The following is a 72089-nucleotide window of genomic DNA, read 5'->3' on the forward strand; positions in this document are numbered from 1 at the left end:
TGTTGTTATGTGCAATTTTGACCTTCTCCATGGTGTGCATCGATTTGGGTGGTCTCCTTCGGTTCTAAAATTGAGGGATCTTTTCAATTTTTTAGCGGCGTGTTCTGAAATTCTAGGGTTGTTTGATCTGGGAGAATTATTAATAGATTCTTAGGTTCTGTGATTTTAGGGTTTCTTAACCCTTGTCTTGTTTCTATTGTCTCTGTGATTTGCTTATATTTTGTTCTTATACGTGTGTTTTACTTTTATCCTTTCGTGATGCGTGGCCGAGTTAATTCTTTTTAGGTCTCAACTTTTTTTTTGATCTTTTCTCAATATTTTTGGGTCAATTTTTTTCTCCATTGTTGTACTAAAGTATATCTAATTTTTAACTTATGAACGAAAGGGCTTCGCTTTTATTTTTTTTTACAGGTCTCTTTTGCATTTTCTATAAATCTATCACCATAAATCCTATTAAGCGAAGAATTTATATTCTTGCTGTGCAGGAAACTGAAGCAAAGAAGAGGAAGTTGCAGAAAACAATTGCAAAGAGACTCAAGCTAACGGCTGAAGTCAAGTACTAACTGTTTTTTTACTTGTAATTAATAGTTTGATTTTGAAGGGTTTTAATTTGACACCATCATCTAAATGTAACGTCTCAGATTCTTACGGGGAAAATACAAAGCTTTCGTGAAAAACCCATCTCAAGAAACCCCATGTCGAGTGAAGAAGTCTTCTCGCAAAAAGCAATCACCATCTGTTCAGTTATCTCAACCTCCGAAATCCATAAATAGTGAGCTTCCTTTGCAAGTTCCTCTGCAAGATAGGAGTCAGAGAGCGAAGGAAGTTGGAACTCCGAGCTCCTCTGCGTTGTTCGACTTGAACAAGGTTTCCTTACCGGTAACTTATTAGATCCTTAGCCAAATCACTGAAGAGTTTGAACTATACATTGTTTACTGAATTGGCACTGCTCTTATTGTAGAATGCTGAAGAGATGGAGGGAATTCAAGCAGAGTGGGAGCCTCACAAGGTAGATAAATTGAAGAGCACCCATGACCTCAATCTCTCAATCTTTAAAGATGTAGGAAGTTCTAGCCACGTCGGTAAGAGAAAAATTTCATGGCAAGATCAGGTGGCTTTGAGGGTTTGACGTCCTCCCCCTCGTCATCTGATCAGTATGAAGCTAGTTTAATTTTGTCAACAATGCATATTTTGTTGGTGGAAAAGAACTTGATGTTATATACTTATTTTTAACCTTGTATATACAAGAAACGGTGGTGTTTAGCGAGCATTTCTTTTACTTGGGGTTGTCTTGTATTTTGAATGATACGTGCTTGCGTTTTGCAGATGACACAAGTTTCATGGTTATTCTTGATTCCTTCAGGTTGATTTACTCTGGATTGTAGTTGACAAGTTTGTTGGTAGAAAATTTATCCTTGTGCTCCAATTTGTTATGGTTGTTACCGGGTCTTAAGAGCTTGTAAACTTTGCTCAGGATTTTAGATCATGCAAGTTATCAAGTGATTGGCGTTGTCTCATGGTTGGTATGCAAAGTTGATGATTGCTCTTGAGCTGAGAAAACTTGAACCTGCAACCTGCGACTGTTAATGGATTGTTGATGGAAGTAAGTAGCGAAATGCTTCCTAATGTGGTTATTTTGAAAGCAGATGAGATCCTTATTATTGTTATATCCTGAGCACACTCGCTCACAAAAACATCACATTAAGACACGCCACTGCTTCCATGCGATCATCCCAAATAGACAATTTTTTCAAAATTCAATTAGAAAAACATCATATAAATCAAGATGGCTTCAAGCAACTCAGTGGGGTAGTAAAAGCTGAGGAGTACAATGAGAATTTCACCAAATTATTTTACAGCTCCTTCCCTGTGTCCCCATGAAAACTTTAGCGCGTTAGCCAAAGCAACATAACCTGATGAAAAAAGCCAGCACCATAATAGAAAGGGCAAGCACAAAGTGGGAACTTTCTGTATGTCTGAGCTCAGGAAAGAAAAGACAGGCTATCTCTTCCACGTCGGTCCCCAAAATAAAGAGGTCTCACGTGTAAATACAAAGCAAACTCTAGGGGGATTTCAGTAATATGCCCGTATGTTTGAACAGGTTAACAGAGGTCTCCTTCATCTACCACCTTCACACAAGGTAGCAAGCAACCTAGCAGGCAGGCAAAAACTGCAACAGTACAGAAATTTTGCAGATACAACCACCTTTTCCTCTGCATCTCTTACGAAAGAGAGGAAACAAGGCAAAGTGGGGTGAAGATGTTTATTTTGCCCGTTAAAGCAAGAGGATGTACACCCTCTAGTCTTGATTTTTGTAGCTCAAGGTAGTTGAGTTGAGAGTGAGAGAGCAAAATAATTGGGTGTATTCAAATGGGGTGGGTTAAAATCCCATTCAAACCTTCACCTTTTAATCAACAGCAAGCATGGATGCCAATAATGCCCCCACTGTCATCTCTTTCTCTCCTGCAACCTATCAAAGCAAAAACAAAAAAAAAAAAAAGGAAAAAGAAAAAAAAACCAAATTTAGATGGCCTTTTTGGAGTTTTGGCTTTTTTGAGACCCCCTAAAGACATGGAGAGAATTGAAACCTTCCCTTTTTCTGTTTGTTTATTTATTTATCATCTGGGTTCTTGTCTCTTCCTCTTCTCTGTCCGTACACCTTTTTTCTGAACTTGGTATGCAGTGAATATAACGAAGAACTCAATAAAGAGCTCTCTTCAGGCACCAAGTTCTCTTGCAAGATTATGAGGAGTTGTTGAAGGTGAGATGATGAGAGTCTTCATCGTTTTCTCAGTTATGCTACTGGCTTGTATTCAGTTTATTGATTTTGTTAATCAATGGGCACTTTGCTAACGTTTTCTAGGCCCCTTAATTGATTAGGGAGTACCGTTAATTATGGATTATTAGTCAGTGTTGAGTTAAATGTGGAATGAGTTCTCTTGAGTCTCCTAACAAATTTAGGAGAGTTTTCTCAGCTCTCTACCATCCTAGCACTCTTCGAATGGTTGTTCTAGGATTTTTGCGACATAGTTTTGTTTGACAAGGCAGTCTTCCTTGACGCCTAAATGGAGTCTCTCTGTTATTTATACATGTTGAATGGTGTCATGTGACGCAAATATGTGCATAGAGATTCCTTAATACCTTGACCCTTATTGCTAAAATTTTTGTTCTGACATCCTGGTTCCAACATGGAGTTATCTTTGTTATTTGTACATGTCGGCTAGGCATCATGCGACCGATAGGAACCCTATCTGAACCATCACTATATGAGTGGAGTGGTTTACACCATAAATAGAATAGTTGTTTCCAAACTAGCCTTCTACCCGCCCATGAATGGTATAGATCACCCCAATCTATGTGGGTGTTTTGATAGAATCTGTACTTGTTGTGGGACATCAACGTGTTACGGAGAGATCCCTTGGTATTTCACTATGGTGCCGGGGGACCACTGCTCTCTTATAGGTGTTTGAACTTTTAACTCTACACGAATAAGCTAAGAAATAACCAGCGACTAAAATAAATATTCGGGAAATGGGATTTCCTAACAAAGTTTGATTTTAGAGGCCTAGTGCTATTGATGTAATTTTGGACCTTTCTGCATAAGCTTTTAATGCCATATAATAATTAATTCATGTGAGGTGTTGGCTTCACTGCGTAGGCGCCCTTCACGTTTGAACATTTTCTCTCCTGGCCACATCAGTACATCACCCTTGGCGATCTGATGTCTTCAGAGTTGAGGGCTGACTTGCAAAATATAAAAGCACAGGGGCTACTTAGAAAGCGCTCTATAACTATGGGGGCAAGAAGAGAGAGCTCTTAGCTTGTGGTGGTAGGAAGAGAGAGCTCTTCAGTTCTTAGGAAGTAGATCTTTCGTCAGTATATCCTTTGGAGAGCAAATTTTTTTGAGAATGTATACTACAGCTTTTCGTTCTCGTCTCGTACAAAGATCTAGAGAAAGAATGGCATGTTATATTTTTCTTAAGATTTGAGTTTCTTGCAGCTTCTTGAGTGAATGAAGTAGGTTAGTTTATGCGTGAACAATTTGCCCTTGGGTGAATATTGAGGCCATCTCTTGGCAGCGCGTCAGGTAATTATACTTCCTTCTTCGTGTCGATGGGAGAGGAATGCTACTTTTTTCAGCCTTATCATCTTGATCTTTACGTAAGTATTGTTCTTGCTTTACTACTGCATTGATCGGTGTATTCTCAGAGAGCACAAGTTGACATTGGTTTGCTGATAGAGGTTTTTATTTGAAAAATGATACAGGCACACCCTCAGGCACACCACCAACCACACCTCTTCTCTATCTACAGTATAGGGGGCACCACATCAGATTTTTTAAAAAAAATCTGATGTGAGGCCCCCTGCACTGTAGATAGAGAGGGGGTGTGGTTGGTGATGTGCCTGAGGGTGTGTCTGTAGCGCCTCCCTTTTTATTTTGAAGACCGTGAGCTAGTAACTAGTAATATCCAAGTGTGCCCTAGTGTTTTTAGAGCACTGAATCACTCGGACCACTGCTACTACCAATTTTTGTTCATAAATTCGTGGGTTAATTGTGGATGGACCCCTTGTACTATCACCAAGTTGTGGATAGACTTTATACGGTCCTAGTGTTACGGATAGACCACCATTATTGTCACCCAAAATTGTCGATGGACCCAGAGTGAAATTTTTTGACTCTTTTACCCTCGAGGTCTATTTGTCAAAAAAAATAGTTGTCTCTCTCCAAGGGTAAAAGAGTCGGACAAATTCACCCTGAGGGTTTATCTGTAGCAATAGAGCTACCTGGAGTCTATTCGCAATTGGGCGATAGTAAGCGGGTCTACCCGCAATAAACCCTAAATTGATGCACCCAACTTAGAGCAAGTGCACCAAGCTCCCACCGCCGCTCTCAAAGCCTACGTGGCGGTGAGAGCTCTTAAACCCCCCTCCAACAAACTCTTAGCAAGCTCCCAAGGGGCTCCCTGGGCTGATGTGGCCAGTGGGGCCCACCGGAGCTCTTGGGAGCTCCCAAGCGCTCCATAAATTTGTGGAGCACTTGGGAGCTCCCAAGCATTAAAAATTTTTTTTTTTACAAAACCCCCCTTACTTTTAAATCCAAGCCTTAAAGAAATATTTTTTTTTACGAAAAAGTTTTTGGCCTTTGTATCTTTTGCAATAGAAGTGAGGTTTTTTTGATAGAAGATGAGTTTTTTTGATATTGTTGGAGCTCCTAACTAGGAGCTTGTTGGAGCTCCATAAAATAAGGAGGTGCTCCCAAGACTTATTTTTATAATTTTTTATTTCAAAATGCTTGAGAGTTCTTAAGAGCTTGCTGACTAGGACTCCCAACTGGGAGCTTGATGCACTTGCTCTTAGTCATGTCTGTATAAAACGCACTTTTAACATGCAATTGCTAGAGGTCTTTCTGTAGATCATCACTTTTTGGTTTAAAGACTTGTGAGTTATTATTAATATAATTAGCAATTGAATTGCCTGTACAACCAACTCAAACAGCAGTAAAGGATCTCAGCTGCATTTCTCTCTTTGGTGGATCCGCTGGATCAGGTCGGATCAACTTCAGTTATAGGCTCCAGGACCCATTAGACTCCGTCAATTACTACATGTATCATCTTCTAAAGTCTGATGTACATCTTCAAGGCATTGAAAAGAGGTATTTAAAGTTTACCTGGTCTTTGATCGAGTTACGCTGAGCAAACATTATCTGGTCGATTACTGCAAATCTCTGCGTTCGTATCATTATTTCAATATATTTTCCTATGCGATTCATCAGAGGTGGGTATTCCTCCAAGGGTACTCAGCCTTCCAGTTGATGGTAACGAATCTTCGTTCCACAAATGTCGCTGCCAAATTATTATTGTCATAGGTTCATGTGTAAGAATTAGCGTAATGAAAATAAGGCCTTTTAACCCATCATTGAAGCATAGAAATTACATTTACTCATTCACATACATCTAGCATTATTGTTGCCAAGTTTCCACAAACTCAAGAAGACTTCAGTTCTACCACCAGTTAAATACAAGATTATATACTTGCCAACAATTTTGTACAATGCACTGAAAACCATGCGCACCACGAAAATAAAGATAGGGCTACTAAGTCATCGACTTTGGACAGCTACAATTACAACATAAACAGAGCAACCACATGCCACTCTGATGCTTAATAATCTTTAACCGCAAGGGGCACACAAGTCGCAAGATCGAATGCAGGTGCTAAAATCGTACAAGATCAAACGTAATCTGTCTCGAGAAAAGACATTCAACCTAATTCTAAGACCATATCAGCGAAGGTATTATAGGACATCACATCAAATTTCCTTTGGAAATGCTTCCTCACCATTTTCTTCTGCATCATCTTCTGCCTTAACCTCTGTTTTCACCTTCTTCAGATTTGTTGCTTCAGCGTTACCTTCTTCCTGTGCCTCCTTTTCTCGTTTCTGCTGCACTGTTACTTCCTTCACCACTTCAGTAGCGCCGGCACCAACCACATCATCACCTTTCCTGGAATTCAGCTGAGCCATGTGCTTCTTCCCCTTGAGATGACAATCTAACATAGCCGGGGTATTGCATTGCACTCTGCATATATCACATCGCAGGACTTTTGGCCTACTATGCTGCTTCTTTTTCCCTTCTGTGTTCATTTTCTCCGCAGCTTTCTCATCTGAAATGCTGTCTTCTAGGTTGAGGGGCAAGTCAGCATCACCCTCCTTTTTCATTGAAGAGGTGCTTGATTTATTGGATGTTGATTTGCTGTTAGTGAGTTGTGCTGCATTCGCTATGTGCTTCTTACCTTGAAGGTGTTTGTTCAAGTTCTTCTGACTAGTGGCAGTCACTTTGCACAGTGAACAGGTCCACTCTTTCTTAGTGGGCTGAGGGAGTTCACTGGCCGCCTTTCTCTTAACTCCAGATACTTGGTGATTTGAGAGATTATTCTACATGATATCGTGAAACAAAAACTTCTGAGTACATATAAAGGTAACTAAAATAAGAACTGTAGAAACAGTAGGGCATCACACGAAAAAGGCAAGATAAGAGAATAGAACCCAAGCGCCAGTTTTCCCTTCTGAGCAGATAACTGACATAACAGAAATCTCAACTATCTTATAAGCTAGAAAGCATGGTCACTTCATTCAAACTCAATCATATTGGACATTGGACACAGACACTTGAATAAAGCTTAAACACTTAACGGACAGGAACCATGTTGGATTCCCAAAAACTAAAAAATTGAAGTTGAAGCCCAGCAAGGCTTTAGGGAGAAAAAAAACCAAAAAAAGGTTGTTCATTAGACACCCTCATGTGTCCCTAAAACATATATTAGAAGAGATGATTTGACATGAACTGATACTATTCTAATAGAAGTAATAGGTAATCTCATTGCCACTGCATCCTATCCTTAAGAAATATGAAACACCTTTCTGTCCAAGAATGGCGTACCCATGTCCCATGTCTGGCCAAGTTCCCTTGCTCATGACAGAAACAGTATCCTGCAGTCTCTTAAATTCAGTTAGGTGTTTACCTGGACCAGAACTATACTGTGTCAAAAACACATGACCACAGTCTAACTGTCACTGTAACCATTTCGCATCCAATCGGTTATACGATTCCTCTAGAACACATTAAGATATACAATCAGATTGTTGTAAGAATTTTATGAGTTTTCAGTACTTACTAAATTTTAAGAGTTCTTCAAGTTCAAAGTAACCTTTTAAGGAGCATAAATATGGATTATCTAATACTCCTGAAATTCCAAGTGTAAAAGATTAATAAGTAATTCAAATATTATTAAAGGGATAAATCATTTTTTCTAACTATAAACTTGCTACATGTGTATATGCTTCCCCTACCACTAAAGAATAACTATTCTGAGATGTATTCTTCACTAGTTCTGAATTAAAACTACCCAAACTTAAATGATTAGATCTATCTAGGGATTAGATGTTACAGTTAAAACCTAGATTTGTTAGTTGTATAACTAAAACTATAAACTTTATTAACAAACATAGACTTACTAAAGCAGCAAACTTCTGGAACCCTGACGTTAGTGATAATCACATTTTTATTACATATTTATACCATCATTATCTATTTTGTTTAAATAAAAATGTCACTAATAAACATGTTTTATCTTAATTTGCAGGTTAATGAAGAATTAATGAATAAAAGCTCAAAAAGAACTCAAACTTCTTCATTTTTAACCTTTTATTGAAGCCCGAAACCAAGCCAAGCAATCTACAGAAGCCAAGCAATCTCTTAATCCGGAAGGCGAAATTTAACATATAATATATGAAAATCGCCTATCTCGACGAGACGAAGCTAACTGTATTTTCAGAATTTTAGAATTCCAATCGGTTGGTCAACTGATTGGTCAATCAATTGACCGACCAATTGGTTCATAACAAACTTGTTTTATGGTTAAGATTTAATCAGAATTTTAGAATTCCAATCGGTTGGTCAATCGATTGGTCAATCAATTGACCGACCAATTGGTTCATAACAAACTTGTTTTATGGTTAAGATTTAATCATTAGAGTCCAAGTAAAATCCAATGGTTCTTATTGTTTGATGTAGACTATAAATAAGGGTAGAGGATGAGAGGTTTGAGTGTGAATTTTTTTATAATAACACTATTTGGAGAGAAGGGTTACTCTTAATTGAGAAGACCTTCCAAAATTGTAATTTTATTACAATTAATAAAAAAAAATCACCTATTAATATTTTTCTTTTCTTTTCTTTGTTTGATGATGAAGATGAATGTTCTCTTTCAAGAGGCTAGAATCCTCTTGCAATATAAATTTTCCCTTTTATCTTTTATTTTCTTGTATTATTTTATTTTCTTATTTTAGATATTCAAGATGCTAGAACTCTCTTATCTTAGATTTATTTTGATGCATTATAGAGTAGATTTACTTTAATGTCTTTATTTTTTAATATAGATTTATTTTCTTGCATTATGTTCAAGATGCTAGAACCCTCTTTGTAATTATTTTTTATTTTCATTCCTTTCCTTTTATTCTCCAAGAGGCTAGAACCCTCTTAGGAATTAGTTTTTATTTTCATTCTCTTCTTTTTATTCTTCCTAGTATAGATTTTATTTCTTTGTTTTCTAAGATGTGAAACTAATTCTTGTAGGAATTCTAAAATTCTATGAAACTAGTTTGATTTATTTTATAAGTTGTGAATTATTCTTTTGTGCTTAAAGTGATCATGCTTAGAAAAATCAACTAGAGAATTAATTAGTAGAAGAAGAATTTGATAATCTATGCTTATCTTGAGTGGTTTGATAGGTTATGCTTATGAATTAAGAAGAATTTGATAATCTATGCTTATCTTGAGTGGTTTGATAGGTTATGCTTATGAATTCTAGAATTAATATCTAGTTATGATAATCTATGCTTATCTTGAGTGGTTTGATAGGTTATGCTTATGAATTCTAGAATTAATATCTAGTTATTATTCTTTTCATGAATGTTAATTTTACTTAAATGGTAATTTGATAAGTTATGGTTTCCTTAAGTGATTTGATAGTCTATGCTTATTAAATCTAAAGTAAAATGTGGTGAAAAGAGAATAGTTCATAATTTATAAGTGAAATTGGGCACCGAATTCAATTCTAAATTCCTCATATCTCTAATTGAATCCTTCATACTTTACTTTCTTGATTTTTCTCTTATTTATTTCTTGGCTTTATTTTTCTTTATTTTCTTCATCTTTCTTTCTCCCCTCTCAATCTAGTTTTATTTTTATTTACATATTATCACATTCATTCTCTTTTATCTCTCAACAACCACATTCTTTCATCACACCTAAATTGTCACACACAACCTAGAAAACCAATCTTGATTAATTCTTACAACATCTTTCACGTGGGGATTCAACAATCTCTTATACCATAATTTAATAGTTATGCACTTGCAACTTTGTTTATCATAAACCCCTTACTAAGTTTTTGGTGCCGTTGCAGGGGAAGGTATTTGTAATTAGAATTTCTCTATTTTGATTCTTTAATTTGTGTGTTTAAGTGTGAAGAAACAACTTTGAAGGAGAAAGTTGAAGATTAGAGAGATGAAAAGGTAAGTTCTCTTTCTTATTTTTTTTTTAATTCCACCTTCTAATTAGGCTTTTCACATTAGATTAGGAGCTAATAAAAACAAAAAAAATTCTATGTCGACCCTAACAAAATCTACCCTCTATTTAAATAACTACTAACAAGATAATAAATCCAAACAAAAGCTCTTTCTCTCACTTTTGTTTGTTTGCTTGTTGACCCTAATTAAAATAAAAATTCCTTTTTGCATCCTTTGTAGTTACTTTTAATTCATAGGATTGCATTTCATATAGTTAGTAGAAATTCACCAAAGTAATTTGAGCATCTTGATTTGACACACTTGAAAAAACTCTTAGGGGTAATACACCTTTAATCAAGGTAATGTGATGGATTTCATCACCCTTTACTTAGCCCACAAATCACTAATTCATCACTACACAAACCTAAGGCGGTACCTAGGCTACCCACATAGGTTTTGAGAGTTTTTAGGGAAGCTTTGTCTGCTTATGTAGACTATATCTTTTAGGTCTTAATCATGATTTTCTGTGTTGCAGTCTCTATGTCCTCCAACCTCTTTCAAACTCCTTTAACATTCAATTATGAACACCTCCGCTACTTCCTCAGACATTCAGCAAAACCTCCTCGATCACCACTTAAATGAAGAAACAAATCTTCATAGACACCAATCCGACACCTAAACTTTAACATTAACATTTACTATAAATTATTGTAATTAAAAAATAAAAAAGAAAACCTCCTGGGTTCTAGGCGACGGGTACAACGCTTAGACTTCCTAGCACTTTCTATAACCTTATTAGTTATTATTTTGTTTATTTAGCATTTAAGTATGCATGATTTATTGTGGATCTAAGATTGCTATTCTTTTTTTAATTTATATGAATTTAATACATGTTTTTATTATAATTAAATAATTTTAAGAATAGTCAAACGTTTAGGCGTACGCCTAGGCGTCTAGGCGTTGGCTCAAATGCCTAGTCCGCCTAGCATAATCTGTAACATTGGCTGTACATAAATTAGTTTTTAAGCTCACCACGATTAAAATTGAAGCATGACAATAGTATTTCCGTACATACTACATAATCCATTAGATAAAGTTCTAATATATGAAGCTTACAGTTTTAGGATAAAAGTTCTAATTCTCAATTGTTCAAGTAAAAGATCTTCCTCATCTGCTGGCTCACCAAGAATTCAGTGTTTCTCTGACTGTAGACATGACCAGCTCTTATATCCTATATTCTAACTATTAACTATTCGACTTCATTAAATGGAACATCCAACTATTTGTCTACAGTAACATCGAGCCCTCTTCTCAAGTCAGTTCTGTTTTTGATACTTCTCACTTCGGGCTTCCTCTTTCACTAACACTAATCACTCGGTCCTCTTCTTAATACTTCTCAACTTCCTCTTTAGCCTCTGCCCATATGCCAGCGCTCTATCTCGACACGATAAAGAACTCCTTCACTGTTTCTTTTTCTCCAAATCTGTGATTTATTGGTTACTTACATGAAAATTCTTTTTCATTTCATTTTTTAGCGGCTTAGGCTTCCCCCTCCCACCCCTAAGATGTTTAGTTTCTATTTCGTATTTAAATCAAAATTAAGAATTGTTTATAAGTATAAAAGGAGGATTTGTGAAGGTTCATATTCTTTTTTTTTCAAAATTGTGCTTTTCTTCGTAATGACCAGAGTTTGTTTTTGCTCTATCCTAATATAAATTGTAATCTAAATGCCTCTAAAACAACCTTTTTTCGTAATGACCAGAGTTTGTTTTTTTCGTAATGACCAGAGTTCATATTCTTTTTATTTTTTTAGTTAGGTTTTTTTATCCTTATTTTCTTCTTTCATTAATATTTTAGGTCTTAAAAAAACTAACTTTTATTTTTTAAGGATTTTTTTCTTATTCCCTTTTTAGTTAAAAAAGAAAAAAGAGAAAAAAAAAACTAAAAGGAATTTGTTCTGGCGTATACAAGTTTGGATTAGGGATAATACCAATTGATTAATCCGTATTGAACCATTTTTTATAAAAAAAAACTAAAGAAATAGCAAATCTTAAATCACTCATTCTTTAAGACATGTATTTTTCCAAAGAAGAGAATGAATCAAGTTTTGAGGAAATCTTTAATGAAGAGCTAAAGATACTAGAATCAGATCAAGTCCTTCAGAACAAAGGAATTGAATTAAATACAAACTTTAGCTTTGAAGAACTTTTTACTGATGAGCTTAGGTACCTAGAAAACAAACCACCACCGAATTTTTATAACTCAACCATGAATCTTGAGTTCGAGAACTTTTTTAAAGAAGAATTAGTTGTGCTAGGACAAACTTTCATTAGGAAGGAATCTAAGCTCAAATTTGAGGATCAAAAATTCAAAATGCATAACACCATTCATACATACCTTCAATTACTGCAGAAATTATTGAAACCTACGGAGTATACAGAGTTCAAGTACATTTTTGGGTTTGTCATTCTAGATTTCTTTAAAATTCGAGGCCGAATTTTCAATAATAAGGTAGGATTTGATGTAAAACATGAGCTTTTTATGGTTAATCCTTTATTCTACATCTTTATATTTTGTCTCATGAATTTATTCTTCTCTCATTTGAGAGTTTCTTGTTCTTCTAAAAAAAAAAAGAAACAATATGAGAAAAAAGAAATAAAATATGAAAAAAATTCTGAAAAATGATGATAAAAAAGAAGAAGAAAGGAAGAATAAAATTTTGACTTCATCATCCTCAACGGTAATTGCAATTTTTCTCTTTATTCTAGATCAACCAAACAAATGTAAGTGTTTCACTTCTTATTTACTTTACTTTGTGCATTATAGAATTTGCATTGGGGATAATACAAAATTTAGGTGTGGGGTAGGGACTAGTTATTTCTTTCTTTCCTCTTTATTTTACCATTTTTATGTCATATTTTCTTTTCTTTTCAAAAAAATATTGAAACTACCAAATTAATAGAGTTAATTAATAAATGATTTATTTGATAAATTTTAATTTTTCTAATCCTTAGTTTTATACTCAAGTTCACCTTTTATGATAACTCTAAATAAATTTCTTTAAAAATAATTTTCAAAGTAGTATAGTTTACTAAAGTTTTAACTTAGACTTTTAATTAAAGGAATGAAATTTTTGCATGCTTAGTTTAGAGTAGAAAATAAATTTGCAAGATGTCTTGACCTAAATATTTTTCAAGATATATATATATATACGTATACACATATATATTAGAAAAAAACTAACTTTGCAAAAAGAACAGTGTGAAAAATGGGCACCAATAAAAATTCTCTTGAAATTCAAAATGATTCTATCTTACTAAACCTAAGTTGACTGAGTAATTAAGCCCAATGGATATTTCTATATTTAATAACCTAAGCCCAATTAGGTTGGGATTCATAGACTCAAAACTCGTTAAATGGTCACTTAGAAAACCCAATAAAGTAGAATAAAATCACCAAGGAATAAAGAGTGAAAAAATACTAACAATGTTTATATATATATATGAATGTGACACATCACTACCAAGCACAAAATTTGTGCTTGGTACCAAGCATACCCATATTTCTCATATACATATATATATATATATAGTTATATAGTTATATATATAGTTATATAGTTATATTGTATATATTTTTGAAAAATAAATTGTTCAAAAGACTTGAAAAGTATTTGAAACAAAGAGTTAGCATGTTATTTTCAAAAAGTTTAAAATAAAATTTTTAGTTAGACTTGGTTTTGTATAACTATAATGAAAAGATTTTCTAAGAGATTTACTTTGGAGTTATACGTAAAAATATTTTCTTGAGTAAAAACTAGTTTCAATTAGAATGTTAAAATATATCAAGCAAATTCATTATTCCCTGACTTCTTTAAATTGTCAAGTTGATCGAATTTTATGGGTATATTCACTGCAAACTCTCATGAGACTACAACTCGTCCTCTAGAGTAACTTAGGGATTTAAAGGCTTATCATATGCGCTAAAAATATAACTGTGATTCCTGCGAAAGTGAGTTAGGATTTTTTCTTTCTTTTCCTTTTAATTTCTCTTTGCTTGACTAGCAACAATTTAGATGTGAGGGTATTTGATAATCACATTTTTATTATATTTTTATACCATCAAGAATTATTTTGTTGAAATAAAAATATCACTAATAAATATGTTTTATCTTAATTTGCAGGTTAATGAAAAGTTAATGAATAAAAGCTCAAAAAAACTCAAATTTCCTCATTTTTTAACCTTTTATTGAAGTTCGGGATCAAGCAAAGCAATCTATAGAAGCCAAAGAAACAAGAATCCAATATGGCAAGAAATCAAGTCAAAATCATGTTCAAGATGATTAGCTACAAAGATACGGCGATCTCTCTTAATTCGGAAGGTAAAATTTAACATATAATATATAAAAATTGCTTATCTCGACGAGATTGAGCTAACTGTATTTTTAAAATTTTAGAATTCCAATCAGTTGGTCAACCAATTGGTCAACCGATTGGCCAATCGGTTGACCGACCAATTGGCCAATCAGTTGACCGACCAATTGGTTCGTAACAAATGTAGCTAATCAAAATTGTAACTTTGCTGCAATTAATAAAAGAATTTTTTTACCTCTTCATATTTTTCTTTTCTTCACTTTATTTGATGATGAAGATGAAGATTTGCTTTTAAGAGGCTAGAACCCTCTTTGCAATGTAAATTTTTCCTTTTATTTTTTAATTTTTTATATTTTTTTCTTATTTTGGATATTCAAGGGACTAGAACCCTCTTGTTTTAAATTTATTTTGATGCCTTGTAGAGTAAAGATGTATGTTATTGCATAGTTTAGATTTTATTTTCTTACATTATGTTCAAGAGACTAGAACCCTCATTGTAATTATTTTTTATTTTCATTATTTTCTTTTTATTCTCCAAGAGGCTAGAACCCTGTTTGGGGAGAAAGTTGATGTCTTCATTGATGTAGTCATTACAACTTCAAACGTTTACAATAAACTCAAAAAAACAATCTTTTTATAAGACTTTCAACAAAATTTACAACTTTCTTTTAAACAAACGCAACGGATGTTTATCTTCCGCTGCTTGCGTGAGATCTTGGTCTGTGATGGGGACATTGATATCCGTGGACCACCAAACGATCAGATCCGGAGCTTCGTTGATTCGCGAAGAAATCAAGAAACCGAAGCAATTATCTCGACAATAGCGAAATAATCACTCTTCTCAAGATCACCGTAACGGGGCAATCTCAAGGAAAGGAACTGGGAACTGTAAATCTGACGAGCTCATCTTCTTTATGCTGACGAACTCGATCCGATCTCCTCTCTTTTGAAATTCGTGCTCCTTCAGTCTTTAATTCAGCAGGGCTTCGCCGACGCTCAATAATTCCAGATCTCCTCTAAAATTCGTGGCTCACTTCAGTCTTCAATCCAGCAGGGCTTCGCCAACGCTAGAGAATTCCAGATCTCAAAAAATAAAAGCCCTGGGACTGTATTTATAGGCTTTAGGACCTCTGTTTGCAGATAAGAACAATCGATTCTCTTGTCTTCAGTTGTAACCACTTTATCACGTTCTTGGATAGATTCAGATCAGTTGGAACAAATCCAGGTGGTTAACGTGGAAAAACATCTTAAAACTGCTAAAAATCGGTTTTCGGAGCTGCGGACACCCATGGGTGTCTCGGTTTGGTTGAGACACCTTTGGGCGTCTCGGCCTGGCCGAGACGCCAGTAGGTATCTCGGGTATTTTGGCTCTAACTTTCTCATATGACCTCCAAATAATATGATTCAAGATGCATTGGAAAGCTGATGAAGATATCTACAACTTTTTTCTTTTGAGCTTTTTCATATTCGAATCGAATCATGGCCAAAATCTCCATTCTTCTCCGAGACACCAACATTGTCTCGGAATTCTGAGGCAGTTTGTACTATATTTGGTATTTTGGTTTTATCTCTCTCATACGATCTCATAATGAGTTGATCCAAGATGCATTAGAAAGATAACAATGAGCTCTACAACTTTCATATTTTGAGCTTCTTCAGATTCAAAGCGGATCACAGTCAAAACAACTCTACAATATCCGAGACACCTATGGGTGTATCGGCCAAGCCTTAGCCGAGACACCTATGGGTGTTTCGCTGAGGCCTAGAACATTGTTCCGCGCGTTCTGTCCGTTTTCGCCGTATCTTCGTCATCCGAACTCGGAATCACGCGATTCAAAATGCGTTGGAAAGTCGACGAGGAGATCTACGAGCTTCCATGATTGAATCATATGTGGAGTAAACGGGACACGAGGGGCGCTTCGTCTTTCGTAAGCGACGCGTAGCTCCCGATCCATTCGTGTTTCCGTTATTCTGAAGTTCCGTTATTTTGCATGGTTCGTTGACTCACTTCATGCGCTTGTCGACATCAATTAAGCTTCTGTGACCCGGATAGTGACGTTCATCGTCTTCTCTCTGTCTCAAGCCGCGTGCAGGAATTCGTGGGCAATTTTTAACGCCTACAGATATCCCCTCCAAAGTGTTTCAATCTCGTTTTTTATAGAAGAGCCTGAAATACTTTGGATGTGATCGGTCCAACCTTCAGTCGATATGAAAGGACCTGTAGTTAGCTTCGATTCTTGACTTCTTTGATTTTTAATCTATTTTGAAGAATAGCTGAAGTTCTTCCGGCGCTGCGTTTATCGTCTGGCCGTCGTCGAAGTTTCGAATCGAACTTGGTAAGTTGGTTTTGGCTTGTGTCATTGAGTTGACTTTGAACTAATTATCTCCGTCACAATGCGTTGACCGGCATTGACTCAAGAGCTACACGTTGAATTTTTTTGCAATACGTTGACTGGTGTTGACCTAAGGCTACGTGTTGACCGACGTTGACCTTAGGGTTTAGCTTCGATTTTTGTTGACTTTCATCGTAACGCGTTGACCGGGGTTGACCTTAGAGTTTCGCATCGATTGGTGTTGACTTTCATCGCAACGCGTTGACTGGAGTTGACCTAGGGCTACGCGTTAACCGGCGTTGACTTTAGGGTTTCACATCGATCACCGTTGACACAGTTTATACTCGTACGTTTGTTGGAGTATACACAGTTTAAGCTCTTAAGGTATTGGAGCGTGGCGGTCCCAAATGTCGAGGCTGCAGGACCAACTATTAAAACTGATTCATCTGCATGTATGATTCTTATCCTGAGATTGTTGGATGCTTAAGTCATGATACCAACTAATGAAGCTGATACGTCAATGACTCTTGCATTTATAGGATTTTTGGCAAATCCTCAGCCATCAACGGGTTTGATTAGCCTTTACCGACTACTGTTTGATTCGGGCTAGCATGCAGATTGTTTAAGTCCGTTCTGCATGTAACGTTGTGCTAAAAGAGTTAACTCTTTTAATGCTACGATATTGAATACGTAGACTTCGTCTTTCTTACGGGAATAGACTACCTGACGCCGTGTTAGACGTAGACTTAGGATTTTTGGCCAATCCTCAACCATCAACGGATTTGACGTACTTTTACCGACTACTGTTTGAATCGGGCTAGCATGTGAATTATTAAAACTCGTTTCACATGTGACGTTGTGCTAAGAGAGCTAATTCTCTTAGACTTGGTTCTATGATTTTGAATACATAGACTTTGTCTTTGTCACGGGAATAGACTACCCGGTAACGCTTGTTAGGCGTTAACTCATCCTTACTTAGGATTCAGGATAAAGGTCCCCAGACTTGTATTCTGGTGTCTTTTTTATTCGGTGAAAAACTAAACCGGTAGCGCGTGTTAGGCGTAGGCTTATCTCTATTTAGGAGTCAATATAAAATTCCTCACGCGTGTAAGGCACGAATTTTAGCGTTATTAATAACGGCCTGCTATAATATCGAATATGTGGGCTTTTGTCTTTTTTTAGGTCAAAGATTAACCGACAACGCGTGTTAGGCGCTTACTTATCCCTACTTAGGCTTCAGGATAAAAGTTCCCAGACTTGGATTCTGATGTCTTCTTCAATCGGTGAAAAACTAAACCGGCAACGCGTGTTAGGCGTAGACTAATCTTTGTTTAGGAGTCGAGATAAAGTTCCCCGTACGTGTAAGGCGCGGATTTTGACGTTAATAACGGCCTACCACAATGTCAAATATGTAAGCTTTTGTCTTTTTTACGATCAAAGACTGGCCGACAACGCGTGTTAGGCGCTGACTTATCCCTACTTAGGCTTCGGGATAAAAATTCCCAGACTTGGATTCTGATGTCTTCTTCAATCGGTGAAAGACTAAACCGGCAACGTGTGTTAGGCGTAGGCTTATCTTTATTTAGGAGTCGAGATAAAGTTGTGTGTAAAGCGCGGATTTCAGTGCTATTAATAACGGTCTGCCACAGTGTCGAATATGTGGGCTTTTGTCCTTTTTACGATCAAGAACTAACCGACAACGCGTGTTAGGCGCTGACTTATCCCTACTTAGGTTTCGGGATAAAATTCCTCAGACTTGGATTCTGGTGTCTTTTTCAATTGGTGAAAGACTAAACCGGCAACGCGTGTTAGTCGTTGACTTATCCCTATTTAGCCTTCGGGATAAAATTCCTCGCGCGTATAAGACACTGATTATGGAGTTGAAAGATGATGTCTTCTCTTGGGGCAAAGACGAATCTGAAATGGGAGAGGAAAAATTTTATATTCTATCTCCCAAAACCGAAAAGGATGAATTTTATATTCTATCTCCAGTTGCAAAGGAGACTCGAAGTAGGATCTCCACCTCGAGAATCTAAAGAGTGAAACTAAGAGTGTGATCTCCACTCCGAGAATCAAAAAGATTCAGATAATCCTAACTGTCGGAAGGTTTGATTACCGGACTAAAGGTAAATTTCTCGTTTATCGAGAGTGAATTGTGATTTTGCTCCTAACTGTAGGAAGATTTGACCATTCGATTTGAAAGTGAACCTCTCGTTCATGAAAGGATTCGAGAGGAGATTTTAGCTTTGGCCGTGATCCTAAGTATAGGAAGGTTTGACCAAATGAACAAGGAGAGTGGGAGTACAAATTACAATAGGAGTGTTGATTCGTACAAATCACTCGAAGAGTCCCTTGTGTTAAGTGACAAATACTTAACACGAAGGGGTTTGATAATTGTCAATGATCAAGAGACTAAAATTCCGAGTATTATATCCGGACTCTAACAATTGGAGTGTTGAGTGCACCAACGCAGCGGGAGTTTGTGTGAGAGTTTCTTATTCATCACCTTCTTGTAGTGACCGGGTTATCCCTAAGAATATTACACGTAACATTCTTCCGAGAACTTCCCATTATATGAATTATCCACCCCAGCTTTCTTTACAAAATCGGATTTAACATTGTACTTAGTTGGATGACCGGGTTATTCTTAAGAATACCAGGCATAGCACTCTCCAGCAACTTCTTGTTGGAGGATTGAGAAGCAGTTTATACTTGTATGCTCTTCGGAGTGCTGCCGTTCTCATTCGGCTTATCCCAGCATTATGACGTCGGCTTCAACCAAGGTTTGGATATTATTCTTGAGAGCGAAGCAAGCCTTGATAAGATGAAGGATCCTCCTGTGGTACGCACAGTACATTGGATCCGCAGTATTATCAGCTTCCTCCTGATCTGCGATAAGTGGGTAGTTTGATCTTGTTGTTCTCGAGGAGGGATTCGAAAATAGCTGGAACGTCTTCGTCCTTGAAGGAGTACTCTTTTAGAGTCTCGGATCCGAAGTCTTTTGCTATCTCCGGGATTGCTGTTGTAACGTCTGATTAGCATCAACAGCAACTGCAGGGGCCTTCCCTTTACCACGGGAGACGAAGCTTGAATTTGTAGGGTTAGCCGTCGGTTGGCTTCTCTCAGCTTTCTTCCTTCTGAGGAAACGCTCGGCCTGCTCTCCGCGTATTTTCAACTCTTTCCAGGTGTTGGATGATACTACTCCCATAACTTCCAACACGTCCAAAGAGAGGTTGTTGTGGCATATTTGGAGGATGAAGTCCTCTGTGATCGGATCTCAACAGTTCTTCGCCTTATTCCGGAAGCGCTTGACGAAATTGTCAACTGTCTCGTCGTCTTCCTGTTTTTCATCGAAGAGTGTCCTGATTGACACATCGGCGTCATCATCAAAGAAGTGAGCGAGGAATAGGTTCTTCAGGTCATCCCAGTTGTTGATGCTTTCAGACTTGAGACGACGGTACCAATCGAAGGCGGGCTCACAAATGGTGCCAACGAATGACCGAACCATCAATGCTTCATCGCCGGAGATTATGCCCAAGTGGGACTTGAAATAAATCAAATATTAAGTGGGGAGCCCTTCCCGTCGAACGGCGTAAAGTTGATCAGGTTGAATTTCGTCGGATACGGGATCGACTCCCACTCTCTCGAGTAAGGACACGGAATATCAATCTTCTTCACCTCTCGAGCAGACATCAGAGCGTTGATTTTGCTCTCGAGGTGTTTCATCTTTTCGTCCTCATTTGTATCATGCTTTGGACGATTTCTAAGAGGAACAACGCGACCACCCTCGACATTGTCATCTTCGGTGGGACCACCCCCAGCGTTCTGATCAATGGGAGAGTTATCAGTATTAAGATGTTCATCCATATCTGAATCGCTACCTGCTTGGTTAGTAATGTTACGACGGTTGGATTCACCAAGTTGATTGGACAGAGCTCGAATCTGTTAGTCATGCTCTTCCCTCATCTGCTGCATAGTCATTTTTATTTTTATTTTGAATGCTTCTTTCTGCTTGGCTAAAGCATCCTCGAGAATATTAGCGATTTGCTCGGTATTAATCATAAGTGCGTCGCGAGATTGTCCTGGACTGGATACCGTTTTGTCAGAAGCGACTGCAGAGTTAGCATCTGATGCTTTATCATCCGAGGATAATCCCCTCTGCATTCTCTGATAATCCCTTTGCCTAATGGTTCCCGATCGCAATCGGATTAGACGATGCGATATGAGCGGGTCAAAACTAGAAGGTTGAGTTGACTTTCCTCTATCAGTCATGTTAATTGAGACATTTGGAAGTTCGTCATATTGAACGGCTGATCGTTTCTTACGGAGATGCTTTGGTTTGGACTTAGCCTTTCCGTTAGAGATTTTCTCGAATACTGAGACCCTCTGTGGAGCGGTCTTGGGACAGCTACACACTGATAATACTGTCCTGATAAGTTTAACGTACGGACAATGAAAGTCCGTCTCCCGAGCATCTCTCTTTCGAGATCTATTCATACCTCTAGCTTGATAGTATAACTCATCGACATAATGATCGGAGCAATCTATTGTGTGTTGACACGACTTCTCAGGTATAATATCACCGTCTGACGAACACGTTTCCTTCTGAGGATTCGTCGCCTTGTTGGCACTCTCAAGAGTCGCACGTTTTGAGCTATGCCTTCGTGAGCGTGGGATCTCAACGAGCTCTTGAACTTCGACACGTAGTCCGAGGCGGTCAGTTATAGGAGTTTTCTCCTTACGAGAAGGCTCAGACTTGTTGCAAGGGCGAGTACGACCCCTAGCTCGATGAGTTGCTCGGGGTTCATTCACCATGCTCAAGCGTTCTTTGACCACAAATCTGTTTCGATCTTCATGTAGAGGATCCAGGCGATCCTTCAACGGAATTCTGGATTTGAAGAGATCCACGTTGTCGTAGGACTTTACCAGAGGTGCGAGAGCAATAGGAGCGGGATCTGAAGTTGACGAAGGCTGGGGAACAGCCTCGGATCTGGAATCGAACGAGAGACACGACTGGTGTCTCTTGTCAGGTAGAGGTGTTGTTTTGGTCTTCAGCACCCAAACCTGCTTAGATCATGGTGGTTTCTTGACCACCACCTCCTGCTGTAATTTATGTGTTTCTTGTGCGAGAATCCGTGCGTGCGCAAGTAGTGCGCGACATTTCTAGATACGCTCATTGAGAGTAGAACGGGTTCGTTTGACACAAACTCATTTGTTAGTTGACGATTGGGAGGACCCTGATGCTTGTTGTGGCGACGGCTTAGCCACTTGGCGCTTTCAGAACTCTAGATCTGCTTGGTAACGGAGTCCATCCACTTGCTCTAAAGCCTTAGCCAATTGGCGGACGAGACGTTGGTGGCGCCTCTGACGAGCCCTCTTTGATAAGGTGTCCGGATCTGCGGCTTTGGCTTCATCGGACACCGACGAATCGTTGCGAGGTGCAATTGCGACAGCGGTAGCGGGGAGATCGCCTTCTTGGGTATTCAGATCGCCTTTTAAACAAACGTAACAGATGTTTATCTTCCGCTACTTGCGTGGGATCTTGGCTTGTGACGGGAACGTTAATATCCGTGGACCACCAAACGATCAGATCAGATTCGGAGCTTCGTTGATTCGCGAAAGAATCAAGACATCGAAGCAATTATCTCGGCAACAGCGAGATAATCACTCTTCTCAATATCACCGTAACGGGACAATCTTAAGGAAAGGAACCGGGAACTGTAGATCTGACGAGCTCCTCTTCTTTATGCTGACGAACTCGATCCGATCTCCTCTCTTCTGAAATTCGTGCTCCTTCAGTCTTCAATTCAGCAGGGCTTCGCCGACGCTCAAGAATTCCAGATCTTCTCTAAAATTTGTGGCTTCCTTCAGTCTTCAATCCAGCAAGGCTTCGCCAACGCTCGAGAATTCCAGATCTCAAAAAATGAAGGTCCTGAGGCTGTATTTATAGACTTTAGGACCTCTGTTTTCGGATAAGAACAATCGATTCACTCTTATCTTCAGTTGTAACCACTTTATCACGTTCTTGGATAGATTCAAATTAGTGGAACAAAATCCAGGTGGTTAACGTCGAAAAACATCTTAAAACTGTTAAAAATTGGTTTTCGGGGCTGAGGACACCCGTGGGTGTCTCGGCCAGGCCGAGACACCTCTGGGTGTCTCTGACATTTTGGTTCTAACTTCCTCATATGACCTCCAAATAATATGATTCAAGATGAGTTGGAAAGCTGATGAAGATATCTACAATTTTTATCTTTTGAGCTTTTTCATATTCGAATCGAATCATGGCCAAAATCTCCATTCTTCTCCTAGACACCAACACTGTCTCGGAATTCTGAGGCAGTTTATACTATATTTGGTATTTTGGCTTTATCTCTCTCATACGATCTCGGAATGAGTTGATCCAAAATGCGTTAGAAAGATAACAATGAGCTCTATAACTTTCATCTTTTGAGCTTCTTCAGATTCAAAACGGATCACAGTCAAAACAACTCTACAAGGTCCGAGACACCTATGGGTGTCTTAGCCAAGCCTTGGCCAAGACACCTCTTGGTGTCTCGGCCAAGCTTTGACCGAGACACCTATGGGTGTCTCGGCTAAACTTTGGCCGAGACACTTATGGGTGTCTCGCTGAGGCCTGGAGCACTGTTCCGCGCGTTCTGTCCATTTTCGTCGTATCTTCATCATCCGAACTCGGAATCACGCGATTTAAAATACGTCAAAAAGTCGACGAAGAGATCTACAAGCTTCCATGATTGAATCATATGTAGAGTAAACGGGACACAAGGGGCGCTTCGTCTTTCATAAGCGACGCGTAGCTCCCGATGCATTCGTGTTTCCGTTATTCCGAAGTTCCGTTGCATTGCATGGTTCGTTAACTCACTCCATACGCTTGTCGACATCAATTAAGCTTATGTGACACGGATAATGACGTTCATCGTCTTCCTCTATCTCAAGCCGCGTGCGGGAATTCGTGGGCAATTTTTAACGCCTACAAACCCTCTTAGGAATTAGTTTTTATTTCCATTCTCTTCCTTTTATTCTTCCTATTATAGATTTTATTTCTTTATTTTCTAAGATGGAAAACTAATTCTTGTAGGAATTCTAGAATTGTATGAAACTAGTTTGATTTATTTTATTATTTGTGAATTATTCACTTGTGCCTAAAATGATCATGCTTGGCAAAATCAACTAGAGAACTAATTTGTAAAAGAAGAATTTGATAATTTATGCTTATCTTGAGTGGTTTGCTAGGTTATGTTTATGAATTCTAGAATTAATATCTAGTTATTGTTCTTTTCATGAATACTAATTTTACTTAGATGATAATTTGGTAGGTTATAGTTTCCTTAAGTGATTTGATAGTCTATGCTTAGTAAATCTAAAATAAAATGTGATAAAAAGAGAATAGTTCATAATCTATAAGTGAAATTGGCCAGTGGATTCAATTCTAAATTCCTCATATCTCTAATTGAATCCTCCATATTTTACTTTTTTGATTTTTCTCTTTATTCTTGATTTCTCTTATTTTTTTCTTGGTTTCATTTTCCTTTATTTTCTTCATCTTTCTTTCTCCCCTCTCAATCTAGTTTTATTTTTATTTACATATTATCACATCCACTCTCTTTTATCTCTCAACAACCACATTCTTTCATCACTCCTAAATTGTCACACACAACCTAGAAAACCAATTTTGATTAATTTTTACAACACCTTCCACGTGGGATTCGACAATCTTTTATAATATAACTTGATAGTTGTGCACTTGCAACTTTGGTTATCATAAACCCCCTACCAGTTAGTTTTCATAGCCATCGGTGCAACAGGTAACCTAGTTTACACGTGATTATATCTGACTCCACATGTGATTATATATGACTCCAGAACCACGACACAAACATGAACATCAAGATAATGAATAAGTAGTCAAGCATATATTTTCTCAAATATCCTAATTAACTCAACCAAATCTGACATGGTTAGGAACAATAAAATATATGGTAGACAGCCCTTAAGTACAATATAGACTTGGGCCACATCCCAAACACTTAATAGATCGTCTTTTGGATCAATATCCTAAAATGAAAATGCTAACCAAAGGTCAACAACCCACTGTGCATCAGTCTCAAATTTATTACCATTTAATCTTCTAGCTTTGGATATGTTTTGAAAATTCCCTTGGAAACATACAGTATTTGCATAGCTATGACTTGGAAGTGATGAAAACGATGGTCCAAAGATGAAATGGCAGCATCAACGGTAGTTGTGAGCATATGGAACAATTTTGTTGCTAGCAATGGCCAACATGGGTTGAATGTAGGCTGTAATAGACTTAATGATGACTATTGGGGTATTATCCTCTCAACTACATGAACGAGCGATTGTAATTTAGTCTGATTCAAGCAATACAAGTTAGTCTTAGGAACTTAATCAATATAAATTTATCAACAGCTGGATCACTACCTCGTCAACTAGGGAAATAAGGAATGGTCTTGTTTTAGAGTGACACCACAAATAGTCAAGGCATGCTAAGGAGCTAGACTGAGATAAATTCATTAGTTGTTGGCACATTACCATGATATATGTGGAGTAAAAGCTGCAATTGATTTTGAAAGGTGCTGATGCAAACTGCAAAGAGCATTCACCAAGTCCAATATCTTTAGATTCAACAATAGTTGATATTGCTATTTGTTTCCTGCGATTTTGGCATTTAGCTTTTCATTTAACCTGCCCCCTCCCCCCTCAATTGTTATCATGGCTGAGTCAAATCCATAATATACCCATTCTCATCATAAGAATGTAAGCTTTGCTTCTAAGAATTTTTCGCTAATCTCTTATGTAACAAAATATAGGAAAGTGTCTGCCTCACCCAATGCTTTAAAAAGCAGACACCTAGCTAACCTACGCACCCGCAAATGTCTTGGCAGCACCAAGGGGCGCGTAGGCCGCTTACGTGGACCGTACCACTTAGGTCTTACTTAGATCTCTGTTGTTGCAGCCTCCACGTCCTCTGAAGTTTCCGGCCTCCAGCCTACTCTACTAACTATGAGCACCTCTCCATCTCCGACGACTTTTAGAAAACCTCCTCCACCAAGTTAAACAAAAAAATAAATCAACCTAGGTGTGTAGACACTACGCTATAGTCCAGCGCCTAGCGCTTTCTAAAACATTAGCATTTATTACCAATTAATGTAACTAAAAAAAAAGGAAAACCACCTACACCTTGGCCCAGGCTCCGGCCTAGGCTCCCAGGCTCTAGGCGCCGGGTCCGGTGCTTAGGTCACCTAGCGCTTTCTGTAACCTTCATTTTATCTCAAAAAATAAATAAAAATAGATAGACACCTCTCACTTGAAAAATATCCCACAAACCTAGAAGGATTCCTCAAAGTCAAGTTCCTTTACAAACCTTCTTCCAGTCATATTGAGTTCTCAAGGACATTGTTACTACTTAATTAGATGCCCATAACTCGAAACTCCAAAAAAGGATCTATCCAATAAACTAGCATAACAAGGCATGTAAAAAGTAACAATGTAACCACACACCAAATACCTAAAGCAAGCATAAGAGCAAACTACTCACATTCCTTGAGCTCGAGCTTCCTGTCTTCGAAAGAAGCTCCGTGAGCTTCGCCTTTCCAACCTCGGATTTCCTCGGTACAGGTGGCCTCTCAAACTCCCAAACATCCCAATCTCGAACCTTCTCCCTCCCACGAGACAGCGATCTCTCCCTCTCCGGCATAAATCCAGGCCCTAATCTCTCTCCCATTCCGATGCCAACCCTAGACTCAATCCCAAACGGCAACAATCTCTCCTCTTCTCCAAATCTTCTCATCGCCATTTGCCTCTCGAACTCCAATTCCCTCCTGATCTCCTCCTCCATCATTCTATTGTGAGCGATCTCTCTCGCAAGGATCTCCTCTCTCATCCGCTCCCGCCGGAGCTCCTCCATCAGGGTTTCCGCTCTTGACGTCATCACCGGCGGGGCGAAGCCGGAGCTCCCGGTGCCGATTCCGGCTGAGATCAGGAACCAAATCAAACTTTGAAGGGAAAAAGAGTTCTAAAATTAGGGTTTTTGCTTGGTACCTCGAAGAGCCTGCTCAGCGAAGTAGCCAGTAGTGGAGGAGTAGTTCCTCGCGTCTCCAGCTCGGTATCTGAACTCCATTAGAGTAGAGATCCGCTAGGTTTAGGTTTCAGAGAGGAAGTATGAGAGTAGGGCTCTAGAGATGAAAGAGGAAGCCTCGGCGTCCGGTAAATTGTTACCATGTTGTAATTTCTTGGCGTTAAAAATAAAATAAAATCGAGCTTCGCTATTACGTTTCGAAAGGAAAACAGTAGAGCGCGATAGTCGAGACACTGTGTTTGATGTTTCCGGATCGAGGTCAAATTTTGAATACGGACGAAAATTTCTCCGCAAAAATAGTATAAATTTTCAAAATAGACATTTTTTTGAGATTTATTTTTAAAAACGGACTCATTTGAGATTTATTTAGCTAGATTCAGCTACCTGGCTGAAACTGAGTCGAAAAGGCTAAATAAGTTTTTAAAACTTCACGGGATTTAGAATCCCGTAAAGTTTAGTCCCTAATTACTCGTCCTAATTAAAATAACATCAAACTTCACAGGATTTCAAATCTCATGAAAATTTGGCTGCAGCTTTTTAAGGCACTAACTTTTAGGGGTGAGCACGGTTCGGTCCAAACCGAAAAAACCGACCGAACTGACCGAAAATCAGCGGTTCGGTTCGGTTTTAACACTCAGCCGGTTCGGGTCGGGTTGAAAATTTTTCAACCCGAACCGACCGCCCATAACCCATACCCATTTAATAACCCGTCGAAGGCGTTCTTCACTTACTATAAAATCCCAAACTCCACCAGCCCTAAACCTAACTCTCCTCTTCTCCAACCTCAGATCCAGTCGCCGCCGCCTCCAACCTTGGCTCCGACCATCCATCAGGAAATCCAATTGTAACTGAGATTAAAGGAATACAAATCAATTTTCCTTTATTTCTTTTACTACAAATTTTTCCACAAACATCCGTCTTAATTTCTTTTATCTGTAGTAATTTTATCTGTAGTTTTCTATTTTCTTCATGTTTAATCTTCTGTGTGACAGTGTGAGACAAGTAGATTTCTATTTTCTTCATTTTGAGTACTAAACCAGTCTAACCAGACACCATTTTTCTAATTACCCGCTCTCTATCTGCGTGCGTGAAAGATGATGCCTTTTTTTTTCTTTTGAATTAATCTTTTTTTAGTTCTAACTTCTATATGTTTGACCACGATTTATAAATTCGTACAATTCTTATTTTTGCAGATTTTACACTTGTTGAAGGGACACACTTAATATTCCAGTGGATTGCTCAGCGCATGTAAGGATTAGATTGCTTGTTCTATTTTTGCTCCAGTAGTTAGATAGTTAGCGTATGTGTGAGCATTGCCTCAATTTTCTATGTCAAGTTATCCTCTACAGTGATTAGCTTTGTGTTGATTTAAACTTGATCTGTTTACTTGGATGCTATTTCAATGAGACCTAATACGGATGATTGGTCCAGTACTTCAGTCTTCAGTGACTTACTTCAATTCGTTCAGACTTTGTGTAACTGTGTTGATTAAAACTCCAGTAAATGCAACTTGATCTGAAATATTAAGCACTAACTTGTCTGAAACTTGATCAGTTTAAACTTTATGTTGATTGAAACTCCAGTAATTGCAATTTAGTATGCGCTTAGACTTGTGAGTGATTGAAACTTGATCTGTTTGTTATTATCTAAAATGATTCAGACATATGTTTGCACCTCTAAATTACATTGGTCCAAGCTGTATACACCATATACTTGATGAAGTTAGAACCGAACAAACCGAACCGAACCGCACCGAACCGACTTGCAACGGTTCGGTTCGGTTTTGAATTGTAGGCGGCTCGGTTCGGTTGTTCAAATTTTGGTAAAAACCGAACCGAACCGACCGATGCTCACCCCTACTAACTTTGTTATATTTTGCTTCTCCTCTTTACCTTTTTAATATTAAGAACAGCTTCTCATGTCCTAGTCCCTGGAGTTACATGCACAAGAGTCAATAAAGCCCTTGGTCGTGCTAGGGGTCAGAGAACCTTTCTGCTCTCCTTCAATAAAGTGTACATACAAGATATGTAGTTAGTGGTCCAATGAATAAAAATGCTTGTGCTTTAATTAATTTGACAAGAAGAAACTAGTCAGCCAAACTTCACGGGATTTGAAATCTCGTGAAGTTTGATCGTGAAGTTTGATGCTATTTTGATTAGTGCGAGTAATTAGGGACTAAACTTCACGGATCCTAAATCCCGTGAAGTTTTAGAAACTTATTTAGGCTTCGTTTGGATGTAATTGTGTTTTCCTTGTAGTGTTTTTGTAAAAAAAAACATCATGGTGTTGTATTTTTTCTTACAATGTTTGCAAAACATCATGTTAATTATTTTTTGTCAATACTGATTTGACCCATTACAGCATTAGCATTAAACATATTATTAATATATTATATATTAATTATAATAAAATATATTATAAATAAAATGTTATAATATTTAGTTTACATTATTATAGTATTATAAGTATTAAATATAATGCAATGTAATATTGTATAATGTATTAGAATATTATATTATAATTTAATAAGTTATAATAAATATTATTATATTATGAATATATTATTTTTACATTAACATTTGTTAGCAATAAATTATTATATTATTAAAACTTATTTTACTTTATAATAAATTATATTATTTATTACATAATATTTTAATATTATATTATATATATTATATTTTATTTACTATACAATATGTTATTATAATAATATTATTATATTGTTATGTTATTATTAAATATGTTACTATTACATAATATTTTATAATTATTAATTTATATAATTTATTTATTAAAAGTAAAAATATAATAATATTATAGTGATTATACTATTGTATAGTATATTATTATATCATTATTATGTTATTATTTATTATCAATAACTTTTTTATTTATTTTTATTAGTTTATTTATATTTTATTATTATTTATTATTATATAATACGTTATTAACATATTACATACTAACATTGAATATGTTATTATATTATTATATAAGATATTTTATTTATTATATTTTTATATTTTTTAATAAATATTACTAATATATTAGATTAATTATAATATAGTATAGTATAATAAGCATGTTGATAATAACTATATATTAATTACATTTAATATATTATGTTAAATATTATATTAACACATTCTTAAACTCAAAACCAAAACACCAGCGTAAAAGACCTAAACGGTGTTTCGAAATAAGTATTGTGTTTTTGGTTTGAGGATGATTTAGCTCAAAAAACATCATGATTTCCAAACACATGGTGTTTTGTTTTTGAATAAAATACCATGGAAACAAGTAAAATACCATGGTATCCAAACGGAGCCTTAGCATTTTTGATCCAGTTTCAACGAGGTGGCTGAAACTAAGTCGAAAATGCTAAATAAATCTCAAACGGGTCGATTTTTAAAAATAAATTTCAAAAATGGTCTATTTTAAATATTTATCCGCAAAAATATGTGTCAAATATACCTCTTAATTTAAAGTTGAAATAGAAAGGCAAAATTGCTTTTATGCCTCAATTTCATTGGGCAAAATTTTAAAATAGACACTTTTTGAAATGATAAAGACTATGAATACCCCTTTCCAACTCATCATTGGTTTCAAAACAAAAAATTTCCCCATTTTACGCCTGACCTCAACCACTTCCCTCTTCTTCATTTTCTTTAGGGAATTCTGCAATTTTTTAAGATTTGTACGAAATGTAGGAAACTTTTTAAGGGGTTTTCCAAATTTTCGGGTGGTTATTTGCAATTTGTAAAACTTTATGTTTGTTGGGGTGGGGGAGGGGGTGAGAGTTTATACAAAAATTATTTTTGAGAAAAAAGATGGATTACCATAACAGTAATCCAGCCAGCTAAATTAACCAAAACCTGGTTGTTACATAATGATACACATTCCCAACCAAGAATGTGTATACAAGTTCAAACATGATTTACAAAACAAAATAACTCCTACTCCTTAATAGTGCTTTACCCTTTCCCAGAAAGGAGCACAAACTATCATCTACTATCAACACAAAATAGTAGAACCAGTCACAGTCATACAAAGTTTTACAACTCAAAAAAAAAAACATCTTTAAGTTTCTAAAATTAAAGATCATTCCAGAAAATCACTTTGCAAAACTCCCAACAGCAACAGTAGCTCGAACACCTCCTCCTGTAGCCCTCTCTCTCCTTCTCTCTTGCAACCTAGTAGCACGAGCAGAAATAATATTTGCACCTAACCAAAAATTCCAAAATGTCATAATCTTGCCCAATAGCTCAAGTGATCTCTTCCTCTTATTTGAAAAAATTCTATCGTTACGTTCCTGCCATATACACCAGATAAGAGAGAAAATAACCACATCTCTTTGCAATTTGCAATTATCATTCTCATCCATAACCCAATTAATCCAAATTTCTTTTAAAGAGTTCAAACTAAACTCTTTTTCTATTTTCAATTTATATTGAATAGATCTCCATATTGAGTATACAAACTCACATTCCACAAATAAATGTAAATGACTTTCCTCTTCTTTAGAACATAAACAACACATCAAGTCCAGATGAACTCCCTTCCTATCTAGGTTATCTTTAGTATTTAACCCATGCCTTAAAGCCAACCAAACAAGAAATTTCACCTTTAAAGGAACAAAAAGCTTCCAAAGATTTGCACAATCAAATCTTAAACCCCCATCAATAAGAAATTGATAAAATGATTTAACTGTGAACTTACCTTTTGCTTCCCAAATCCATTTTCTCTTATCCTTCTTGTGTTCAAAATTAATAAGCATAATAACATTCAATATAGTGAAATATTGGAATACCAAATTTTCAGTCAATTGCCTTCGAAACTGAACATCCCAAGTCCATTCATCATTCACCTTCTTTCTTATACTACTGATAGGAGCAAAAGGAAAAGAGGTGATATTAAAAAGAGAAGGAAATACAGAAGCCAGAGTATATGCACCTACCCACTTGTCCAGCCAAAATAAAGTTTGATTTCCATTCCCCACCTCCACATGAGTATTGCACAAAAAACTTTCAGCATTAACAAAAAAGTTCCTCCAAAAATGCGTTAATTGACTTCTACCAGAATAAAAATATTTTGTCCAATTCCTTCTCTCAAAGTATTTGTAGAAGCTGATTTGTTTCCAAAGTATTTGTAGAAGCTGATTTGTTTCCAAAGTTCCATCTTATTATCAAACCATTTCCAAATCCACTTCCCCAACAAGGCTTTTTTTATAATTTTTATATTTAAAACTCTCAAACCACCAAACTTTTTAGGTCTACAAACCTCCTCCCAATTAACCAAATTAGAAGAGCTCTTATGATCCAAAGAACCAGTCCACAAGAATCTTCTTCTCATTATATCATTTTTATTAATGAGCCACACAGAAAATAAAAAGAAGAACAACCAAAAAATTAGCATAAAGGAAACAGTGTTGACTAACACTAATCTCTCCCCTCTTGATAAAGATTTCCCCTTCCACAAAGCTAATATTTTCTCAATCTTCTCAATTAATAGAGACCAGTCTTCTTTTTTTAATTTCTCAGGTCTCAAAGGAACTCCAATATATGTAATAGGGAAACTTCCACTTTTACAATTCAACATAACAACCAAATTATGTTGCAAAGATTCATTATCCTCAAGAGCAATAAGAACACTTTTATTAAAACTTATTTTTAACCCAGAAGTAAGTTCAAAGCAATATAAAATCATTTTCAAAACTGTCAACTGCTCTTTTTTATTTTTACAAAAACTCAAAGTGTCCTCCGCATATTGTAGGCAACAGACCTTATGAATCATACTGTGAGGGCCTAGTCCTTCAATAAGAAGAGACTCAACTGCTAAATTCAACATTCTAGTGAAGGAATCAACTGTCAAAACAAACAGAAGAGGAGATAAAGGATCTCCTTGACACACCCCTCTCTTGGACATAATCCAACTACCAGTTTTTCCATTTATATTAATGGCAGACATACCTCCTCTTAAGCACAAGTTAACCCAATTTAACCATTTAGTTCCAAACTTTTTGGCCCTCAGAACCTCCAAAATAAAATCCTAGTCTAGCATATCATATGCCTTCGCAAAATCTAATTTTAATAAAATTCCACCCCTTCTATTATTCTGAAAACAATCATTAATAATCTCCTGAGCTGCTGTCACCCCATCAATCAAAAATCTGTTTTTTATAAAACCAGATTGAACATGATCAATAAGTTTTTCAAGTTTAGGATTCAGCCTGTTAGTCAGAACTTTTGCAAGCACTTTGTAAATCACATTAAGAAGACTGATAGGTCTGTAATCATTAATAGAGGAAGCCTCATTTTTTGGGATAAGCACTATATGAGCATAATTGAGTGTATTTATTTCTAATTTGCCTTCATAAAATTCCTCAAACAAATTCATAATATATGTTTTCACTGTTTCCCAAAAAACTTGAAAAAGTATAGCAGAAAATCCATCAGGTCCAGGAGATTTATCCACTTTCATATCAAAAATAGCTTTACGAACTTCCTCCTCAGAAAAAGGATGTTCTATATCATTAGGCTCCCAGTCCACCAAAGGAAAAAGCTTATTCCAGTCAAGATGGCATCTGTAAGACTCATTTTGACCAAAAATTTGATTGTAGTGATTAGAAAAAATCTGGGCAATGCCCTCTTCAGAATTAACCTCTACGTCATTAACTGTAATAGAAGCAATCAAATTATTTCTTTTCCTGCCATTAACAATCTTGTGAAAATATGTAGTATTATTATCTCCTTCCTTAAGCCAATGTGTTTTAGATCTTTGTTTCCATATTTGTTCCTCTTGAAATAGAATCTCATTTAACTGAGTGGAAATGCTAATTTTCTTGAGCAATTCATCATCCTCAATATCTCTATTTTCCTCTATAACCTTCCATTCCAACAAATCATCCAACAACTCCTTTTTTCTGTTTAACACTATAAAAATTGGAGTGAACCCATTGTTTAATATATTTTCTCATAAATCTCAATTTACCAATAAGATTTTTAGCTACAGATGTACTTTTAGGTGCACAATTCCACCATAAAGGTAGCCCTTTTTTGAAATCATTAGATTGTAACCAGATTTTCTCAAACCTGAATTTTTTAACAAACTATTGATTATCTCCACAATCAAAGCAAATGGAAGCATAATCAGATAATTGACTACTAAACCCTGTTGACCCTATAGTTTTGATGATGATTTGGCAAACAATTTATTACTAATAAGTTCTCTAGTGTTTTGTGTTTATGTTTCTCTTTTCAGGTATTTCAACACACGTCAATCCAACGTTAAAGATTCAAGTTCATATGTGTGGATTTACCTAGGTATATGTTTGGTTTACTTACATATATTGTATGATTATATCTAAGCTCAATATATGTACACTTAACACGATTTTTAACGTTTTCTATCATATAAATGATTTTTCATCAAACATTGTTACAATAACTTTTATCCCATGTTTATAGCTCTTTCATACTTCATTATATATATATAATACATGCAAAATATATATATACATGTTTACAAGCTCTATGTCAATTTTCATGTTCACGAAAAACAGGTTTTCTGAACACTTTTAAAAAACAGGGAGTTTTCACAAATGAAAATTGATTTTCCAAAAATTCCTTTTCAAACTTATTTATTTCATCATTTAGAAACTTTCCCCAAAGTTTCACTATTTTTGGATTTGATTTGATATTTTTAATGAATTTTCAAAACAGCCCCAAAACCTGTCAATATACAGCATATCCATTTTCGGTCGACCGCCTGTTGCATTTTCCTGAGTACAGCTATTTTGTGCTCGCGGTCGACCGTACCGATCGACCGAAGAACCTTCAGAAACTTTTTCGGTCGACCGAAAATTTCGTCGGTCGACCGCCAGCTTTAAACCCTTATTCTCTGAGTTTTTGAGCTTAGCGGTCGACCGGACCGGTCGACCGCCGAGTTGTCAGAACCTTTATAACAGCTAGTTTTTCTACCTGTTTTCAAACTGGGTTTTTGGTCTTTTACTATTTTTTGCTGTTGTATTGGGGTGCTATATATACCACATTGCTGCTCTTCCTCTCTAGTACTAAGAAATCCAAGTTTGGTGTTTAACAAAATATTGATTGTGTTTAAGAGCTGTTTAATAGTTGATTTCATCAATCAGTTTTTCAAGAGAAGTTTTTTCTACAATAAGAAGTGGCATTCAATCCTATTGGAATCATCTCTACTGTTCTTCTTGTTTGAGAAGTCTTCTAAACTCTTATATAGCTTATTTTTTCATTTTCATTTCATTTAGCAATATCTATTGAGTTTCATTCACTGTTATCACACACACTTATTGAGCTTAATATTTTCATACCATATAGTGTGGGTTGTGGGGTGTGATTTAGTGAGTGTGAGATTCATTGACTTCTCACTTGTTATTTGAGAACAAATCATTGTATTTAACTTTTATTTGTGAAAATCACTTGTAATACACTTGTACATCGAGAGAAGTATGAGACGAGACACAAGGTCAAATCCAATAGGAGTGGCGTCGATTGACGAACCTAGGGAGATGTTGTAATCGAGCACTTGAGGAGGAGGACACGGGGTAGGTTCCTACACTTAGTGTGTAAAGTGTGATTGCATAGTGTTTGTGTAGTGTGAGAGTTTTCGGTGATCTTGTAAACCGAGTGTGTAGAAGTTCCGGCTTTCAAACCGGATTGTGATAGTGGATATCTCCTCGAGGTGAGGAGCGGGGACGTAGGTCGTGGTGACCGAACCTCGTAAACATATCGTGTGTTTGTGTTTTGCTTAGCGTATATTTTATTCATCATTATTGTTCATATCCATATCATATTTCTTCTTGCAAGATAAAATTGATCAACATAATTTTAATTAGCTTTTAATTGGAATTAGATTAGCATAAGACCCTAATCAACCCCCCCCTCTAGGGTCTAACAATTGGTATCAGAGCTTGGTGCTCTTTGATTTAAGGTCTAATCACCTTGAGTTAAAGATCCAAGTTATCGTATTTGTGCTAATCTAATTTTGATTGCATTTTGCTTCTTGCATATTATCTTTATGGATATGTATGATTCATCTTGCTTAGGATATGCTATTAATATTGCTCCTCGTTTGGATATTTTTTCCTATGCTCAATGGCGTATTAGATTCAAACTTTTCGTTCAATCTAATCAATTTAATTTATGGGAAATTATTGAGGATGCCTATGTTGTTCCCACTTTGGAAAAACCCAAATGGTGTGAGAATGATAAAAGATTGTTTAACATGAATAAGCTTTTGTTAGAATATTTGATTAACGCTTTTCATTCATCATTTTCTAATAAATTTGCTAATTTTGATAGTGCTTACGCTTTATGGAAACTTATTAAAGCACATGAAGGAAAATTGGAGGCTATTCAACAAGCGTTGGAAAATCCCGCTTTGAGTTCTAAGGAATCCTCATCTCCATGTACAATACCAATAGGTGATAACCCTAGTGAGGTATGCGATAACGATGATATTATTACTTTTGATGAACTTGCTCTTGAGTTTGAAAAATTACACAATTGCTATATTGATGTAAAGAGTAAGTATGTTAATATGAAATCCACTCATGAAACACTAGCTACTAAGTTTAATTTTATTACAAATGAAAATATAATTCTTAAAGAATGCAATGAAAATTTAAAAATTAAAAATGCTAGTTTGCTTCATGAAAAACGTGATGCTATGTTAGAAGTAGATAAGTTGAAATCTTTGATGAGTAATCTTGTTTATTCTACTTCTAGTAGCAATGCTTGTATGCACAATGATGAGTTGAATCAAATGAGAAAACGAATATCTACCTTAGCTTCAACACTAAACACTTGTATTGCTAATAATAAAAAGCTTATGGACTTATGTGCAAAGTTCAATATTAATTCTTCTAAGAAACCTATTCACTATACACATATGTATGACAAAATTCATAAATGTTTTATTTGCGGTCTTAAAGGCCATTTAGCTCAATTTTGTTATAATGCACTAAAAATTAACAAACCTATTCATGATTGTGCATCTCATCAAGCTTCTTCATCACATACACATGTACACATACATAGTGTAAATCATAAACATGCTCATGTGTATAAATATGATTATTGTGGTCGTTTTGGTCATTTGGCCATGTTTTGTTTCGATTTGAAAAGAAATTCTCGTTTGCAAAATAATTACAAAGAAAAATCTATTTTTGCAACTGAATCACGTGCGTTCCATTTCGGTCAACGTAAACTATTCAAACCTCTACATTGTACAAATTGCAAATCGTATGGGTCACGTTTATAATTTTTGCTTTGATCGTATCGGTGCACAAAATACGTCCAAACGGGTTCATAACCCTAGGGCCTTGGATTTAAATGATAGGGGTCATGTCCCAAGTTCTAGTGGTACCAAAATGATTTGGGTAGCAAAATAGTTTTTACATTATTTATTTTTGTTTTTTGATGTTTTGTTTTGTTCTTATTTTGAATAATTGGTTTTTGAGCTTTTAATGACAAATTGTATTCTTTATACTAAAATAAATTATTTGTATGTTTTTATAATTAAAAACACTTATATATATCTTATAAAACTTTTAGTATATTATAAAACATATTTCCAAAAGGTAAAAAAAAACTCTCAAAACTAATTTTCTACATTACCTGCTTGTTTTACTTTCTCGCGGTCGACCGACCCGGTCGACCGACGAAGTCTCTGTAATCGTTTCGGTCGACCGCGTCGGTCGACCGGCAGAGAATCTTCAGCAGCGATTTTGCATTTCTTATCGGGTTTCGGTTTTTATTTCTTAAATGCTTTGAACCCGATATCATCTCCACCATTGATCCAGCTATTGAGTTGATCTTAGCCCTTGTTTCACCCCCATCTAAGACCCGACTTCTCTTCTTCCTCCCATTTCGAAATCGCAGACCTAGGGTTTGAAATTCTTTCGGTCGCCCGTTTTGTTCGACCGCTGCTCCTCTTTGTCGATTTCCATCAGATTCTGCTTGGTAAGCTCCTCTCTCAACTCTTGATTTCTTTTCTTTACTCAGATGTCTATCTTCTGGATCTAGGGTTTCTATTTTTAGGGAAGTTTTTAAATTTGCTCTAAATTACTTTTTACAGGGTTTTTTTCTATCATATCTCATATCTGATCATAATCCTAATCTATTATGCCTCCTAAAAAGAGATCTAAACTTGAGTCTAGTTTATCCTCTATAAAAGCTTCTCATTATGAGGATTTTCTGTTGTTTAAATCTCTTGTTAAGAAATATAGAGAATTGTGCAAACTGAAAATTCTTCCAACTAGATATATCAAATATCTTCAATTAATCATGTATGACACTCAGTCTATCCTTAGTAAGGTTGGGTTAGATAGATTGCTAGATGAGGGACTTAAAGTTCTTTTTTATCCTTTTCTAGTTTATCTATTTTATGCCAACCTGTCCACAACATCCTCTGCTGATGGTAGTCTGACCATTACTTCATCTGTTAAAAATGTTGCAATATCCTTTTCTGCCAACGAACTTGCGGGGATTCTTAAAATCCCAATAGGTGACGTTGATCTCATGTCTGTTGAACTTAGTGATCCAGCTGTAAACCAACTCATGTTTAAACCCGGTTTCTCTTATCCTATGAACAACAATTCTCTCAATCCAAATGCTAAACTCATTGCTAGAATCGTTGCTCAAAACTTGATTCCTAAAACCGGTAGTTTCGATCACTTTGCCTCTGACAAGATAAATACTGTATATGCCATATTTACCAAAATAAAAGTAGATTGGGCAACTATTTTTTTCAATAATATGGCATCAAAGCATACTAAATTTCTACCATTTGGCTCCTTTCTCACCCTCATCTTTCAACACTTCGATGTTGACCTCACCAATGAACCCAAGATTGAATCTAAGAAAGATTTTTTTGATAGGGTCTCTCTCTCTCGTATGCAGCTTTCGAGCTCCCTATCTGATCCTGTTGTGCCATCATCCTCTCGATCTAGAGCTTCTACCTCTTCCTCTTCTGATATTTGTGACCGTCTGGATCATCTTGAGACTCAGTTCTCAAGTGTTCAGAAGCAGGTCTCAACTATCCAGAGGGATGTTAGGACCATTCTTTCCTATCAGCGCCAGTCTCTCGGGATTCCGGATCCCTCTTCTAGCTCTGAGTCTGATTCTGAGGAGGGCCCTGCTAAAGGATCAGGATCTTCTGATGGTGATGGTGATAGTGATGGTGATGATGATGGTAATGGTGATGATTGATCTTGCTGATTATTGGAGTTCTTTTAAGTGATCTCTATGCTTATGGTGTTGTTTCATTTTGAATTAGAAAACTTGATATCTATGTTTTTAGTTTGAGTGTAATAACTCTATATTAGTGTGGAACCATGTGACCTTTTATGTATGATTTGCTATCTTGTGGAACAATCTATGTTTTATGCAAAACTATGTAGTTTCTAATGCTTATGAGATGATTTGTGACTTATTGTGTTTAGTTTATTTCTTCTATGATCAATGCATAGTTGAAACAATATTCATGTTTTGGTGTGTGGAAAATAGGTTGATAATATTGAGTTCTTTGCTTTATGTACTGTTTATGATTGTTTAGTTTGCTTAGCTCCTTTACATACTCTTTAGTGTCATTTATTCTATTTGACAGGGGGAGCTTTTGGCATACTTTTTTTATTATCTGTGCTTATAAGCAGGGGGAGCATTGCTCCTATCTTTTATTTTTCCCTTTTTGATGTTGTCAAAGGAGGAGAAAAATCCATATATAGCTCATATAGCTCATATACTTATTCATATTCATCGACCTCTAATCATTGATCTTCAATCTCCAAGTGGTTCATTCACAAGAAAACACACAAATTAAAGAATCAAAATAAATAAAATCCTACTTATAAGCACTTTCCCTGACAATGACGCTAAAAACTTGACGGGCATAAAAGTATACCTCTAGAGTTACAAGTGCACAACCAATCAAGTTATAGTATAAAAAATTATCGATCGCACGAGCAATGTGTTTGTAGGAGAAAATCAAAATCGGTTCTTATATTGTGTGTGTGACAATTAGGAGTGATGAATGTGATTGTGGAGAGATAGAGAGAGTAAGAGTGATTGTATGTCAAAAAAAATAGAACAAGATTGAGAGTGGAGAGATAAAGAGTGGATATGATAAAGAGTGAATATAAACAAAACTAACGAAAGGGGAGAAAGAAGGATGAAAGAAATAAAATCAAGAAATAAATAAGAGAAAAATTAAGAATAAAGAGGAAATTTAAAAAAGTTAAAATATGAAGGATTCAATTAGAGATATGAGGAATCTAGAATTGAATCCACTAGCTAGTTTCATGTAATTTTTAGAGTTCCCACAAGTATTAATTCCACATTAAAAAAGGCAATTCCCTAGAGGGTTCTAGCCTCAAGGCAAATCAAAAAAAGAGAAAATAAACAAAAACAAAAACTAATCCCGAGAGGGTTCTAACCTCAAGGTGAATAGTGTAAGAAAATAAAATCTAAACTACAAAATAAATTGCAAGAAAAAAATATAATAATTTAAAGCAAGAAAGTAAATGCATGAAAGTAAATCTACTCTATTATGCATGAAAATAAATCTAAGGCAAGAGGGTTCTAGCCTCTTGGCTATTTAAACAAGAAAAGAAAGCAAAAGGCATGAAAATAAATCTAAGGCAAGAGGGTTCTAGCCTCTTGGCTATTTAAACAAGAAAAGAAAGCAAAAGATAAATTTATTAACAAAGGGCAAGAGGGTTCTAGCCTCTTGGCTATTTAAACAAGAAAAGAAAGCAAAAGATAAATTTATTAACAAAGAGAAAATTTACATCCAAAGACGGTTCTAGCCTCAAGGTGATAACAAACATTCATCTTGATCTTCATCTCACCTTCATCTTTATAATCAAACAAAGAGAAGATAAGAAAAATATGAAGAGGTAAACATATTTCTTTATTAATTGCAACAAAAAAAGTTATAATTTGAAAGGTCTTATCAATTAAGAGTAACTCTCCTCTTTAAAATGAGTTTTTATAAAATATTTCACACCCAAACCCCTCACTCTCTACCCCTATTTATAGAGTATTACAACAAATATCAGCCCTTGGATTAGACTTGATCTCCAAGTTAATCAATTTTACCCTTTAATCCGTAACAGTAAACTTGGTATCGATACCACTATCGATACGCGTATCGATACCGCTATCGATATGGGTATCGATACCGCTATCGATACGGGTATCGATACCGCTATCGATATAGGATACTCAGTCATCTTGTTTAACTTGTCATTATTTGCTAAGATGAGAGGGTCCCAACTGAACTAAAGAAGCATAATGCAAGCTCGAATGGATAAAAATCCAGCCAGACAAAAATTACACATGTATTTTATTGTAACTTTCTTTGGTTTCCATTAATGACTCGCTCAAGATTGTAGACTAACATACATCCTTGATGTTGCAGCTCATTAATGAGAAGTCTCAAAGTGATTCAAGAGTACGCGTCAGGAAAGGCAATTCCAAATCTGCAGATAATTACCAAACTGGAGAGGGTCTTGGGAGTGAAACTGAGAGGAAAGAAATAATTTGCCACGTCCAAAATTCGTAACTTATGGAACTTTGACATATGCAACAAATGGTTCTATTTTGATTTTGAGCAGCTTGAACTGGTGATAGTGTATATGAAGTGTGGAGCTGGTCCTGTGTCTTTTTACATGAGATGAACTTGTTGCTTGTGTTACATCGTTTTCTCCTCTGTTGCGCTGTTTTCTTGTGTCTAATGAATGAGGTTGGTAGAGGCTTTTGTCTGTTATTGCCTTAGAAATTTTAGATTAATTGTTAATATTTACTTGGCCTTCAAATATTAAACTCATGTAGTTTCTTAATATGCATCACGTGCAACGCACGTATGACATACTAGTATCTATGAAATATGAAGGTGAAACATGCAGGATTTAAGAAGTTTTGTTGATTTGGAGTTAACAATTAAGTTGAGGGGAACTTATTGAACTTGTAGATTTAGGGTATATATTACTTAAAAAGTAAGATTATTTCACTTTGGCGATTTACCCATTTTAACTATGATGCTCCAAAGTTCAATCTCATTTCACTTTGATACCCTATCTAGATTTTCTGTTAAATTTATATCACATGCTGAGCATGTGCTACGCCCTTCCATTGCTGCTAAAAAAGTTTGATTGTTAAAATCTCTAACAAGCTAAAAAAGTTTGATCGTTAAAATCTCTAACAAGTAGGTAAATTGGTCCTAAACGTAATATTCATTAAACAGACTCTGGGTGGAACCGTGGAAGTATGAAAGTGAAGTTAGACTTGAGATGTTGGTATGCCAAAGTGTTAAAAGAAAGAACTTTAGGGTGTCAAAGTAAAAAAAGATAAACTTTGGGGGACCAAACTGAAAATAAGCCTAAATATTTGGGGAACTTATGTAAAAATAGGTCAGATTTGACGGACCCATATACAAAATTCTTTTTCTAGACACATTTCCCCCTTAAAGTATTAGTGAACTCTCAGGTTGCTTCCCCTACAATATCAATTTATCTATTTTGTCCTTCAAATTGTGTTTATAGTTTCAATGTGCTCATTTCGTGAAATCTACAGTCAAATATTTAATAGATTAATGATATAAAATATTTTTTTATATTTCTTCATGGGTTTTATCATTTTATCTCTTTTTTCTCCTAACTAAAAAAATATTTTAAATCTATTTCTCCCAAAAAAAATTCACCCATTAACCTTTTTATGAATAACAAAAATTATTTTTTAGATTGCCAATAAATACAATAAATATAAACTTTTTTTGTCAAGTTATTAATATGTTAAATATTTGGTTATAGGCTCACAAAATATTCATATTGAACATATGGACATGGTTTAAGGGTCTGTTCGTTTGCCAAAAAAAATCCGGAAATCTCTTGCCACCTCAACTTTCAAGAAATGAACAAGTGTCACATGGGATTTTGTTTTCAAGAGATTTCCATTTCTCATGTTTGTTTTGTTTTTAATTTTCGAGAAATGAACCGCCACGTAGGATGCCACCTCAAACTTTCAAGAAATGTGTTTTCACACCAAATTGGGCTGAAAACACTTGGAAATGTCCCATCTAAGAATTATTAATTAGTAAAAGCACTGTTGGAATAGTGCAGAATAATAAAACATAATATTTAATCCCCCCATTTCTCATTTCCTATTTCTTGTTCTCAAACAAACAAAAGAAATAGAAAACTGGACACTGTTACTATGGAGGCTTTTTTTGTCTGTTTGTGTGACTTGGCATTGAAATGTAGAGTTTTCTTTGCGAAACAAACCAAAAAAAAGAAATCTAAGAAATGTGTTTGAAATGTATTAAAATCATTTCAAGGATGAGTTTTCCATTTCCGATTTTTTTTTGGAAATACCCAAACAGGCCCTAAAAGGAAAAGTTGGTGAATTGATAGCTTAGAGAGCTAACTTATTTTTTTCGCTTTTGTTTTTCCCCTCCCGATTTACGTTTGAGGCTTTGAGCCAGTGATTGAGCCTAACCGGATAACGCGAATTCCTTCGCGTGTCCCGTGCCTCTCTCAGGCCTCTCAGCCCTCCATTCATTCTTCTGCCAAATTTAGAAGAAGAAGAAGAAGAAGAGAGAGGTGAGAGAGAGAGAGAGAGACTGGTGGCCATGTCTTCTACTCTCTTCTTCCAACCACTCTCACTCTCCTCTTCCAAGAGTCCCTCAGTCTCCACCGCGAAACACTTCTTCTTCTCTTCTGCTCCCAAATCTCTGCTCTCGTTGCCTCACAAACCGACCAAGGTTTTCCCACCGTCGTCATCGTCAGCACCAGCGGAGGTGGGGGTGGATGAGACTTCTCCGGCCGTGGATCGAGAGGACGTGTTTGATGTCGTGAAGGTGAAACTTTTTTCAAATCAAAACCGTAAAGCCCTCTAATTTCTAAATCGATAGCGCCTTAGTCTGCAGTACGTTCAGCCAGAAAACTAAGAAATAAGCTGCATTCGTGTAAAATTCGGCTTATTTTCCCTTTCATGCCCCAGAGTTTCATCCTTTTTTAGCTTTAATACTCTGAAGTTCTAGTTTGACAATTTGATACCCCCAAAGGTTTCCAAATCGAAGTTAATTGATGCCCCGAAGCCCTATTTTGTTCCTCACTTACCCAATGCAGGGGCAAAAAAAAATTGTAAGACAGTTTGTTTCTCATTCACTTTGGTACATTAATATTCTTGAACAAATTAAAGGCCAAACTTCTTTGGAGTTTGGGGTATGGAGTTGTTAAAATGGAACTTCAAGGTGTCTAAATTAGTAAGGGATGAAACTTTGGGGTATTAAAGTGCAAATAACACATCAAAGTTCTACTTACCGCCCAGCATTTTAACCAGATTAATCACTAAGAAAAAGATACGTTTTGAGTAAAAGGAAATGGCTTCAATTGTTCAAAACATTATATTTAGTACACCTGGGCACATTGTAAGGTCAATTTTCTCAACACAAAATTTCAATATGAAAACCAAGTACATCTTCAAGCCAGTGGGGTCAGTGGCCGAGCCAACAATATATAATAGTGGTGTCACGATATATAGAAAAACGATATAATTAAATTTTCTCTCTCATTCATCTTTAGTGATATTGAAAAAAAGGGAGTAATTGACGATTGAGGTCAGTATAGGTAGTGGATATTGGAGAGGATCCGAATCCCATTCAAAATAGCACAAGATACACCCTATTCGATATATAGATTACAAAGTTGTAGTTCATCCACTTTGTTTGCCTTTTTTTAATAGAAAACTGAAGCTAGTTCTTCAGCATACGGTATCCAACTGAACTTTAAAATTAATTGGATTATCTCACTTAGAATCGAGTCTTGTGCTCATGGTTTTAAATATCGGCCGCTAATCCGATATTATCGCCGAGTTATCGGATTTGGGAGCTTTCCGCTAGGATAAGTAGGATTTTTAATAGGTTATCGTTTTTATGGGTTTATCGGCGAGTTATCGGCGATAAAGGCACTTATCGGCCGATGCGATAAAGGCACTTATCAGCCGATAAGAGAAGCTAAAAATATCGGCTTTATTGGCGTGAGTTTTTAGTTGAATTGTTGGGTAATGGGCTGTTACTTAGTGAGTTCTTAAACCTGACCCGACCCGCTTTTGACAATAAAATGAAGTTCATAACTTCAAGTTCAGTCATAATCCTTTGTGAATCTCTCCTCTTTGTGCGGCTGTTCTCCGAGCCTCCGAGCCTTTCCAAACTCCATCGAGCTCAAGATCTTTGTTCCCCTCTAACTCCGTTGACCTCGTCGCTCGCCTCCTCGACCTTGAAGCTCACGTCTGCTAACGTCGCTCGCCTCCCCGACCTCAATGCTCACCTCCGCCGACGTCGTTCGCCTCCCCGACCTCAAAGCTCACCTGCGCTGATGTTTATATTTCATTAAGTATGGTTAGATTACATTTTTGGTTATTATATTATATATACACCATCCAACATATCACTCTGATAAATACTACTTATCCCCGATTTCCGCTATCCGATAAGAATTTTGACCGTTCGGAGGTCACTCTGTTATTTTAAATAGCGCCACTTTGTAATTAAGTCATAAGACAAAGTAGTTTTTTTTTTGCAAATTTAACTATTACTGTATTACATGGTGTCAATTTGCAGTCATGAGAGTGGTATCACTTGACACCACTCTAGTCCATATACCTCTGCCCCTGAATTGAGTTGATATGCAATTATCATGTGAAGCTTGTTTGAGGTGGTTGTACATGTACTCTACTCTTGCAATTGTTTTAGATATCCAACAATTTATCCATTGTCATCCATGTTATTATTGTGTTTTTATTATAATTGATAAGTTTTTTTAGTGAAACATGGTTGCAAGTGTCAGATTGAATTCCACAAAAGTGTAAATGTGCAGCAAACAGAGCATATGCACATATAAACCGGCAAACATAAACACTCTGTGAAGCTAGAAAATACCAATTTGGTGGTGGGTGACCCATGTTGCCACAAGTGATGTTACAAGAAAAGGGAGCATAGTTCTGTCATGAGGATTAAACCTCAAATCCTATTAAAAAAACCAGGTGTTAATTCTGTTGACACGTTGGGATAAAGCTTTAGGGTAGTAGTACTAGTTCTTGGTAACAGTGTCACATCTCGGTAATGAACTATAATAAAAAACAAGCAATGACTCCTTTATTGCAAATTTTTGGGTTGGCTACATGAATCATTTTTTGGTTGTAAAGCGCCATATCCTTGTTAAATTAAGAACTAAGATATCCGCTTTAGTTGCCTCTGCACATGTTTGTTATGCCTTCCTCTAATTCTTGTCATGAATTCACTATTATCCTATGATTCCTAATTGGTCCAGCGGTTGGTTTCCATTTGACATGGCCAATATGGCTTGGTAATTTGTAGGAGATAAAAATTGACCATATAACTTAGCTACTTGATATGTTTCAAGATATTTATAATTTGTTTCCCATTTGTAATCTTTTTCATCTAAACTATTTCACTAACGCATGATTCAACTGTCAATTTTGATTACTTTTCTGCATACAAAATGTGAGCCCTATCCTGTTATTTTAAACTTGAGTCAAATAACCATGCTGAGATCAATCTTCCTCTCCTTTATGTTACAGTCTTGAGTTGCGATAGCAGGGTCATGGACACATCATGCAAAGTTTTTTAAAATGTTGGATGCAGGGACTAGGCACATGACATAGCTGCATTTCTGTATGTATTTGTATAGATAAACACATCCATAGTGATACTACCATCTAACTAAAGTTGAAAGAAAAAACTTCGTAACTTAACTCCATAGATTTTAACCAGGTAACAAAGGAAATAAAGAAATATGAAAAATGCCATCTAATACATTATCTAATACAAGGTGATGGTGCCCGTCACGTGTCTGTGAGGTGTTTCATTTTCATTAAAATAGTACATCACTACATAGAACTGTTCCTTTTGATTCTCTAGTTGTAATATATGCCTTAACTTTTATCACAAATACAGTCATGTCAATGCACCCTGAGATGCTATGGTAATTGCCACATTCATCATGTCATCTTAAAGTCACTTGGGTTTTTGTTTTAAGTGCATTAGTAGTTTACTATCTATATTGTGCAATTAACTAATTTATGCATGTACTTGAATTATCCATTGTTTTCATTGGTAGTGCTTCTAGTTCGTGCTGAAAGCTATTGAAAACATTATGCATTATGATTGATCTCTTTTTATGTCTGTTTGAACATGTAACTGGAAATATTCTGGCACTCTATCCACCAGGTCATAGTCTAGCACTTTCTCTGATACTCTAATAGTTTTCATTTGCTTGTAGGACCCCTGGTACCTTGCTAAGAATGGCATGAGGAGAATGTTGGGATCAGCTACATCCAATTACCATCTAATAGATGACTCCTCAAAACTTTTGAATTTCCTGACAGGAAATTGTACTCCTGATTGCCTCAAGAATAAGGGAGCTCTGCTCTCTCATTTATATAATGGGATTAAAGTGACTCTTCTCATAGGGTTGCTAACTTTTCAAGGCTCTCAGGAGGCTGTCGCAGATACAGAATTATCTGGTAGAATGCAGTCCCTTTCTTATTTCGGAGATCTGGGTGACATTAATACAGGTTTTGCTTCAGTTAGGAAAGCTTCCTTTTGACTCCTATGTTACTGTAACTTTGACCAACACATTATTATCTTTTTCTTATCCTCTAGTGAGGAATATTCCTACTTTAATTCATGAAATTTGGTTTCAATATTCTATCTTGCATCCATCACTTGGATGAAATTAGTTAACATAACTTCTGGATATTAATTTTTCTCATTCATGTGCCATTTAAGTGCCTTTCTAAGTTAGAAAGCAGTTATTGCTTTGATTCCACACAATTGATATTTTGTGCTCATAGACATTAGTCATATTGCATGGAGATAGTATGCACAATAAACTTCTCCAAAATCGAAATATTGCAAAAGACTACATGTTTTTATTTTATGAGCATAAGTATGTTTAACATATACATATATATGTTTGGATTTGTATGTCCACATGAAGGAAACCACCAAAATTTAGGTAGTGGACAAAGAGTTGAATATTTTATTACTGCAATAAAAATCATCTTATTGTTCAAGGTGTTTTCTGGAAAATAAAAGACAACATTAGGCCTGAAAATGACACATATGGGAACACTTGTCGGTGATGGATGTCCACAGAAAAAATTGGTAGATACAATTGCATACTATAGATAAAAGTTGTTGAAGCTTCAAACTCACAACAGATGATAATTGTGAGCCTGGCTTAACGCTCAAGGAATAATAACTGTGATAGTGCACAAGCATATATTATTTGTGCTATGGAATTAAATTAGCCAAACCAATCCATAACTGCGTATTTCCATGGACTGCAAATCTGAAAGTAGAAAATTCGAGCTTTCTTGCATTTGTTCAACTTTGAGAGACAGCCAACAGTTTCTTTATAATTCTATTATCGATCTGTGTTGCTGTAGTTTACTAATTTAATAAACAAGTTAAGTAGAAGGTCTCCAAATTCTCGAATTCTTTTTTCATTCTTCATTTGTTTATTTTATTTCTTTGAGAAAATTAACATGATTTAACCCAGAAAAACTTGAAGATAACTTGTATGGTATAATTGGAAAAAGACTGATATTTGAATCCTGCTAAAATTATAGTTGATAACTTGCCTTCTGTAATGTGATTTGTTTCCCTTGTAAAGTGACTGTTGCATGTATCTTTCAATTCATCAATCCTCATTTACTCAACTGCCATTTATCTTGATTTTGCAGGCTTTCTTGTTAATATTTTTCTCTGAACTAGGGGACAAAACATTTTTCATTGCAGTGAGTTTGTCTGTCTTTTTCTTATTTAGAGTCCTTAATTGCATTGTTTATTAGTATAAACTTTAAAGCTTATGGTAAATACTGTATATGCACTTGACTGAGACTTCTCAAGCAATTATTTGACTGAATGATGTTATAGGCCCATAGTCATGCAATGATGCTCCCAAATAGCAAAAGATTATTCTCATGATGTTGATTCTGTTTTTTCCCCTTGTATATGCACCATTGCTATAATTATCCTTCTAAGGTCATGGGCATGTTTGTATCATGGTTCTTCCTCTTAAAGATTGCAGCATAAAAAATCTGAAAACATGGATATTACTTTCTTCATTTGTTGTGTTCAGGCCTTTTATGTGCACATGCATGTAGGATTTTCTGTGAACAAATTCTTTGTCAGCGTCAAATCCTTCTAATGCAAGTTTGGTTTTTTAGTCAAACTTAGATGTGGGGAGGAAATCATTGAGTGATCAGACCCTCAACAAGGTTAATTGGGGAAGTATTTCATCATAAATGTAATGAAAGCTACAACTGTGACTAGGGATATAAAACAAAAATTGATCGGTAATAACTAAGAATTGAGGTCCCTCTTCACCTGCTTTCCTTGTTTAGCTGCAATCCCCTCTTATTTTTTTTCAAGAATATGTAGCTACATATGTTCTATAAGTCAACATATATTCCCCCTCCATGAATCAAGCTCAATAGCTTGTGTACTTTCTTACTGATGTGCTTTGTATCAGGCAGGGAGAGTAAACACAAGATTTTCTCTATCTGACACAGTAAGATTGTATTACTTACTGGAACTGTTAAATCATAATATTTTATAAAATTTAATCTAGTATCAAGTTACGAAAACATGCTCTTGTAGTGAATGGGTCTACAACATAGACAGATTAAAAATAATGTGAATGAAGATTAGATGCTTATTTAGAAATTTGTCACTGTACGTGTTTCCTTATTTCTCAACGTACATGAGTCTACATTTATTGAAAAATGATTCCTCTTAAGGCATTCAGAAAGCAACTTTTATAGCCATTCGTCTTTCAATTTGTTCAACTAGAAACTAGATGCTAATTTAGTCTTATAGAATTGGTTTATATAAAAAGACAACAAGTCTGCTGTTTTTAATGTTTTGAGCAGGCACTTTTAGCTGCAAGAAACTCTGGTGCTATTGTTTTCATTGGCACATTTGGTGCTCTTGCGTAAGTACATAAATTCATGGCATCTTGATTTTCTTTCATGTATAAGCCTTTTTACTAGTTTTCTCGAGTATATTACTTTCATGTAGTTTTTAGGTTCTAGTTATTGTCATTCATTTACTCTTGCTTCTCTGGAAGGGCTATATTTCCTTGACAGTGTAGTACTCACACTATCAATGTTAAATGGCACATAATATTTGCTGTCCAAATGAATATATCTCATAAGTGTTATTTCATATTTCCTTGACGGGAATAGAAAAGACACAATTTTGGTGATTGCAGAAAATGAATGACTAGCTATCTGAGTTTGCACTGATACAACTGCAGAAATTGTGTTGCAATAATAATACTGAAGTTCTTTGCAAAACTTACTTTTGGATGACGCCTAGCTATTCTTTTGTCTGAGTTATGTCCTCTTCCCACACACGCATACACCCCCTTCCCACACATGTACAACCCGCCCTTCACCGCCCCCCCACCCCCCCACCCAAAAAAGAAAAAGAAAAAGAAAAAAGAACAGAAAACTACACATATACACACACAAACCAATACACACATATGTAATAACGTTTGCTGTGTTTCCCCTTCATATTTCCACTAGATGCTATAATGCTGTTACTCGGCTTAATATCCTTCAACAGGCCAGTACATCAATATACCATCACAGTTACATAAAGCCACAAGGAAGTATTCTAGTGGCAAGCTGAAGCAAAAACTGGAGATGGGGTTTTAAAGAAAACCAAACTATTAGCTTTATTAAAAGCGAATTGATATGAATGCCTAGTTGCTTGGGAAGCTTTTCAGTAGTCAATTATTGCATATTTGCTTCTCTCACTTATTGATGTGTCAGTCATATTATGCATAAGCATACTTGGTAAGCTGTTTCAGTAGTCAATTAATGCATAAGTGCTTCTCTTAATGTCCCCTTCTCATTTTAAACTAGAGTTTTTCTCATATTACGCAATTATGCTCTATCCTATTTTATAATAGGCCTCCAAATCTTCATGATTGTAATTTACTCCCACAAATCCATTAGGTTGTTTGAAATAACAGTCCCATTTTGTAATTTACTCCCCCCAAATTCATAAACATGTGTTAAATAACACCCTCATTGTTAGCAATCTAATGTATTTTGAGGTGTAAATTACAAATATGAAGGTTTGAGAGCCTAATATTAAAAAAAGATAGAATTTAGGTGTAATATGAGACAAACTTCTAAACAATCACAAATTAGATTAACTTCACATCTTCTATAAAGCCGGTCATTTGACAACAAGAGTTAGTCATAAATTTTCTAAAGAAGTAAATGTAATAGTCTTTAAATCTTTTGTAATTCCCATATGTGTGTGTGTGTGTGTGTGTGTGCGCGTATATGCGCATGCAACAATCCATTCAATATGCATCAGAGATGAGTGATCTGGGGAAGATTAGAGTCAAAGCATATTTAGCTTATAAGCCACTTTGAATATTTGCCAAGTGGCTTTTCTTTAGCCGGAACTTCTCCCGGGTGGACCTGAGGATTTTATTGATTACAAAAAGCATCCAATGGGGAGTATTCCCTAACAAAAAAAGATGGCAATAATGAAACAAGGGATACTCTCCCCTTACAAAGATCGATAGATGAAAACTACTCCCCCCCTTTCCTAATAGAAGGTTATTGTTGAGCGTCCATAAGTGCACATCCTTTTATTTCGGCAGGTAGGTCATTGGTAGCATGCATTCTAAAATCAATTCCAGATTCATAAGATAATTTTGCAAGAGCCACCACACATTTATTAGCTCCTGTAACAATTGTTGTAAATAACAATGTGTTCCCTAAGATGTTTAATGGTTTACACAATAGGGATAATTCTCCAAGGGCAAAAAATAGTATCATTCAAGGCCCCAAAAACCATCTTAGAATCAATTTCAAGTTGGATAAAAAGTTAACCTTTTTCAATGCAAATCAAAACACCAATAAGCATAGCCTGTGCCTCTGCAAAAAGATTGTCGCCACCATTAATCACATCACCATAAGCAATAATCATCTTACCTGAATGATCGCAACTAATCCCACCAGCTGTAGCTCTTCTTTGAGATCTTTTGACTCATCAATCTGAATTATGCTTGATGTAAGAAGCCTCTGGTCGAATCCAAGAAACCAGATGAAAATTTTGTGTTTGGACCTTTGAACAGATTGGAATTCCCAGTAACTGAAAAAACATCTTAGCACTAAGATCCAAATTTCCAACCGGTTGATAAATAGAGAAATATCAATGAGCCAAACTTTAATCTTGTTGATGATGTAAAACACTGAAGAGAATTTTGGCTTGTATTCCACCCAAAAAATAAAGCCATAGCTAATTTTTTGGTGGTTTACAAGCCACAATGTTTGACCAAGTGAAAGGTCACATATATACCCCTCATCATTTCACATAATTCCAAGTCATGTGCTTTTTATGGATTATAAGCCATGTACATTGTGATCATTGTAACAACAATGATGGATTATAATCCATCCATTTGCCAAACACTCTGCTATTGGAAATGGATTATAGTCCACTAAGTTTACCAAACACTATAGATTATAATCCTTAGTTGCCAAACATGCTCTTAGCATAATGAAAAAGCAGTAAGATGAATGATACTACAATGGATGAATGATACTACAATGTACACCACCGCTAATGGGTTCACTGGGTCTAAGAGAAGTAGGATGGATGCAGGTATGATATGGCATTGATATTCTGAACCACTGAACTTGCATTGAATCAGCGAAAAGATTAGAAGGCTGTTAGTATCACTTAAGACATGACCACTGATAGAGATGGAAAAAGAAGAATTCATCTTCCTGGTATCAAATTTTGCTAGACAACTACATATTTTTATATATAATCTTATCTTATGCTTTTTGGTGGACAATCTGAATCTGTTAACCATATCAGTAAACCTGGTTGATGATGTACTTAAATCCAAAATCTACAGTTTAAATGTAAAGATCACCAAAAAAATAAAAAAATAAAGCCAATTAAAGCCTTTCCGATGAATTTCTTTGTTTTTCTATAATTTACAGTAGTCATAATTCGTAAACAGTCCGGTAGTTAAGCTAAGTAAGAGAATAATTTGATGTGCTGGTATGTTACGTTTCAGTAACAATGGACTGAATATGACTTGAAGTGCAATTCATATTTACCAATTGAAATTTCGTAGTTTTCTCGGTAAAGAAATACAATTTTGTGAAATAAATGCATAATAAGTGGTACACCATAGGATTTCATAGATGATCCATGTAGTTACAACCTGTTTTTAGGTTTTACCTCTTTTTTAGCATGTTAAGTATCTACATAATAATATTTTTTTTCTTTACAAAAACAGGGCAATGACTATTGTGTCTGTTGTTCTTGGTCGTACTTTTCACTATGTTGATGGTATTCTTCCGTTCAGGTAGTTGAACTCCATTTTAATTGTTTAATTTACCTTCTTTCATAGCAGTATCAGCTTTTTGCTCAGTTCTCTTCATTGAGTTTCTATTCACCTTATTAATTCAAATTTCCTCTAATGTCACATAACGCAGATTAGGTGGGTCTGACTTACCAATTGATGATATTGCGGCAGTTTGTCTTTTGGTAATTTTCATCAGTTATTTAATCATCATGAGTACTGCAAGACAAAAGTATGAGTTTCAGATGACAGTGCATGCATATACGTGTAACATTTTCTACATTTTGGCATGCAATTGCATAATTCTCATAAATAATCATGATAGCATCAGCAGAATTGGTGATATCTAATAATTTCAGGTTTATTTTGGAGTTACAACACTAATGGAAGCATCTTCAGGTGATGGACTAAAAATAGATGAAGAACAAAAGGAGGTTGGTGTCTTTTTCTTCGCAAATTAGCAGTTTGCATCACACCCCAAATTCAGATTTTTTTTAATATCAAATCCCAATTCAGAGCATGAGTTGAAATTTATACAATATAAACAACCAACTCTTTTATAATTTTTGTTAGAATAGCTGAGTAGTTTATTTCTTGTTTACGAATTTCTTGTACCCAAAGTTTACTTGTACCCCAAATCTCCTTGTAGCCCAAGCTTCCTTTCCGCCATTTAAAGAGGTGAGACATCCATAATTAAATAATCTCTTAGTTTAGCCTCTCTACATGGTATCAGAGCCTATAGGATCCTAGAGAACTTTTCCCATCTTTCTAGATCTGGAGGCCGTTGGGGGTTTTGCATGGCCTTCATGCTCCCCTCGACAGCTTCAATAACAACTTCAACAACTTCAGCTTCAACATCTTTTGCTTAGCAACCTCATTCAAAAACCCTTCCCTTGAAAAACCCTAATATTTTTATTAAAAATATTGTTCACCATGGTACTTTTATTGATGAACAGTAACATGGAACTGTTCATCATAACATTGCCACTTTCATCATCTTCTAGTTGATTCTAATATTGTTTCTCCTGGCTTACCCGTTTAGGATTGCTATTGTCTTATCTGCCTAGGGTTCCTACTGATTGATCCGCCTAGGGTTTCTTTTGTTAACCCACTTAGGGTATCTTCTAGCTAACCTGTCTAGAGTTTCTTCTGGCTGTAACTACACTTTTCTAATTGCTGAAGTCTTCAAGTGTTCCGTGCAAAAATGACATTATCAAAACTGTTGTAACTAGGTGTTTTATTCCCATTTGTAACAAGCTGGACATATATAATATATATGCTCTAGCCTAAGGGGAGTGCTAGAATAGCTAGATTATGTCCTGTTTACCAATTTACTTCATCTTGTTTTCTTGGTTTACTTGTACTCCAATTCTCCTTGTGACCCTGGTTTGCTTTCCTCTATTTAAAGAGGTGAGACATCCATAATATAATTATCAATTGCTTTTTTGTCTCTACATTTTTATTTCACATATATTTTACATGATTGATTCCTCTTTTTGACACTTTATTTACAAGGCAAATTACACTTATTCTTTGCTGTAGTTCTCTCTAGGCTTCCATTTGATCTGAAAAGTTGGATTAATAAAGAATAAGCTACACTAGCGCAGTGAGATTACCAACATATGGTGTATATAAAAAGTATTCGGCGCAAAAACATTTAAACTCAATTAATAGAGACATGGTGACATTGCATGAAATGCAATCTCCTCAATACCGGTTGTCGATGTCACTTTATGTTTCTGTCGACGATAAATCAATAACAATAGTAATAAAAATTTGAGTCCTCAAGCATGGCATAATGAGGATATATACCGATCAATCAATCAATAAAATTAATTAACTCTGATGCTTCCTTTTCAGTGCTACCAATCAATATGAGTTGTACTAATGTTGTATGTAATATGATGTATATGCAAAGTGATAGCACAATGATGCATTGTAGAGATTTGACCAACATGTATTGTTCAAAAAAAAAAAACATTACTTTGAACCTTGCAGAACTGGATGTAAACAAGACTAAGAATTTATTGCCTTGTGAAAGCAACAAAATTTTGTTGGCATGATAAAGTTAGTTAAATAAAAAAACAAGCGTGGACCTTTCTTGTTCATAAGAATAATAGCTTATGAAAGAATATCTAAGATATAGTTTTAAGGATGGGAATCTCACTTCCAAGGGTCTGCGAGCACATCCTTTGTCCAGCTTAAATTTTTTTAACTTGGTCTTTTGTGGCATACCTCTCATTAATGCGTAGACTCCTATCTATGCTTGTGGCCTTCACTTGATTTTTACCTCCAAAGTAGTAAGTTCTCATCTATTTGGATAGAATCATAGAACTTATCTCCAGTGGATATGTATCCACTTCTATGGACACGCATGAGTCGGTTTTGACATTCTTATCTTAGTTATCCCATACCAATGTTTTATAGTCACTACTATTATTATTGTTAATGTAGTATATCAAGTGATATGCATGGTAATTATTTAACAATTGTAAGTTTGGCATACTACCTCATATCATTTTGGTACTTACGCCATTCTACAAGTATCTCTCATTAGAATTCAAAAGGCAACTCCTTAAAACAAAATAATCCTCAGCTCCTAATACTAGGAATACTATCTCACTCATGATATTAGTATAGAAGATTAGATTGAGTCACAATCTTCAAGTTATTTATGATTATTATCATGCAAAGTAAAATAACATGCTATTGGTGAAGAATAATTACGTGTAGTGTCACAGTTTCAACAAAATGATAGTTATATTTCATTGTTTCTTAGAGCTTTATCACCACATAATCCACATGAAAACTTGGGTACTTAGTTAAGGATGTCAATTATGACATGCAGAAAGTCTATATTAGTTTTTTTTGTTTTTTTTTTCATTTTTCATATGTTTCATCACAAATTTGGAGAAGTACGCTGGAAGAGACTAATAGTATCTCTAACTATTGTTTTCTAAAATTATTTTATATTGTTAGAAACTTGGGAAGTCTGGATTCTTAGAGGGTGGAAGAGAATAATTTTGAATGTTCCATTGTATAAGTATGTGAGAATACTCCTGCTGGGGTTGATTTACCTTATCACTATTTAGGCCTAACCGCTTATCCACATCTGTATCTTGTTGCTGAGGTGCATGTCCTATATATGTATTTGTATCCTGTTGGGAGTCAGATAGCTCCACATGTACTAAATGTCTGTCTACTTGTTTGTCATCTCTCTTTGCTCATTCTAGTCCAACTTCTTCCAACATGGAGTTCTCATCAAATAACACATCTTTATTGTGAAACAATGTTTTGCCTTTTGAATTCCAAAGCTTAACTCTCTTTGGGAACCTAGTGAGAAAACACCCTTTGAATCTAAGTATTCCCACTCTTCAACAGTTATCTCTTCTTGTTTCTTCACTTTCCCTTTCTATACCTTAAGGGGCTGTTTGTTTCACCAATAAACAATAATAGGATTAGGAATCCGGTTTTTTATGCATTCCTACCTATTCCATAAAAAATTTATAGATAAGTTTGTAGTTTTATGGAATCCCATTTTTTGGCAGTCTATGTTTGTTTCACCCCATGGAAAAATAGAATCCCACTTTTATAGAAACCCTCCAATTCCTAATATCTTGTTTGGTTCCGAAATGCCTTTTTTCTGGGATCAACACTATAGTAACGACTAGTTCAATATTCAAATCAAATACATTGTAGCAACGGCTATTTCCAACATTTGACTCAATATTCAAACACGAAACACTGTAGCAACAACTAATTCCAAGAACTTTGAGGCTATAAATTTAACATGAGGCCTTAACTTTGCCAATACGTTCTCCATTCTTACCAAAAATTATCATTGTTTGCGAGTTGCCTCCCAGACATCAATATGATATCAGAAGAATGCTCCCAAAATTATGAAGTTTTCTAATCTGCATATCTTCGCAAATCCTCTTTTATTGCGACTGCAATCTCCGAACACCGATGAAAGTGTGCAAGAATGGTAAAAATAAAGGAAGATTATTGGGGGTGCACAAATTTTCCAAATAAAGAATGTAATTTTTTTGAATGGGGCTGATGCAAGGTTTTAAATGTCGGATGTCGGGTTCATGTCGGATGGCTGAAATTCATATCGGATAGCGGAAATCGGGGATATATCGGGGGACATTGACTAAATATCAGATTGTCATATCGGGTAGTGCACATATGTATAATATTATGTCCTAAATATAATCTAAACATTCATAAATTCAATATAAGCATACTTTATAAATTCTATAGACTAAACATATAAAAAGGTAAATAATATTTTATAAATTCTATAGACTAAACATATAAAAAGGTAAATAATATATGGATTTGGGTTCATAAATTCTTTCTATCGGGTTCATAAGAAACGGATTTGGGTTCATAAATTCTTTCTATCGGGTTCATAAGAAACCCTTAAACATGAGAACAGGTCAAACGTGTTTGGGTATTTATCACTAGACCCAAACCGGATAACAAAAAACAGAACTTAAAAAAAAGTACTATATCGGCCGATTTTTCAAAACTAAAAAATAGGCCGATATGCCCGATATGACCCTGATATTTTTGATTTTACCCTAAAATCCGACATATAAGTTAAAAACTGACATGTCGTGTCGGTCAAGCCCTCAAACCGATATGTCGTCCGACATGTCGAACATGTCGTCCGACATTTAAAACCTTGGGCTGATGAAAGAAGAGAAATAAGCAACATTGGAAGCCAATATGTCAAAAAAATAGGTACGGAGATAAATATATTTTGCAATCGAAGAGGATGAAGAAAGAACTGAGACTTGTTCAAAATCAACTATTAGCTTGGAAAATATCAGCAATTTTATTAACAATTTTCTGTATTATTTTAATTATTATAAACTATATGTCATATACTTGTAATTGCAAAAACTATTGATGTTTTAATGAAAACTATTCTTGGAATTAAGTATGAAATGTAGTTGATATTGTATGGCTCAGGAATAGGTTTATTACAGATTGCATTCTAAGGACATATTGTCTCGCCTAGACATGTCAATTCTATGTAGGTTGCAATCTCATCAACTTTTGCCTCATCTGAATATAATAAACACCGTAAGCTAGATTGCATTCTCAGTAAATGCTAATCATCATCATTGCCAAATATCATCTGTAAGTTACCCTAAAACAAGGCAAAAACAAACTCGTGCTTAACAATTGTACTCAACAAACCCAAGTAAAGCTCTTGCAAATGCATAAAATTCCTGCAATATAGCTAAAAAACAAAAAGGCAGGGAGCTACACAAGCTCCAATACAATTGTGTTCAACAAACCCCAAGTTCATGTTAAAAGAACAGCCGAAACCCCACAAAGGCAAAACCAAAAAACAGGGAGCTACACAAGCTCCAGGCTCCAAGCTCCAAGCTCCAAGCTCCAAAGAACAGCCACAACCTCACAAAGATAGGGAGCTACACAAGCTCCAAACAACAAGCACGAAGAAATGAATCTTAAAAAAAATTGGTTGGGTTCCGGGCGGGATTTAACCTTCGCGACTTAGTGCGGGAAATTACTGAGATCAAGAAGCAAACAAGCCAACTAAAATCAAGCCAACAAACCCACCGAACGATTACCACAAGGCCAACAACAGGACCGAAAACCAGCCCGTTGATCCGAGAAGCGGATCACCAACAAATCGACCCAAAACCCACATAAGCCAAGGGAGCGTCGACGACGGCTAATTCTGAGGAAGCATCAACAAAACGCATCGCAAAACCAGAAATTCAGGAAAGGGATCATAAACAAACCGTCAGAATCCACTAAGCACGAACTGCAGTCGAACAACGGCTAGTTTGAGCAGGGAGTCACTGCCACTAGCCACGAGTTTGACAAAATCGAAGGCCCACGGGAGAAGAGGAGCGAAGAGGAGTGATATGAGGCGGGAGAAGAACACCGATTCCACACACGGCCAGAGGGTTTTCGAAGACGAAGGAATCAGAAAACCCCAAAGAGGTGAAGACGATGGGGATGTCAGAAATCTCACCCAAATCCGATCGGGAGAAGAGGATGTGGGAATCTCAGAAAAAACCCTATTTAGGGTACTTTACAGATTTCAAAATCTGTAAAAAAAGTCTGAAACAAACCCCAGATTAGGATTCATTTGGAATTCGTTTATTACGAAATTGCTACTGTCAAAACCAAATACCAATCCTTTTTTATAAAATTGGTGAAACAAACAGCTCCTAAGTAAACCTCTTTCCTCAAAAAGCATTTTAACCCTTTTTTCCACAAAGAAAAGTTGCCCTTCCATTTAACTTCTCCACCATGTACATCATTGTTGTTATTATTGTCTTTGTTGCAATTGATTGAAATTCTATCCTCTCCTCAAACAAACCTTAAGCCTGAAGGAATCTAGGACTTGACTAGTCGTTAGCTGTGATGTCACTGTCAAGATTGTTTAAAGCGCTTGGCGGCCTAGGCATTGGATCTGATGCTTAGAGCCTAGTCGGGAACTAGAAGGTTTTTCTATTTGTTATTTTTTAATTAGAATAATTGATAGTAAATGCCAACGTTATAGAAAACTTAGGTATCGACAGGCGTGCATGCAGATTTTTTCTGCTTTTAAGTGGTTCTGGAGAAGGTTTTGTTAAAGGTTGGAGGAAGTGTTCATAGTTAGAGGTTGGATGAGATTGGAAGACGTGGAGGTTGCAACAAAGGTAATCACGATCAATGCCTAAATGACACAGTTCATGTTAGTAGACCATACTCCTCCAGGTGCTTCCAAAATCTAGGTGGCAGCCTAGGCACTAAGCACTAGGTGGGCGACCTAGGTATCACCGAGGCGCCTATGCCTAGGCGGAGGCTTTTTAAAACAATTCCAATTGTTGTGATTCTAGAGCTTAGTGTGGATCATTTTGTGATGAACACGAAGAAAGATAAATAATCAAACTGAATAGCAAAGATATCAAACACGAGAATTTTGCGTGGTTTAGAGATGTGTTGTGTCCACGGGAGAATGGAGATAATCTATTTTAAAGAAAAGTACAAATCACCCTTTTTGTGCAAATCATCAGAGTACTCTCCTGTTTTCTTGATGTTTTCTTTTATCAATTTTTTTTTTAATTTCTTGAAGGATTTAACCATCACAAAGTTTCCCAAATTGCCTCTAACAACATCCAACGTAACACATAAAGCAAAATTTGGAAACATTGACCGAACATGACCAAACTGGGTTGAGTTCATTGGTTGCGAGTCAAAAACTTCACTTGCTTTTTGTAAGTTGCATGGACACGGTACATGTACATGTACCGGTGTGGGTACGAGAAGCGACAAGTTTGTAAAAAGTTGGGTATGGGCACACAACTATAAAAGATCAATAATATTTTTTCGTTCATATTTACGTGAATCAAAACATTTTTATATCTCTTTTATTATGTACATTATAAATTAGAAAACCACTCATTTTTAACAAGATACCAAAACTTTAATATTATAGGTTAGTGTTCCCATCCAACAAGTTTCAGGAAGTGAACAAGAAGTGTAGGATAAGTGTCTGAGAAGTGTATAACTAGTGTTTTAACGTAAAACATGTTATATAATTGAGTGCATGTTTGAATAAACATATGAGTTTATTCAAGGATTGTCAAGGGTTGTCAACGTCTGCTACGTGTATGATACATGATAGTAGTGTCCAAGGAGTTTTCGGTACATGTCGGTGTCTAGTATGTGTCAGGTATGAGTACAACATCATGATAGGAGTACCCAGGTAACATAGCTTGTTGTTTAGCTTAATAGAGAACTCGACCAAACTCAGTGGAGTCTAGCCAGTCATTCTCACACTGACCTTGACTGAACTCGGTCTTAAGCCTTCCATCTGATGCTGGATTGCTTCTCAACTTGACCAAGTTCAGTTCAATCCGTTCAACAAATGGAACACAACTAAGTTTAAATTAAGTCAGTTTCCTTGTTAGCACTATAGACGGCCTGGTGCGCTTTCTGCTACTCATCAGGAAATGTCAATTTCCCATTTGGAAAGAAATGCGCATATTGGAGCTTCCTATTTCGTAACAGTAAATAGTAGGGATGAATATGGCCCAAACAAGTAACTAATAACCAAAATGTTAAAAGCCTCTTATACACTTCGTAGTTTGTAAAATAACATTTATATTAAATTTCGAGTAAGGATTCTATTAGAATACCTCATAGAAAGGGGTGACGTATACCATTCACGGGCAGTTTGAGGGTTAGTTTGGTAATTGTGACTATCCCCTCAATGGTGTGATTCACCCCACTCCGATATGGTGGAGTGGTTCTGATAGGATCCCTACTGTTAAATTTCAATGGAGCATTTAAGATCATATTTACTGAGATGGAACTAGATTATTTCTAGTATACCTATTATATTTCATATTTGAAAAGACTAAGAATGTGAGAAAGTGCCCTAATCAGTGAAAGGGTATGCTATATCTGTACTAGAGGATTTCAAATTTGTTTCCTGTTTTGAACGCAGTACAGAAGCATTCTCATAGAAGTCAGAAAGGAGCTGTGAGAAAAAGAAATTTTGCAGGTTTAAGATAAACTTATATTTGGAGCTATTGCATCAAGGATATCTTATATGCCTTGTTTCTTGTCTCTCATTATTTATTTCTGTCTGCACTTTTCTTCTTGTAAATGTGCTAGTGACGTTTGTATCTAGAGTATTTAAAAGACCTAATTTATCTCTGTAATAACCTGAATCATGAAATGCTTTGATATTTCAGGCAGAACTGGCAGTTTCAGAATTATCAGCAAATGGTGCAGGAATCATGTCTGCTGCCAGTACAGTAATAAGTACTTTCCTGCTGGTCTTTGTTGCTGAATGGGGTGATAAATCCTTTTTCTCTACGATAGGTGATTGTTATAAATAATTTAGCTTCTTCATTGAGCGATTAACTTAATTTAGTAAGTGATATCGACCTCACTCTTTTATAGCGCTTGCTGCTGCCTCTTCCCCGCTTGGCGTCATTAGTGGAGCATTGGCTGGTCATGGTCTTGCAACTTTGGTAGAATTTCGAACTTGACATAATCAGATCTACACACTATTTTATGTTTCTTGTACTCACTTGCCAGTTACAGCACATAACTACCATTAACACGCTTTTGCAACTGTATTTACAAAGTAGAACTATCAAATCCTGTAATGTCTCAGATAAATCTTGTTTCAGTTTTTTGTCCTTATGAAGTGTCATGTTCACCTATTTTCAGAACTTTCATCACCTTGCTGATGTCTTCTGTGTGTGCAATGTGCATCAGCCCATGTGCACTTCTATGTGTATATTTATGGCAGACATTTTACAGCTTGTGGTATACCCTTAGGGTCATCCCACTAATGTTTGTATAGTTGTATATATTCTTACCTTCATGAAGAACTATATAATCTTTCTTTTCTTCCCTTTTACTGTTTTTTCATGAAATATCCTGACTGCAGAAACTTACATTGCCCTTAAATATTTGTAGCTTGCAGTTATTGGAGGTTCTTTGATGGGAACATTTTTTTCAGAGAAGGTAACTATTTCTTTGATTTCATTTTTAAGTTAATAAAAATACTTTTGTTCAGAAAAGGTTCGAAAAAGAAAGAAAGAAACAAATATAGGCGATGAAGGACAAATAGCGCAAACTCCTTTCAGTATCCACTTTAAATTATGTATTGGGGATTGATTAGTTCAAAATTTTCGTTTATAAATATCAGATATGCCAGTAAGTCTTTCTTTCTCATATGAAAATGAAGGTACATGAATCATGAATCAGACACCTACAGGATATGCAGACATCAAATGATTTTTTTTTCTTAAGAACTGTGTGTGAAAATATTACCTGTATTCTTTCTACAGATGTGGATGCATGTCCATCATTCCTGTTTCAATTATGTCTTGCCTACCATAGCTTCATTATCATAAATTTCCAATACGCTTCACTATTATCCACCTTAAAAAAGATTTTAGGTGGCATACAGTTCTCATTTCTATGCTGTGATTATTTTCAAATCTTAAGTCCTCATATTCTTTGAATGTCCTGGCATACCATGTTACCTGATTTATTTTTGAGGTTAAGAAAATCTGATTCTTTCCAGTAGCAGAGCTTTCTTTTGTCACTTTGATGTACTAAGTTCAAGAATCCATATAAATTTGATTGCCTTTTCAAATCTGTGGCTAGATTTCTCATAAAGCTACGCCATCTATAAGAAAAGAGAGTAACATACTTTCTCCTAATAACTTTCTGAAATTTACGTTATTAAGTTCAAGGTTATTTCCCCTTTTTTTTCCTTTAAACTTTTTATACTGTTTATGCAGGTTATCGCGTACATAGGAGGGGTTCTCTTTCTTGTCTTTGCTGTAGTAACGTTAATTGAGACTGTGAGCTAGACCAAGCTCAAAATAGTTTGTTATTAGCAGGTAAAACCTCATGAACATGTATTCGAGTATTTTATTTAGGATTAATTGCAGCACCCCTTATCCTATAGGGTTTTAGACACACTTAGTATAGCTGAAGTTTTTTTATTAATACATAGACCTCTGATGTGTAAATGGGTTTTATCTCTCTTTTTAATTTGTACCCATATTCTAGGGGTGTATGTTCAGCAGCTACAAGAGAATAGGGGCTCTTTCTGCAGCACAATATTATGTGCTCTCTCAGAAGGGCACTGATGTCATGTAATACTCATGTGATGGGTGCAGATAATGAGGAGATACTTCTGTTTTAGAATCATGGGGTCAAAGTGCTAAGAAAAAAAATTGATGAAGGATAAATAAGTGACTAACCTCCTGAAGTCCAGGAGATGCATTTGAAATTATGATCCGATAACACACAATTGATAGACGTGTCAACTGGTATTTTTAGAAGGATCGTCATTTTGAACCAGGTTTCTGAAATTTACACTTTCTTCCTACAGATTGCTTGTTTGTCCTTGTGTAAACATGGATGCTGATTAAAGGAAGACGCCAATCTTTTCCGCCATTGATTAAGGAACTAGAGTGTCATCAGTTGCTGATACATGTCAGCAAATGCTCTTTGGGGAGCCATTTTCATCAAGTTTGCCTGATTTCTGGAAGAAGACTAGTTTGAATCACCCTTTACATCTCCGCTGTTTGCTTAATCATTGTTTGAAGGCCGTCAAGTTGTTTATTTGTAAAATGACATCAATGTCAGAACTATGTGATAAACAATTGGCTTTTGTCCTAATTTCAGTCTAAAAATACTCGTGAGTTAGAAGGGGCAATGTATTTCATTTTTACAGGTAATTAATGCTAATGGTCCAGAAGCTGTCTTGAGTCTTGAATTATGTAATACGGCTGTCTTTTAGTATCTAAAATGATCATTCTGAATCGCAAAGCTCTGAATTGCAAACAGTTCGAAAAAAAAATCTTCCACAACTACTGTGAAGTTTTACGTCAGAAGATTAATCTAATTACGATTATTTTTGTTTTGAAAGAGGAAACTTATTTGAATGTCTTAGCAGAACGATGCTCAACGACATAGGAGTACGTTAGAATATAAATCTATAACCCTTAATTCTCACTATTTGAGTTTTGGTGTAATGGTTAGGGATTTTGACAGAATATAAGCCTTTTGTTCTAGTTATATATATACCAATAGAAATCCATAATGCTGCAAATTTGTTAGCAAAGATTGGGAAGTGAAAATCATTGAAATTTCTGTGAGATTTCATGTCGAACAACCTGTCATTTGTTAAGGTGCGTTTTTAAGCATATTTGTAGCATAAGTTATGAATGCAATTTAACGTTTTAGTCTATCACACTTGTTAGTCTAGCAAAATGCTTTTATTTAGTTTAGGTATGAGCTAGCAAAATTGACTCGTGGGATGCTACGGTGCTAGTGTGGAAAATAATAAAGGTTTACTTTGTGTTAAAAAATATTGTATATCTAGCCATTGCGAACAAAAATATAGTAAAAAAGTTACAATAAAATACAACAACTTACATTGTATATCAAATTACTGAGATACAAAGTGAATTTGAAAGTAATCTAGCACAATCTTTGGGGTCTAAAAGTGATTTTGGAGGTGAGTGGTTATAAGATCAAATAGTGGTAAAAGCTTGGGTTTATAGGCGAACACCCTATCTGGAGGTGGGCAGGTTTAAATGTAAATGAGAATGAATAGAGTTCATGGAGGCTCTTAGCAAGGTCGAATGACAAGGGAGTCTTGGCGTCATCTCCACCATGGCAAGCGTCACATCATCAAGGCAAGAAGTTCATCATCAATAAGATCTTTCAAGATCTTAAACCAAATTTCCCTTCCAACTCTTTTCCTATCCCTAATACCATATGCAGCAGGGGATTTTTTTGTGGGGTATTTGAAGGCAGCTGGGGATTTTTTGTGGGGTGAAATAAATGAGATCGGAGAGAGGGTGAAAATTTCACCCCGGATGAATCTGACAAGCCCACGCGCGCGCCTTGATGCAAGCGGACACGTGGCGAATTTCTATTGGGCAAGCTTTATTTTTTTCCTCCTTATTTTTATTTGATATTTTTTGAGATAAATACAATGAATTAATTTATAATTTTTATACCATTAATTTTCATTTTTCAAACTCTATAAATAGAGACTAACTTTGTGTCATTAGGACATAAAAAAAATCTGAGTTTCTACACCCTATTCTTCTTCTTTCTACAATTTGAAGCTAGTTTCTTCATGGATCAAAATAGTAATATATATGAAATAGGAAAAAGAATGAATAAATATGGTGGGGTATATGTTGAAGTGAAGTGGTTTATGGTGGGTCCCAAATAAAGTAAAAAACTTTCTGAAAAATCTCCTGCTGTAGAGTTGATAGGGAAATGAAGATTATTGAATTAAATAAAGTGATGTGGCAGGAGAGAAGGAGGTGAAATTTCACCTCCTGCTGGAGATGGTCTAAGCATGCTTTTGAAGTGTATCCGTTCCCCAATCGTTCTCTTCCCTCTTCACCGAACATATACAGCACCCTTTCGACAAAAAATCATGTACCATATCCCCTCATTTCTCGTCTTTCGCTTCATTCCAAAAAGGAATTTCGGATGGACAATTTTTGAAAACAGACCCCTTTGCAAATTTATTCCCAAAAAAAAAGACCTGTTTCCACTTTATATTTAAAAAACGATCTAGTTTTAGCCACAATGCTGAAACTGGGTCGGTTTTTGGGAAAAATGTTCCCAAACTTCACGGGAGTTCAACTCCCGTGAAGTTTTTTCATAACAAAACTTCACGGGACTTCAACTCCCGTGAAGTTTTATTTTGAAAAAAACTTCACGGGAGTTCAACTCCCGTGAAGTTTGGGAACATTTTTCGCAAAAAACGAGGCTGAAACTGAGTCGTTTTTTGCGAATATTTTTAAAACAGGTCTTTTTGGGAATTTTTTTGCAAAGGGGTCTGTTTTAAAAATTTGCCCAATTTGGGATAGATAAGAAAGGAGATGGCTTGGATCAGAACCAAGGTTGGACGATGGTTACATACAAGAAAAAGTAGAGAAAGATGCATGATCAACGTTTCCCTAAACACCATTTCCCTTCCAACTCTTTGTCAGAGGGTGCACCATCAGTTGATCTCATGAAGGCAAGGCTATCATGAAAATTTAATTGGATGGGGTAGAAGGGAAAAGTTGTCCCCATTGATAAAATCATTTTTCTTGTTGAATTTTTTTTCCAACTATTCTTCAACTTTCTGATGCCATCAATGGTGGAGTGATTAATTATGAGAAGTTCTCTGCGACCTTCGGACAATGGACAGAAAACATTGGGAAGAAGATTGTTAATTCTTCTTATTACCTTTGAAACAATAGCTGTGATTGTGGAATTTTTTGGTGAATTTGTCTCAGCATGTAAAAACATTAAGGATAAGCTTAATGGTTTGAACGTTAGAGCGTTGGTGAGGGTCAAATCTCGAGCTGATATTCCAAAGACCATTATCTACTCTTACAAGTCTCAAACATATGAGTTTACTAGGGATCGAGGTTATGCTCGGTATCAAGCTAATTGATGTTGGTCAATATTCATTTGATGATCAACCGAAAGGTCTAAAGATTCAAGGAGATGTGGTGATTGGAACCTCTTATAGTGAGCAACATCCACACCTGGTGAATGGAAAGCAAGCAGAGTCGGAGGAGGGTGACAAAGGTCGATCCAGTAAAGTTTGCTAAAAGGAAGGGCAAATATGTAATTGAGAAAGTTATGAATATGAATTTGAAGAGGTCACTCTGCACAGCCAAAGAAAAAACAGGAGAGGATTTTTAGGAGATAATCGGGGGCCAAAATTGATTCTACAAATTCAGATTCAAATCTTTCTGTTTCTGATATTCCGTTTGAGGCTGTTACCAAAAAATGGAATGGTATGAAGACTTTAATTGAAAAAGGCACATGGGCTGAATACAAATGCATGTGATTGGAACAGAATAAGTTTGAGAGTTCATCTCCTCTTTTCTTGCTACTAGACAAAGAAGGAAGCTCTAATCATGCACCTGCTCACTCGTCTTCTCTTTCAGGTCCACTTGCCTTCACTAAGAAATCTTCTCAGCTCTAGAAAAGATCTTCTCGAAAGGCCATCTTTAGTCACAAGCATGGGAGCTATCTCTAACATATTGATTCTTCAGGGAAAACTCAGTGCAGCCCCAAGAAAGGTACTTCCAAACCACCATTCTCTTCATCTTCCTCATATGATGTGCATTTGAATTCCTTAAACAAAGAAACCTTAGGTAACATTACTGTTAATTGTTGTCTTAAAAATCCTCTTGTTGAGTTTGACATTGAGAAACTGAAAGCTAAAGAGGTTGGTATAGCAAATAAGGGGGCTTGCTAAGTCCCTGAAGTTTATGCTTTGTAGTGTGATGTGTTTTACATGTTTTGTAATGAAATTTAGCTCATAGAATGTCAGAGGTCTAAATGTGTTGGAATATTCAAGCCGCGGAAGATAAAACTTAAACAATCAAGAAACCCCAAACCTACCAAGCAATCAAGACGAACAGCAAACAATAAGAATTAACGTGGTTCCACGTGATCAAGATGATCCGTGTACATCCACGTGGAGAAAGGGGGAAGATCTTATTTCTTTTGAGAAGAGATTACAAGAGGTTGAAACTACACACCCCTAACAATGATGGAATATAGATCTTTTTCTTTCTTTCTTGTTTTCAAACCCATGGATTGATACAATATATATAGAAATTGATTTTGCTCAATCCTATTAAAATTTTAACTTGATCCTAATTTCCGAATTCAATTAATTCCTTCAATCCAATCCTTATTAGGATAGTATACCTAATCCTAATTAGAGTCCAAACCCAATCCTGCTTCTCGACTGATTTGAGTCATCACGAACTGAACAATCTCCACATTGACTGACATCATGTTGAATTAATCCTTCGTAAAGATTTTCCAAAATCAACCCCCCACTTTACACAACTCCCTCCCAGGAATATTTCTCCAAAGTTACTTCTAAAGAATGTGGATGAAGTCCAAAGATGCTTTGAACTTCTCCACTGGAATGATCTTTGTTATCATATCCGCCAGATTCTTCTTTGTACTAATCTTCACCAATTCGATCACTTTTTCCTTGTTAATCCACTCTCGAATCTTGTGATACCTGATGTCAATGTGCTTCGTCCGCTTGTGATACCTCTGATCCTTCGTAAGATGAATCACATTTTGACTGTCACAATAAATAGGTACTGAATCCTGCATGATGTCAAACATTCTAACCAAGCCCCGTAACCATAGAGCTTCCTTCGATGCCTCCACTGTAGCTATGTACTCCGCCTCAGTCGTCGAAAAGGCCACAGTTTCCTATAACTCAACCTTCCAACTAATGGGACAATTAGAAACTGTGAATAAATACCTCGTCGTTGACCTCCACTGATCAAGGTCGTCTGCGTAATCTGCATCGACGTATCGCTGTAGTTTCTTGGACCCCTTATCCTCTAAAGACTAAATAAGCCCACAATTGTAGTCCCTCTTAGATAATGCAAAATCCACTTCACCGTCTCCCAATGCAGATTTTTTGGATTTGACATGAATCGACTTATTGAACTTACTGCATAGGCTAAGTCAGACCTAGTGCAAACCATAGCATACATCAGCGATCCCACCACACTCGCATATGATATCCGAGACATCTTTTCCTGCTCCTTAACTGTTTGTGGACACTCCTCTGAGGATAATTTGAAGTGACCGACTAAAGGAGTAAAAACTGATCGTGCTTCATCCATGTTGAACCTTTTGAATACCTTGAGAATATAATTCTCTTGGGATAACCAAAGTTTGCCAAAAACCTGTCTCGTGAGATCTCCATACTTAAGATCTTCTTGACTGCTCCCATATCGTTCATGTCAAACTCCATCTTCAGCAACTGCTTGACTTCCTCGATTTGTGCCCTTTCCTTTTGCAGCTATCAGCATATCATCCACATATAATAGCAAATATGTTGGATGCCCAGTCTGCCTATAATAGACACAATCATCATACTCACATCGATTGAAGCCGACCTTGATCATGAATGAGTCAAAGAGTTCGTACCACTGCCTCGGTTGACTCAACGGTGGAATACGAGTTCGACCAAGCAAAGTTTGAGGAGTATCTCTCCTCGTCTTCATCAAGGTCTTCCTCCCCTTGCAAGTGCAAGAATATTTTAGCTTCGAAGAAGGTTTTTCGATCTTCAACTCCGATAAAGTCTATGGGTGACGACTCTCACCCAACTATTGTTGAGGCTTCCCGTCACAACACTACTCCGGCGACCAACAAAGCCGGAGGCTTTGCTCACAACGGCTCCTCCCCAGTTAAGGAGTCATTCAACAATAACATAAGTTCAAGAACTCTGACGAAGAGGGCTCGTCAGAGACAACGTCAACTCCTGGCTCGTCAGCTTGCTAAGGTTTTGGAATAGGTTGTAATCCAGCCGCCTCAACGGCAAGTTGCTGTCACTTCCTCCAAGCCATCAACTGAGGAACGAGTTCTCATCAAGAGGACTCATTCAATGAGGAAGGAGCACATCCAGAAGCGCAGTGCACGTGCCGCACATGTGCGTGCTCTTGTGTGAAAAGCACAAGAATTGAAGAGGAAAGGAGTGACCGAAGAACCACCAAGGTCCCACCGAGTCTAGGTTCTGAAGTCTAGAGTTGCACGAAATCAACACTCGAAGGCAGCGGAAGTTGTCTTCTTTGGCCGAGACAGTATAATCTGTCTCGTCCAAAGAACATGTGGCCGAGACAGTTCCAGTCGTCTCGCCCAAGGGAAGCTCTCCGCAACCACTTCTTCACCTCCTTCAGCATTCGTTCCAGGCCCATCTCCTGCAACTACTCCTGCCACACCACCGGTAAAGTCTTGGGTCAGTCCTGACTGCTCAAAGTTCAAGATTACGATGGCTGATTGCCTTGGTCCTCTACATGAAGATCAAAGCAAAGCACTGGTGAAGGAGCACTTGGGTCAGGTGGTTAAAAACCAAGAAGCTCCATAGCTTAGGAGTCGTACACGCGCTCCCATCAAACCAACTGCTACTCAAAGGTGTCCCGCTGCCTCCAAAAAAATCGGAACACCTTAATGTACTTGTTTGTGTGCTGTGCATAAGAGAGCTAGGAGGCCTCCCATTCTGGGAGAATTCCTGTCACCTCTCGCCTGGGGATACATGTTGAAGCCCAGGAGCCCGTTAAGATTTCACACTCGTAAGGGGGTGGTTCTAAACATGCGACTCCTGATATGACCTTAGATAGTTCAAAGGCGACTACAAGTCATCCTAAGAATGTTAATAATGCTCTACATCCCCAAAAAAGACGTGTCTACCAAAATACAACGTTATACTTAGGAAGTCACACCAACAAATGATAGGGTGCTCCAATTATCATACCGATGAGTTGTACTATTAGACATGGGGTGTGAATAAGAATCGAAAAAGAGATATTCAAGAAAAGAGCTTTCATTGTTCATGTGAGCGGCTCATTAGAACAGTACTTTCAGAATGTAGCTGCTTCAAGTGAGAAACCATCACACAAAGAGTCTCAGTGTTCCAGAGACTTTCCACATCATCAACTGAAGCGTCAAAGCCAAAACCAAGACGCTTCCGAAGGAGAAGATCTGTTGTCCAAGACGATGAGTTTCTTGAGGTCACCATCAACATGGCCGACAAAGGAAAAGGAAAGTCTAAGCGACATTCAAATGATTCCGATCCTGACTTTACCCCATGAGGAAGAGTCGATCCAAGAATCTCCCAAAGAATGTCTCGGCTCCAACTAAGAGCTACCCAGCAAAGAGAGTGTAGAAGAATGCATGAAGGGATGTCCTTAGTGGATAAACTATCAGACACTTGCTCTGCAATTGCTTTTGACGACACAATGTCTAGTATGAGGCAAGCTAGAGAAGTGTTCGCAATCACTCCTGACCAACTGGCTCAAATGCTTCAAGACACTTTAGCTAGACAACGAAAAGAGATTAGAGCCGAGATGAAGATGGAGATGGAGTTGACCATGCATCAAATGAGAGAATTGCATGCTCAACAACCGCAACCACAACCTGAGCCAAGTCAACGGGCTAAATCCAGTCGTCACAATACCACGCCTGTTCGAGCCAATACGGAAGACAACGACTCAGATGTGGACGAAACAATCAATGCCGATACTCCTCCCAATAACAATAACACTGGGGGTGGTCCAATCGATTCTCCTCAACGTCCCCTAAGAAAAGAAACGGGTGAAGATAAGAAGATGATGAAAGAGCTCAAGAGAAAGGT

At 36.3% G+C, this 72089-nt stretch overlaps 3 protein-coding genes across 3 annotated transcripts in view; 2 read left to right on the forward strand and 1 right to left on the reverse strand.

Moving 5' to 3' along the window:
* LOC109827648 overlaps window positions 1–1372 on the forward strand; it is a 1741-nt gene extending 369 nt beyond the window's left edge. Inside the window, exons 2-4 of the mRNA XM_020394660.1 lie at window positions 486–556; window positions 642–879; window positions 962–1372. Of these exons, the coding sequence (XP_020250249.1) occupies window positions 486–556; window positions 642–879; window positions 962–1129 (477 nt within the window). The 3' untranslated portion in view covers window positions 1130–1372. The remainder of the gene's footprint in view (window positions 1–485; window positions 557–641; window positions 880–961) is intronic.
* A 4541-nt stretch (window positions 1373–5913) lies between these two features.
* Window positions 5914–27084, reverse strand: LOC109827647. Its single transcript, XM_020394659.1, has 3 exons — window positions 26859–27084; window positions 26356–26789; window positions 5914–6934 (listed from the first exon to the last, which is right to left on the reverse strand). The coding sequence occupies exons 1-3, from the start codon at window positions 26935–26937 to the stop codon at window positions 6311–6313; spliced, it is 1137 nt and encodes a 378-aa protein (XP_020250248.1). The 5' UTR covers window positions 26938–27084; the 3' UTR covers window positions 5914–6310.
* A 16306-nt stretch (window positions 27085–43390) lies between these two features.
* On the forward strand, window positions 43391–64664 carry LOC109827649 (GDT1-like protein 1, chloroplastic). Its single transcript, XM_020394661.1, has 12 exons — window positions 43391–43788; window positions 47234–47539; window positions 48702–48755; window positions 49893–49954; window positions 53306–53374; window positions 53505–53556; window positions 53731–53805; window positions 62107–62236; window positions 62318–62388; window positions 62843–62890; window positions 63676–63777; window positions 64275–64664. Exons 1-11 carry the CDS (start codon window positions 43561–43563, stop codon window positions 63745–63747), a joined length of 1167 nt encoding a protein of 388 aa, XP_020250250.1. The 5' UTR covers window positions 43391–43560; the 3' UTR covers window positions 63748–63777; window positions 64275–64664.
* Window positions 64665–72089: the final 7425 nt, after the last annotated feature.

Source organism: Asparagus officinalis, unplaced genomic scaffold (genome assembly GCF_001876935.1).
Source record: "Asparagus officinalis unplaced genomic scaffold, Aspof.V1 AsparagusV1_Un336, whole genome shotgun sequence".
Lineage (NCBI taxonomy): Eukaryota > Viridiplantae > Streptophyta > Magnoliopsida > Asparagales > Asparagaceae > Asparagus > Asparagus officinalis.

Bases quoted from the DNA above. Each gene is read 5' to 3' on its own strand.
- LOC109827647 (XM_020394659.1), bottom strand. From the start codon at position 26,937: ATGGAGTTCAGATACCGAGCTGGAGACGCGAGGAACTACTCCTCCACT. The intron at 26,790-26,858 runs GTACCAAGCAAA...TCCTGATCTCAG, and splicing joins CGCTGAGCAGGCTCTTCGAG to CCGGAATCGGCACCGGGAGC. The intron at 6,935-26,355 runs GTGAGTAGTTTG...GATATCATGTAG, and splicing joins GAAGCTCGAGCTCAAGGAAT to AATAATCTCTCAAATCACCA.
- LOC109827649 (XM_020394661.1), top strand. From the start codon at position 43,561: ATGTCTTCTACTCTCTTCTTCCAACCACTCTCACTCTCCTCTTCCAAG. The intron at 43,789-47,233 runs GTGAAACTTTTT...ATTTGCTTGTAG, and splicing joins ACGTGTTTGATGTCGTGAAG to GACCCCTGGTACCTTGCTAA. The intron at 62,389-62,842 runs GTAGAATTTCGA...AAATATTTGTAG, and splicing joins GTCATGGTCTTGCAACTTTG to CTTGCAGTTATTGGAGGTTC.